General features: G+C 42.6%; 6 protein-coding genes and 1 pseudogene across 10 annotated transcripts in view; 1 reads left to right on the top strand and 6 right to left on the bottom strand.

Moving 5' to 3' along the window:
• Positions 1–11069, bottom strand: part of cecr2 (CECR2 histone acetyl-lysine reader) — a 71901-nt gene extending 60832 nt beyond the window's left edge. For 2 of the 3 annotated variants that reach the window (XM_080438807.1, XM_080438808.1), the window contains exon 1: positions 10745–11069. In XM_080438807.1, coding sequence (XP_080294933.1) covers positions 10745–10876 — 132 coding nt within the window. In that variant the 5' untranslated portion in view covers positions 10877–11069. The remainder of the gene's footprint in view (positions 1–10744) is intronic. The other variant, XM_080438809.1, reaches the window with a different exon arrangement.
• Positions 11070–19656: 8587 nt separating this feature from the next.
• On the top strand, positions 19657–37524 carry slc25a18 (solute carrier family 25 member 18). Of its 2 annotated transcripts, none has more exons than XM_080437456.1 (10): positions 19657–19775; positions 21314–21663; positions 22036–22158; positions 25523–25578; positions 25828–25918; positions 27370–27485; positions 28774–28927; positions 32447–32625; positions 33813–33888; positions 35753–37524. In XM_080437456.1, exons 2-10 carry the CDS (start codon positions 21644–21646, stop codon positions 35892–35894), a joined length of 957 nt encoding a protein of 318 aa, XP_080293582.1. In that variant the 5' UTR covers positions 19657–19775; positions 21314–21643; the 3' UTR covers positions 35895–37524. The 2 variants fall into 2 exon arrangements, with proteins under 2 accessions (XP_080293582.1, XP_080293583.1); XM_080437457.1 differs by having other exon boundaries at positions 19694–19779; positions 21324–21663.
• An 864-nt stretch (positions 37525–38388) lies between these two features.
• On the bottom strand, positions 38389–46406 carry atp6v1e1a (ATPase H+ transporting V1 subunit E1a). Its single transcript, XM_080437568.1, has 9 exons — positions 46248–46406; positions 43836–43901; positions 43094–43203; positions 42401–42467; positions 41919–42008; positions 41350–41418; positions 40744–40838; positions 40547–40634; positions 38389–39758 (listed from the first exon to the last, which is right to left on the bottom strand). The coding sequence occupies exons 1-9, from the start codon at positions 46278–46280 to the stop codon at positions 39696–39698; spliced, it is 681 nt and encodes a 226-aa protein (XP_080293694.1). The 5' UTR covers positions 46281–46406; the 3' UTR covers positions 38389–39695.
• A 2667-nt stretch (positions 46407–49073) lies between these two features.
• LOC308091563 (centrosomal protein of 70 kDa-like) lies at positions 49074–50537 on the bottom strand (the record flags this gene model as incomplete). The annotated part of the gene is made up of 1 exon (XM_080437227.1): positions 49074–50537. One exon carries the CDS (start codon positions 50535–50537, stop codon positions 49074–49076), a length of 1464 nt encoding a protein of 487 aa, XP_080293353.1.
• A 1418-nt stretch (positions 50538–51955) lies between these two features.
• On the bottom strand, positions 51956–57866 carry LOC308091562 (nuclear pore complex protein Nup107-like; annotated as a pseudogene). Its single transcript has 5 exons — positions 57834–57866; positions 56842–57598; positions 55538–55874; positions 54404–55225; positions 51956–52044 (listed from the first exon to the last, which is right to left on the bottom strand). The product of its transcript is annotated as a nuclear pore complex protein Nup107-like (transcript).
• A 230-nt stretch (positions 57867–58096) lies between these two features.
• On the bottom strand, positions 58097–58345 carry LOC308091530 (cytochrome b-c1 complex subunit 8-like; the record flags this gene model as incomplete). The annotated part of the gene is made up of 1 exon (XM_080437193.1): positions 58097–58345. The coding sequence occupies one exon, from the start codon at positions 58343–58345 to the stop codon at positions 58097–58099; it is 249 nt and encodes an 82-aa protein (XP_080293319.1).
• Positions 58346–59710: 1365 nt separating this feature from the next.
• LOC308091774 (PIH1 domain-containing protein 1-like) lies at positions 59711–60556 on the bottom strand (the record flags this gene model as incomplete). Its single annotated transcript, XM_080437496.1, has 1 exon — positions 59711–60556. One exon carries the CDS (start codon positions 60554–60556, stop codon positions 59711–59713), a length of 846 nt encoding a protein of 281 aa, XP_080293622.1.
• Positions 60557–71768: the final 11212 nt, after the last annotated feature.

The following is a 71768-nucleotide window of genomic DNA, read 5'->3' as shown; positions in this document are numbered from 1 at the left end:
AGGGCAATGAAGATGTACGGAACAGAAGCATGACCACGCACCAAATAGGCGACCAGCAGAGAGGCGAGTGGGAGGGGAACACAGGGCCGGGGTTTTTGGCGACCAATCAAGCGGCGGGCGTCTGGCAGCCCTTCGCTGGCCGATGAAGGACACATCCTCGAGGATCCAGGGGCGCCTGGAGGCTGTGGGATTTCAGGGATCATTTCACAGCAACACTGGCCAGAAAAAAAGCCATACTCCACAGAGACAAAGAGTCAGCCTGGAGGGGGGCGGGGAGGGTCTGCCGGACAACCATGTTGACCCTGGGCCTACATCCTGCAGACCCCCCCCCCACACACACACACACACATAAAACACATAAAAACGCACTTCACAGTCTCATCCTTTCTACGTCACTCCCCCCAGTGCTCTTCCTTCTGTACCTAAAACCCTCCATCGCTCGCTCTCCTCCCCTTTCTCCAGTGACAGTGAAGTGTATCAGCACAGGAACAATGTGCAAGGAGCCGTTTTGTGAGCCTTTGCCTAAGAGGTGGGAGAGAGAAAAAAAAAACCACACACACACACACACACACACACACACACACACAGACGAAGAAAAAAAACTGCCATTATCACTGACTGGAACCTTGGGGAAGAAAAGAACCTCCCCGGCAACGCCACAGCAGCACCTTCCGACTGGATCACTGAGTTTGTTAATATCCCACCCGGTAGCGGTTTCACGGGGCACAAAAGTTGTGCTCTCAACGGTGGCATTCATTAGGAAAAAGTCTCTGTTACATGAAAAAGGACTGTTTTTTTTTTGTCCTGCCAGAGACTGCCATAGGAGTAGTAGTAATAGTAGTAGTATTCTATGTCCAGTGATCGGTCTCGCTCATCCACACACACACACACACAACGTTTTCAGACCACCACCCAGGAGAGGACCACATGTGACCTGCACAGCCACCCCTTCTGTGTAGGCCCTACACTTTGAGAACCAGGCACTGGTTCTCAAAGTGGGGTCCAGGGACCCCCAGGGGTCATTGAGGGGGTTCTAGGGGAGTCCGCAGGAAAATGAGGAACAGTTCATTTTATTATTTGGGTATTAGAAAATGGTCACAAATCTTGACAAACCTTCTCCTATGGGGGTCCCTGGGCACAAAATCTTTTCACATGGGGGATCCACGGTCAAATACATGTCAAATGTGGGGTCCTTGACATGAAAATTTTTGAGAACCACAAGTATAGGAGAGAAGCAGAACTTTTTCCTTGTAAGACACAGCAGAAAGGATTTTTACCCCCCCTTCCAAACTAGCTTGTTATCGTTTTCTCAGAGGAAACGACAGCAGCGACTGAGACAAGAGGCTTTTCCGTTGACAACGGCGACTAATGCCGCTGAGGTATGCATGCATTGCATGCATGCCCAGGCCCTTCCGCTAACTCATCTGCCAATTTTGACACCAGAGGACAAAACCAGAATAGAAGATTAACAAGGGAGCATGAATGTGACAGGCACAGTTGGCTGAGGCACTCAGCAGCCACGCTGACCCCCGCTGTCCGTCAGGACCGGGGTGACAGCCAATCGCGACGCGGCAGCCGCCTGCACGGGAGACCGGCGTCCACAATTGTAGGAGTGATGGAATGTCAGGGAATGTTGACACTAAGACCCGAGCTCCACTGAAATCACCCGACGCCCCCCACTCTGTCAGGGCCAATGACAGCCACTTCCTGCACCCCACCCCCCACCTCCCTCCCATCACCACCGCTGGTTCGAAAGGTAACCCAACCGATACACACACAGATTGGGTTGCAAAGGGTGCAGCAGACTGTCATCTTCCAAGCACACAGACATTGGTCAGAAAGTATGAGAGAGCAAATGGGAAGCCTCGTTCACACATGCGCTGCGACCTGTTATCTAGACCAGTGGTTCTCAAACGTAACATCCAAATTCATATGTATTTGGCCGCGGACCGCCCATCTGAAAATATGTTGTGTGCCATTGACCCCCATACAAAATTTGTGTTAAAAAAAAAAAATCCCTGAAGAAGACCTTGCCAGGTCGAAACGTTGGTTTTTCATTCAAATAAATCCTGCATTGTGGTTACGAGTGTGCGGCCTTTCCTTTACTTTTACACTTCTTTATCAAGGTCAGCAGCACCTCACCAATACTGGTGTGCGCACTCCTCCCTTTTGTTAAAAAAAAAACAATATTTCAAGATTTCTGAACAGAAAAAAATGGGGTCAAGGACCCCGGACCCCACTTTGACAACAACTGATCAATACATTAAGGGCTATATGTGTTAATGCAGATGTCCAACTCAATAGGACCTGATATGCAACAGACATGACACTTCCAGGTCCCTTGAGTTAATTCGGTGTAATGTTACAGTCCGATTCAACCTTAACAGCTCAATGTGTGAATGGATCCGGTCATTGTCCTGCGACTTTACATCAAGCGAACTGGGTGTGTTGATTGCGCTTCTACGGTCGGGGGGAGAGGACCTGGAGGTGCTTGGAGCGAGGGATACTGAAATTCACTATAAATCACTGATAAAACAGTGGTCAGAGTAGTTGAAGCAATTAATTGATTCAGCAATTTCTGTTAGTAATAGAGTTTGAGTTGGCAATATTCACAGATTCGATCTTCCAATTCAATTTCATTAAACACAACAAGTTGTCTCAAGATGCTTTACATATAGAGCAGAGACCTAACACTGTCCCACTCTGATGGCTCATAAGCAAAACATTAGTATAACAGAAATGACACCTTTTTCCTACTGTAATAGTGTATTGTAGGCATCATTGAGATAACTCATTTTCATTTCAGACGGTGCCTGCACATTGATCTGAACAAAGAGAGACCAATGTTATTTGTCCAGCTTTACAATGTGCATTACATTCACCCAGTCGCACACACATACACACACAGAAGGCAGAGGAAACTACGCAAAACTGTGGAATACGTATGCTACTACTCTGTTGTACATCTCTAATATGTACAATATATAAATATATTATTATGTATTGATCTACCTGCACAGCTATACTAGCCCCCAGTCTATAGCGTACATTACTGTGTAGGGCGGCATAGCGGAGTGGTTAGTGAGCCCGTCTGGGGAGCCAGAGCACCTGGTTGTCCCAGGTAAGATTCCAGGCCAGGCCAGCAATGTGTCGATGTGTGTCCCTGAGCAAGACTCTTAACCCCTAATTGCTCCCCAGGCACCAATGGAGGGAGAAGGCTGCTCCTAGTTGTTATAGGATGGGTAAAAAGCAGAAGACAAATTTCACCTATGTGCATATGTATATATGTATACATATACCTGTATATAATGAGACAAAAAACACCCCAAAGGAGTTGGGACTATTCTATTCTACTGTATTTTGCTATGGTGCAAACTGCACATTGATAGCTAGAGTACATTGTATACTGCACATTTATGTAGTTTCTAGCCATTACTTCTTAGCTTTAATATAATATTGGTGCTTTTTTATTTATTTATTTTGAGGGCCAAGTCAGATAATGTATCCATTGGCCAATCATACGGTTCACTGCAGCTCAGTTGATAGTTGTAAATAATTTAAATGTTTCTATAGGCTACTGTTTCTATACCATTTCTTCACTACAATGCATCACCCTCATCGAGACAAATTCCTCTGTAAACAGAGGCCAACCTCGCAATGAAAATAATTCTAATGTTGAAATGATTATACAAATTCCGTTGAGTCGTTGATTTGCTGTAAAACTCATCAATTCTTCATGTTCTATATGATGCACAAACACTACAGCACTGACAGCACCCAGGTCCCAAGTCTCCTGATATGCAGTCAAACTCAAAACAAACATGTCTCTCCTGTTTAACCACAGCCTTCAATGTCTGCAAGCATGACATCAGTAGCTCACTAAAAGGGACTGGTCAAGGCTAGACCAGGTTGCCTTTAGGTACTTTTCCCATTTAAAAAAGGTAAACAATGCCGCGCCGTGCCATGCTGAGATTAGCACGTTTCCGCTGACTTACCCCCCTTCCACTTACAGGCCAAGTGTCTTGTAAAAATCAAAACTACAAAATATATGCAATTCATCCACGACGGTAACCATTACGTCAAACGTTTTAATTTCAATGATCTCCAGTTTGGACCCTCATAACTCTGCTTTAAATGACAGGGACCAGTACAGTGGACCAGTGGATCTCGAATGCCTTATATGGAATAATTTCTGTTTCATGGGTAAGTGCCTTACCGTCTTTCCAGTCATTTGTGTTAGACTGACTAGCATATCCTCGCGGCCGGGTGGAAGTCTTGTACGTCCAAAACTTTTCCGGAAATGAAAAAATATATATAACCTGTGTTCCAATTGATCCAATGTAATTATCAATCAGTCACAAGCTCTTGTTTACACTTTATAGGTATAATATATAAACCCCACAGCATTAACGACTTTCGAAATGAACTATCTACAAGCTCACATGTAGATCGGCTATTTTCTCTAGTTGCGTGACACCCTCGTGAAATGAAGTAGTACATTATTAATTTACTACAAGATAGTGCTGCACGATTAATTGAAAAAAGATCGTGATCTCGATTCAGACACCTATGCGATCTCGATTTTAAATTATGACGATTTTTTTTTCAATAAAAAAAAAAAGTTTTTTTTTTTTTTTTTGCTTAATATTTTTATATTTACAAGAGAATTGTGTGAGAATCGTGTGAGAATCGTGTGAGAATCGTGATCTCAATTCTTATGGAAGAAAATCGTGATTCACATTTGAGCAAGAATCGTGCAGCACTACTACAAGATGGAGAAACATGGAGTTGCAAGGTTTCTGAACGACAGCAAAGATATAGTCTCTGTCAGGTGGAAACCTCATATGTCCAAAACTGTTACTTTTCAGGATTCAAATTCAAAAATAGAAAAATCTACAAGCTCAAAATGCGCCGCGTTTCAAGCTTGCGGATCTGCTACTTTTGATGCTTTTGTGTGACGCTGTAGTATGATCAAGTAGGGCATTAATTTACAAAAGAAGTAACACAAAAAGTTAAAATATGGAGATAAGAGGTTTCTGCCCAACAACAAAGTTATGCTGGGTCAGCTTTAGTATCTCAACTAACTACTTGTACATTGTGTGTTATGAGGAACTTTAGGAGCCGTCTTCAGACTAATGGGGCTGCAACTACCGATTATATTTTTTATCGATTATTCTATAGATTACTTCTTCAATTAATCGAACTTGGCGTTTTTTTTCTCTTCAAGATTCATCAACAAATCAATTAACTACTTAAGCATTATTTCACACTTTGTCGCACACCAGTGCTGTACAAAAATTGTTAAAATAGCAGATCTACAAGCTCATACCGTATTTCCCCTATTTTTGGGCGGTGAAACCGCCCCTATAAGTGAGGTTTGGATATTTGTACAACAAATCCTGCGCTGTGATTGGCCAAAAATGTACCCCGCCTAACCCTGCACCGTGATTGGCCAATCACAGTCTATTCAGGACTGTGATTGGCCAGTGTCACATGACACATGTGCATAGCCCTATATAAGAAACCATAACTTTAAAAAAAACATAAATTTGATTTTTTTAAGTTATGGTTTCTTCCATCATAAAGAGTGTTTCAATAAATGTATTTATTCTTTGTACATGATTGGTTGACTCCATTCAGTATTGTGATTAGCTAGCAAGACACCGCCCACTTCACACAGGGTGTGATTTTTTTAACTGTATTTAAAAAATGTTGAAACTTTTCGCCTATAATGGCACGCCAAAAATAAGGGTTGATTAATAATAAATTGTATTTATATCAATTATTTGTTATTATCGATTAAACGGATCAGTTTGATTAACTGTTGCACCTCTAGTGACGAACATAGACTTGATGGTGTCATTTATCCTTGGTCTTACAAGTTCTGACAATCTGAATATTTTAGACTCAAGGCGCCACTTCATGTTGACCTGGTACTGCATTATATTTATTGATATTGATTCTCTACTATGTATGAATATGGTCTTCACTTCTTTTGAGAGAGAACTGCATGACCACTGACTTGTGTGTGTGTCTGACGAACTTCTCCTGTGAGCTCATGCAATAAACTCGGAAATATTAAAGTGTCTCTGACTCTGTTTGCCTCAACATCTTGATCTGTTCCAGAATCCCAACACTGATCTTGTCATGTCATAATTGATCGTTTGGTCATACATGTGTGGAAAAATCAGCAGGTTGGGCTGCATAACATGCTTTGAGAGAGATCATGACCTGCCCCTCCCACTGTCCTGTCTGAACAGATAAGTGAACACTCTGCTTTACAAAGCCTTGGGATACAGTTTTGTCATGAACGACAGTTTACCGCCTAACCCCCCCCCCCCTGAATCTTGAAAGCTCAAAGCTATGTTGAAACTTTGTGTATGGTGTGGAGTTTTACTGACTTGTTATCACATTGAGCATCATATTTGCAGGGATTAAAGAAGAAATACACAATCTCACAACTGAAAAGTTGTCAGGCCAAGACGCAATCTTCGATAAGTCAAGTCATCTTTATTTATATAGCACATTTAAAAACAACAGGCGTTGACCCAAAGTGCTTTCCAATCCAATTTGCTTGGTCCTCTATAAATGTGCCGTCTGATCTGTGAGGCGTCTGCAAGAATAAAATAACACGATTGTGCACGATTATGTGACTTTATTTACTTACCAATCAGAGACAGTACTTTGCTAATAGTCTGTTGGACTGATAACACAGCCCAGAGTTGATCTCAGTACCGCTAATCATTTGATCCATTTCCTTAGAAGTAGTCATCTTCTTAGAAGTAGATCATCTCCCTGGCAAGTAAAGGCCACATCAAAGACACAAGATCCTCTTAGACCTGGATTTGAGCACCATTTACCGAGCGAGACACCTGCTTTTTTCAGCACAGCCATGTAGGAGCCCCACTAGGAACTAAAAACAGAGAAGGAGCCGAGCAGGAAACACTGTGAGTCATCTAATCTCCCTTTCCACACTAAGTCGGCAGTCTTCAACTCATAGTTACCAAGACATTGTAGATTACAGATGAGTAACAGTTTAGTTTGCTTTGACCCACTGCTGAATACAGCCAACCTCTGTAGGTCATGTAAACCAGTGGATTAGAGAGGCACACTTCTAATAATATGACACTTTGGGTATGTATTTAAATATCAATGACTCAGTCAAAATTGTTCAAGAGCAAAGGATTTGAAGAATAACATATTGCTATTCTCTAAAAGCTTTTGTGATGACCCAGTGGTCTAAAAATATATCTGCCAAACAATTCCTATTCAACGCGTGGGTTTCTTTGTTATTAAGCAGATCAGTGTTCTGGTACACTACACATGATGTAATTAGATTACAATGAGGTGCTTACATGACAAAGTCTTCCAATTTCGGTAATGTTATGGCCAGAACTGTGTGGTGCATAACAGCAGAGACAAGGTGTCAACTTCTGACAGCCCTTGTTGCCAAGAAGAACTATAATGCTGTTCCTCAGAAAGGCTGACATGATGATGACCATCAATGGCCATGCCATTATTATGAAACCTTTTTATGGCAAATTCTTACTAATGCGCAATTACAAGTGAGAATATAAGAGCTATGACCTTGAACATGAGGAACTGCTTTCTAATTAAGATGTCACAGCATCGGAGAACTCTATCCATCTCAATGTGTTTCCTCAGAATGCTTTGGTGGTTGGATGCAGCACATGTGATCTGTGCTTAGTGATGTGGCTAAAGGCGGATAAATCATTCAAACCAAATGGTGAAAAACCACAGTTCTTGTGCCACAGAAAATGGAATTACTCCGAGAGGGTATAAATGTAACCAAATGGTGAATGAAATAAATGAACACTCAGGAATTTCAGTGCATCTTGGCTACATTTACACCATTAAAATAATGAATATATGGCTTATGTAAACGCCTACACAAGACCTTTAACTTTCATGTAAACTAGGAGCAATTAGAGTGTCCCGATTATGACATTTTACATGACGATTTAATTTATTTTTTTTGTTGTTGTTGAAGACTAACATATGGATGAAAAACCCATTTCTGTTTGGCTTTTAGGCTTTGAAGTTGAACAGGGCAGATATGACCGATAACCTAAATATACAAATAAATGACAATTAATAACTTTAGAGGCCTACTTTGTAAAAGAGTATTAATAGTGGAAATAGCCGATCTACAAGCTCGCTGCTATTTCCACTATTTTAGAAAATTATTGAAAATGTGTGAACATTTTTCAACATGGAAACGATTGAGGAAAAGATAATCTCAAATAATTACGATTAGACGATTATGTAATAATTGTGACAGGCCTAGCCTACACGAGACCCTTAACTTTCATGTAAACTAGGAGCAATGCGATCCCCATCTGCTTTGCCTCTCATCTCATAACAAAGCGATGCCTACGTGTGTTTCTCATCCCAGGGGGGGGGGTGAATGAGCGATGGAGACTGTTGATGCGTGATGTTGACCTTTACCGGTTTCTTTTAAGTGCCATCATTCCTCGATGGATCAAACGATCCATATCAACTGGTACTCATCGATTATTACCAAGACAATGTAAACGCTAGAGCGGCACACACACACGGCAAAGAAATAGGGCTATTAACCGCGGACACGCAACAATGATCGAATCGGAAGATAAAGTTCGATTATGTAACTGTGGTGATGTGACAATAAAAGCTCAATGCGGTAGGTAGGTAGGTATGGAATCACAAGTGTCAGGACTCAGGAAGAAGAAGCGTCTCTACAGGACAGGACAAATTATCGCTTCTTGTTGTTGTAAAATAAAAAAAAGGATCAGGGGCGATGAAACAATGACTGAAAAGCAAGGCATCTGCGTCCCTATGGCGACCCGAGCCAGATGGCTTCATCTGCAGCGAGGACAATAAACCCGAGGCTCGCCGAACGAACCCATCACAACTACTTTATTCCATAGAACAGTGGATCTGAAACATTTTCATGGCCACAGGCCCACATTTGAAAATCTCTTGAGCCAGGAACAGAAATAAGAGAAGATTTCTAAAAGAATTGTGGAGATTTCTTCGTAAATGCAAGATCTACAAGCTCACAGCGCATCACACGGCAAGGCGCTGTGAGCTTGCAGATCTGCTGTTTTAGAGTAGCCGGGGGAAGAAAAAAAAACAGGGACCCCCCCCCTGGAACCCCCTCCTCAATGACCCATGGGGGTCCCGGGACCCCAGAGAACCAGTGCCACAGGAAAAAAACAACAACCCTAGCTTCTTCAAACACGAGAGACGGTGATCAATTCATTCACAATTGGAATGCACTAATTGGAATGCAACGTTTACGCACAACCAAAGACGTAACTAACGGGTTAATGCATACAAAATAATCAAAAGTAAACTGGTCGTGGATTTATTTTATTGTTTTACCATCTCTACTTTCTCTGATCCAAAAAACCCACGTGATAAACCACAACACGGCGAAACGTGAAGATCTAAGATATCAGTTTCACACAGAATGAAAACAAATGGGTCGCACATGGCTTTGTAGTAACCTTATAGTAGCAGCTACTCATATTCATTCACTGGAGGAGAGGAGAGGAGGGGGGGGGGCGATCAAACTTTTTCTACAAGTCCGATCGCAACAAAAAATAAACCGGAGCCTCACCCCACGTGTTCGCTGCGTCGCTTTAACGACCTGTTCGTTTATTATAAGGATTATCATAGGCAATGAAGCCGAAGGGGTTTGCTAACTAGCGTTAGCCAACAGGAATCTACCGCATTTGAGCGTCTCTCGAGCGAATACAAGAACACTCGCCCCAAGACACAGTCGCGCCGGGGCAAATCCAGCGACCTCGGAAGGGGTTGCCACCAGGCAGGTATTCCTAGACGTAAACTCAGTAAACTATGCCTAAACCTTATTCCTAAACGTAACCTCAGTAAACTATGCCTAAACCTAACCTTATTCCTAAACGTAACCTCAGTAAACTATGCCTACATTAACCCATGGAACTGTGTCATTTTTAGATTTGAGCAAAAAAGCATTATTTTACACTTTTGGCTATTCAAAAATAGCAGATCTACAAGCTCATAGCGCGGTGCCGCGCTACGAGCTTGTAGATCTGCTATTTTTGAAAAATCGTGAAAATGTGTGCAAATCTTTGAATATATATATTTTTAAAGCGAACATTTTTAACTCAAATCTTTGCTTCTGGGGGTCCCTGGAACAAGATATTTTGACTGGGGTCTGCGGCCAAATACATATCATTTTGGGGGTCCTTGACATGAAAAAGATTGAGCACCACTGATACAGAAACATAGGTTTTTCAGAAAACTGTTGAGATTTAGGAGACATGTAGAATCGGCTTCAGGTCTCAATGGGTTAAACTTGACCTTATTCCTAAACATAACCTCACAAACTATGCCTAAACCTAACCTTATTTTATTCCTGAACTTAACCTCAGTAAAAACGGTGCCTAAACCTAACCTTATTTCTAACCTTAACCCCAGTAAACAAATACAAGAACCGCTGGGGGACAGACTGAGCCTTGGGCGAGCGGTCCGCGGGGGAAATGGGGGGCCAGCGTATTTTGGGGCGAGCCTTCCGGTTCCCCTCTTGAACAACACGAAACAGAAGTAGTTGGGTAACCGTAGCCACCATGGAGGAGGGGGGTCGCTCTACTAGCTCCACAGCGCGTCGGATCGAGACGCGTTGATGTCAAGCTTGTTTACCGGGCTCTTGTCGGGCTACAATCACAAGTCGAAAGCTTTTTTATGTGTTTATTACCTCGATTTCAAAGTCCGGGAGGTTGAACGCCGCCCTGAACAGCGAGCAGAAGTGCGCTATGGCGGGGACTTCCCACCACGACTGGATCTCCTCCACGGGTATAACAACAACCACCGTACATCCCTGGGACATGTTGCTTCTCCTTAACTTAACGTCCCGTATTCATCCGCATCAGAACTTCTTAGTCCACTTGTTTTTTTTCCCCAATAAAAGCGTCCGTAGATTATTATTATTATAAAGTCCCCACAGTTTTGATCATTTCTTCACAGAAGCGTCCCAAGTTGTCCGCCTGCTCCACGTTGGTGCTGCGTTGCCATGTTGCGACCCGCCGCGTCTCTAGGAGCTACAATGATCTGTCTGTCGGTCACACACCGTTTACACACTGAACAGATGGGCAGTGTTGCCATGTCCGCTTATTATAAGCGACTTTGGGCTTTGTGGTTCAAGGGTTCAAGGTTGTACTTTATTGTTGTTGAATATTGATTGATTGTATACTTTATTAACAGATTACTTTGCAAAGACAAGCACGGGGAAGTACAGTTCAATACAAGGTATGTTAAGAGGATTTTAAACCCAAGAAAGCACTATGGCTTGTTTTTCCATTGGGGTCCCTTTTTTTTTTTTACATTTTATGTACAGGTATAAGAGTAAAACTTATTTTCCTTCAGACAATGCAGCAGCATAGATAATAACAACAACAACAGAATAATGATAAAAAGATGTAAAGAAAAGAAAGAAAGAGAATAAAATTGAGCTTAGAAGAATAGAAAAAAAACTACAAACAGATTAGTATTATCAACTTTTCAGCAATTCAAATATTCAACTTTGCGTTTTTTGGGGGCTTGTTTCTAAGTGTAGAGTTGCTTATTTGGGCGTCCTAATGTTGTTTACCAGTGTTTCTCAAACATTGCGAAGATAAAAGATTTGTGTTTTTAAAATGTTCCAAAAATATAAAAAATGTCCTTCCAACGTTTAGGTCTGCTATTTTCAAATAATTATAGTTTAAAGCCAAAGGGCGAAGGACTCGCTTCTTTTGGGCTTGTTTTCATAGACCCAGTTGGTTGCTTGTTTCTTTCTCAAAACCTGGCAACACTGATGGGGAGGGCGAGGTGCAACTAAACCCCAGAAGAGGGGTGCGTGTTTATTCTGACTCCATATAAAAGTGTGCGGGGGTGATATTAAGAATGTTTCGAAGCTATTTGAGGCGATAAAATGTGTTTTTGAAGAGATATCCGTGGTCATAATGTGTCTTTCTGCTGTGATCGCCAGACGTCGGGTAGATAGTGGCACCTGCACCACCTCGGGGTGATCATGGTCCCGTTGGCGTTTAAAGGGAATCATTATTTTTTTTGTGTGTGAATTATGAATGATGGACAGTGGTGGAAAAAGTACTCACATTTTGCACTTAAGTAAAAGTATCCATACTGCAATGCAGAAATACTCTGTTACATGTAAAAGTCCGGAATTCAAAATGTACTTGAGTAAAAGTACAAAAGCATTGGTATCATAGAAAGTACTCATTATGCAGATCTATGTCCCATTTCACAAGTTTTCAGATGTATGAAATGTATATAAATCTTTTGAAAGTAGCCGATCTACAAGCTTGTAGATCAGCTATTTTCAAATGGCCGAAATGTATATAGCCTACAGTAGGCCTGAAGTGGGTAATGTATGTTTGGTAATAATAATCTACAAAGTAAACTAGTAGCTAAAGTTTTCAAATAATTATAATGGAGTAAAAGTATAACATTTGCCTCTGTGTGGTGGAGTAGAAATAAAAGTACTGGAAACTGGAAATAGGCCTACTACAGTAAAGTAAAACATACCTAAAAAATGTAATTAAGTACAGTACTTGAGTAAATGTACTTAGTTACTTTACACCTCTGTTTATGCAGGTTGCCACCATTTTTGGCAGAATTTATGCCGACACACCTTTGAAGTAGTTTTTACAGTGATGGTTTGGGTTTGGGTTTATTATAGTTGATTGTTTCTACTTTCTTTCTGTTTATTCATGCTTGCAGCGTATGGGACAGATAATCGGATAATCGGCTACTGCTTCTTCCAGATTCCAGTTTATTCCATCAGTATTAATAATAATAATAACAACAACAACAACAACAACAAAACTTAGTTTGTGACTGTCCCCACTTCAGGCTAGTCAGTGTAATGAAACACGAGGCAGTTTGTTTTGTAAACAACACTGGACGTTTTGTGTTATAAATGACCCTCCGGCTCCCCCCACCGCAATCAATGAGAAGTGCATGTAAATCCATGCGCTAAAGCAGTGGTTCTCAACCTGTGGGTCACGACCCCCGGGGGTCCCCACATGATTTTTTGGGGGGTCCCCAGATGAGATTGAAGTGACAATTTAAGGACTTTTAAGACCCTTTTAATACCTAAAAATACCTTTAATACCTTAAAAAAAAAAAGGAAAGAAAAAAGACATTTAGGCTTGATTGATTGATTGAATACTTTATTTAGAAATACATGGTAAAAGTACATGGAAGTACAATTCACAATACAAGGTCCTCTAAACTGGATCGCTCATAAAAGCACTTATTTAAAGGCTACTGCATCAAAAAGTAATCAACAAACTATAGGCTACTATCCACAAGTTTCCTAGGGCATGGTGTTGGTGGGCATCACTTCCTGTCGATTTGATCAGGTATCAGGGATCAAATCGACAGGAAGTGATGCCCACCATGCCCTGTGGATAAAAACAATCAAACATTGGCCAAATGGTCTAATAATTATAAGAAAGAGGCAAAATAACCGAAAATAACCGATATACGTTGCGAGGCGAGCTTGTAGATCTGCTATTTTCACAATATTTATCTGCATAACCGAGTCAAACAAAATGTAATGCCTCAACTCCTACATTCCAAGTGCCTGTCAGGGTGGGGGATCCCCAGTTCAAATATGATTATTTTGGGGGGATGCAGTTCAAATATGATTATTTTGGGGGGTCGCTGCCTGAAAAAGTTGAGAACCACTGCACTAAAGCAGCTAGATAATTGTGTTGTTATATATATATATTTTTTTTAATGAAAATAGCTATCTATTTTCAAATGGCTTACGTAGATAGGGTCAAAGTGGTTACATTGTTGCTATATAGGCCTAGATTCCAAATGGATCCTTACAGGTCTGTAAATCAAACCTCTCAGAGTTATGTCCTGGAGATAAATAAATAAAACGTTTGAGAACCACTGCTTATAACTCAGGCAGACCTGAATTCTTATGATGAGCAGCAGAGGTTGACAGCAGTCATCCTTATATCAGGGAGGGTGTGGTAGGTGGACATCCTTCACAGTGCTGTCCTTGCAGTGATGGGTCCCTAGGGAGCCCAGACACCCCCTCCCCCCTCAAGGAGGCCGTCATGTTGCTAGGAGACAGAGAAATCCAGTGACTGTACGGTGTAAACATGAGCTAACTGTAGGGCTGTGTCACGATTTATTAAATTTTACTTGACGATTAATTGTCATAGAAATAATTGCAAAATAAGGAATTGTTCAATTTCACCATTATTTCAAGGAAGTTAGCCCAATGAGAGAATGTGTAAAATTAAAAAGTTTCTCTATGTTATCTCCCCACCTACATTATAGACAGCTGTAGACTAATGTACTAAATCTAATCTAACAAGTAAAATCATATATTATGGGGGTTCCCCGAAACAAAATCTTTTCAAATGGGGGTCCGCAGCCTAATGAGAACCACTGGTGTAGAGTAATGCCATTTCCAGAACATGAAATAGTCCATCGTCTCAATATAATGGCACTTATTCCGTTGTTCTTTTAACTTGACATGTGATGAACATTTGCCCTGATATGAATGTCCGATTTCTTATATTTATAAATCATTTGCCTGAAAACTAACGTTAAAGACAATGTACCCCATCCAAGTAAAGTTTTGCCCAACTAAAATATTTGAAAAGAGAGAGAAACTAATTCTTAAGTAAGTGTGGAGACAATTATAATAATGTGTGTGTGTGTGTGTGTGTGTGTGTGTGTGTGTGTGTGTGTGTGTGTGTGTGTGTGTGCGTGTGTGCGCGCGCGCGCGCGCGCGCGCGCGCGTGTGTGTGTGTGTGTGTGTGTATGTGTGTGTGTGTGTGTGTGTGTGTGTGTGTGTGTGTGCATGCTCTCCGTCCCCCCTCTTCTTTTTCCTTTCTCTTTTTGGAAATAACAAAACGATGGAGTATGCACAAAAAAGAATTTCACCCACTTTTTTTCACCCACAGACAGACAGACAGACAGACAGAGAGAGAGAGACAGGAGATAGACATTTGAACCCATTAAGACCGATTCTACAAATGCCTTTTAAATCAGTAGTTCTTACACTTTTTCAATTTTTCAAAAAATGCAGATATACAAGCTCACAGCGCGTCACTTGACTCACTTTGTGCCGCGCTGTGAGCTTGTACAGTATATCTGCTATTTTTAAATAGCCAATGATAAAATCTAAAATGATACAGATGCTTTCCTGGTTTACTGACGTTTTTAAGGGCATTTAATGTTGCATTGTATGATACTGTACCCCTACCAGGATGGTAGTCAATTCAACCCAATCAAATTATGACAATAAACATATTTGTCCCTAAACAGACAGTACACCATGTCAGACTACTGGAGCACTGTGTCTGACAAGGCAGACATTAGTGTTACTAGATTGTGTCCACTAAACGAACAACAGAAAGTGCATAAAAGGAGAAATGGAGAGAGGAAAGGGAGAAGCAAAAGAGGAGGAACATGGACAAAAACAAGGGAGAGAAAATGGGGAGGGAAAGAAAGAAAAGAGCAAAAGAGGGGGCAAGCAGCTATGAGTTGGATCTGTGAGGTCCGAAGGTTAGGAACATGGAGCCACAGGAAACATTCCTACCCAGCACCATCTACTGTACCATACCTATGATACCATGACAACCAAGGCCTAAATGTCACACCATGGAGAGGAGAGGAGAGGAGAGGAGAGGAGAGGAGAGGAGAGGAGAGGAGAGGAGAGGAGAGGAGAGGAGAGGAGAGGAGCGGAGAGGAGAGGAGAGGAGAGGAGAGGAGAAAGGGCCTCACAGAGAGCAGTTGGATGTGAAAAGTTATAGACATCATAAATTAAGTACACATGACATGACAAGTTTTACTTGACGATTAATTGTCATAGAAATAATTGCAAAACTAGAAAAAGTGCTCCTCGGAGCACAGGTCTCCGCCAGGTCAGGTAGGTTATTGTGGCCTCCTGGTGGCGCTATAATAGGCCAATGTTTAAAGGGTACCATTTGTTATTAGGCCTTGCACGGCAATCGGACACTGCAATCATGGTTTGAGGCATTTTGTGCAACATTTTTTTTTGCTAAATTAGACCTGCTGGTGGCGCTATAACAGGCCAATGTTAAAAGGGTGGCATTTTGTCCTCAACATAGAGTGAATGTGCGTGTTGTTGTGTGTTGAATGTGCATTTTGTTCAAAACAAGCCACTACTGCAAACTTTAGATGTCAATCTTAGCCAATGAGGATGGAATATGAAAAATCAAACACATCCGTCTTGATCACATGACTATGGAGATCATGTGTACCGATTTGCGTGAAATTTGGATAAAATCGGAAGGAGTAATATAAAGAAATGTGTTTTACATAAGTCGGCCTCCTGGTGGCGCTATAAAAGGCAGATGGGAAAAATGCAGGGCAAAGGTTTTTCCTTGACCTCTAGGGAGTGCGCATACAAAGTTTTACACAGATCGGTGCAGTTATAGGTAAAAACATGAATCGGCCTGTTATAGCGCCACCATGAGGCTGATTTGAAAATTTTCAATTGGCATTTCTTCCTCGGCATAGTGGAAATATGCGTGCAAAATTTCACCGAAATTGCATACTGTGTTCATGATTTGAGGCATTTTGTTGAAAATGGAGCACTCCTGCAAACTGTGGAAGCCATTTTTAGCCAATCAGGATGGAATATGAAAAATCTGAAAGACAGGTTTTGTTTAATGACAATAGAGATACTGTGTACCAATTTGCGAGATTTTTGGACAAAATCTGTAGGAGTACTGTCAAAAAATATGTTTTGCACAAATCGGCCTCCTGGTGGCGCTATAAAAGGCCCATGTGAAAAATTTGGGGCAGAAGTTCGGAATTGGCATCCAGGGAGTGTGTGTGCACAGTTTTGCTGCGATCAAGCCAACGGTGGCGGAGATTAGCTGGTGACAGACGGACGGACGGACGGACGGAAGGACGGACACACGGACGGAGGGTAAAACATACTCTCTCGCCATGCCTTTCGGCCTGGCGGAGACAATAAGGAATTGTTCAATTTCACCATTATTTCAAGGAAGTTAGCCCAATGACAAAATGTGTAAAATTAAAAAGTTTCTCTATATGTTATCTCCCCACCTACATTATAGACAGCTGTAGACTAATGTACTAAATCTAATCTAACAATTTCGGGGGTTCCCCGAAACAAAATCTTTTCAAATGGGGGTCCGGACTCCGCAGCCTAATGAGAACCACTGGTGTAGAGTAATGATAACAACAATGTTTTAATAATAGGCATTATTGTGGACAGCACATGAAATGTATGGATGCCATTTCCAGAACATAAAATAGTCTCAATATAATGGCACTTATTCCGTTGTTCTTTTAACTTTACATGTGATGAACATTTGCCCTGATATGAATGTCCGATTTCTTATATTTATAAATCATTTGCCTGAAAACTAAAGTTAAAGACAATGTACCCCATCCAAGTAAAGTTTTGCCCAACTAAAATATTTGAAAAGAGAGAGAAACTAATTCTTAAGTAAGTGTGGAGACAATTATAATAATGTGTGTGTGTGTGTGTGTGTGTGTGTGTGTGTGTGTGTGTGTGTGTGTGTGTGTGTGTGTGTGTGTGTGTGTGTGTGTGTGTGTGTGTGTGTGTGTGTGTGTGTGTGTGTGTGTGTGTGTGTGTGTGTGTGAGTTCAAAAAGGTGTTTAGAAATATGTTTACAATTAGGAAAAGACTCAGGTTGGGGTTAGTGTTGGGATTAGACATTTAGAAGTTAGGTTTAGGGGTTGGAATCAGAGTAAAACATGATTTATACTGTGCCAGTGTCATGCAACGAAAAATGTGTGCGTGTGCGTGTGCGTGTGCGTGTGCGTGTGCGTGTGTGTGTGTGTGCGTGTGCGTGTGCGTGTGTGTGTGGGAGCTTTGCAGTCCAACAACAGAGGGGCCCACGCACGCTTCACCTACTGCAACAACTGATGTGAGAGAACATCATCTCTCACTCACTGAGTCTCAACAGCTGGCTCAGGACTCAGGAGAGACCAGTGTGGTCTCCATCTTCCAAAAGACTGTCCTTTAATACACCCTTGTTGACTGGGGTCCCCCAGGGCTCTATTCTTGGCCCACTCCTTTTTCCCTCAATGCCAAATATCTATCCTGAAAGTAGCCAATCTAGAAGCTCTCACAATGCATAGCGTTGCCACGCTATATGAATCCATATAATATAGTTGACCAGGGCCTTCCAGGGCTCTATTGGCCAACTCCTTTTTCCCCGCTGCGCCAAATCTCTTTGCCAAAAAGTGCAAGTGAAAGCCATTATGATTATTTACTTTTTTTGTTCAAAACGCTAAAGCTCTATATTCTCATAATAATAATAATTGCTAGTGTGTATCCAGTACCAGGGGTCTCCCCATCTCTCCCGCTCGTTAGTAAACAGAAAATTAATTTTAAGGGGACACCAATTTCATCAGAGAAGAGAATCTGCATACATTTGGTTGTGTTCCTGTTCCAGTTCCAGTTGTGTTGTCCGCTCATTTTATTGTTTCATCACTTCCAGTTTCACTTGTTTATCCTGTATCCTGTATGAGTTCTCTCTCCTGATTGGATGACATTGGTATTATTACAAAATGTTGACAGATTCTTCAAGATTTTTCTAAACGTATTTTGGTTGAACTGATTTTGATGCTATATTAACACATTTTGCTTGGGACCCCCAGGAACCCTTCAAGGAACTCTGGGATTGAGGACCACTGATTTAGAAGACATATTCTTTTATGGTCGAGTTCCTAGCTGATGAGGCAGAATGTACTGATAGTAATTGTTATTTTTTCTCCATCAGCAGTAATCAATACACCAATTGATTTAACACATAATTAGTTAATGGGCAATGGAGAGATTGTCTCATGTTCCTTTAGTTTGTATTATGTTGGTAGAATATTTGTGATTGTGTGGTCATCACACTTATGAGTTACTGTACTGTAAACTTGTTTACAAAACCTTGTTTTGTAAAGGACTAGGCCTATAGACATTCCTTTCTTATTTATTTTAACTTATCATATTTGTGTTTCTTGTCTATTACTGTTACTGTATGTAATGGTCTCTGATATTTTTGTTTAGACCCCAGGTAAAGCAGAATGGGAATCCTAATAAACAATAATATTATCATCATCATCATCATCATCATCATCATCATCATCATCATCATCATCATCAATAATGTAGCTAATAAGCTACTTCTTTAAGCACCTTCATTTCCATACTCCTGTATTAAGGCGCTGTTACTAGGTTGTAATTGTTAGTCTGTGTTCATTCATTGCGTTTCATGTGCCATGAAGTATTATGTAAGACCAGTGCTATTGAAAGGAACACCCATTATGGATAAACCCCCTTTTATTGCAATTTGTATTTGGGCTGTGTATACACTCGTAAAAAAATAAGCTGCATAATAAAAGCAATAATAATAATACAACTATAAATAATTGAACATTGCTATCCAGCCCATCCATTATTGTGTGTGCTGTGGCAGTGAGTGCATAAGCATGAGAGTTCCTGTCGAGTTGTGTTAGTACAGAGCCGCGTTGCCGGGGCTGTGTCACACAAGGGAGTCACCACGAGAGGGAGGGACTTATGCATGGGACAATGCTGGTGTTTGTGCAACGGCCCCTGAGCGCCGGCTGGCTCTCTCAGATCGCTCTCGCTTCACTGGGCTACCATCTCTTGCACACATTGTTGGAGTGAAAACAGAGCAGACAGCTTGATCCTGCCTGTGGGATGCACTGACAGACAAGAAGGTAAGTCCCTAATGTCCCACTGCTATGTCCCACTAACTCTGTGAGGGGCACAAATGTACCCTTACGGGTCCATTTGGTTACATTTGTACCCCTCTTAGAGTTGCAAATGGATCAAATTTGAACTGAGATTTTTTTTACTGTGATGCATCCCTGTAAAACAAGTTTAAAAAAAAAAGTTGTGTCTTGGGGTTATATTATGCAGGGAGGATTGTGTCAAGCGGTGGGCTTTGTAGTTGCAGTTTTGGGGGGTGAAACTGAGGATTGGGGAGCTGGGGGTTGGTTGGCAGGGTTTTGGCAAGGAGTACCAGTGTGTGTGAAAGGAGTTTGAGCTGAAAGAAAAGTTTCACAGAGAAAGAGAGAGCGAGAGGCAGAGAGAGAGAGAGCCTTAGTGAAAGGCATGTGCAGAATGTTACTAGAGTCCGGCAAGCACCACAACCGATGGAGATTTGAAGAACTCACGGACAAGAAAAGAGAGATCACACAGAGAAGGAAAACGAAGGAGGTGATGATGGATGATTGACATCCAGGGCACCGAACTGTAATGATGTCCAATTCAAGGTGTGCGAAGAAACAGATTCATCGATTTTGTTTCCTTTCCACTCCCGTGGCAGAGACAGGCAGATAGACAGGCGAGGATAGAGTGGAGGTTTACAGTGGTAAAAATAGACAGTGGGAGAGTGGAGGAGGAGAGATTAAGACAGAGATTAATTAGGGAGCTAAAGGAAGGGAGGAAGTAACGGAAGGAAAGAGGAAGGGAACAAACAGAAGAGAGATGGTACATTATAGAGGAGAACGTTTGTGACTTGTGTGTGAACTCCAGATAGGGGGTCAACAGCATTGGGCTATATGATCCACAAAGCACGGTTCTTGGGATAGACCACAGCCTATTGTAAGCCTGTTGCAGAGAAAGGAAAAAAGTACAAATAAAACTTGTCAAAGCAAGTTCCCAAGTTCCCCCAGAATCTCTGTTTCAGTCCTTTGGTGTTTTTGTTCTTCCAACAAGGTAAAAGAATGCTGGTAAGCCTCTCATCTTTCAGTTCAAATAGTCTTATCCCTGTTACCAGGCAGATTAGAGAGTCTTAGCACGTTCTGGCTTTGTGTGGCAGAGTCCTATCTATGGTATTATTATTCACATTTTATGAATGAGTGAGCCTACATATTATAGCCAATGAAATTAAATACATTCACTACCAGCAGAGAGAAAGTGTGTGTGTGAGAGAGAGAGAGAGAGAGAGAGAGAGAGAGAGAGAGAGAGAGAGAGAGAGAGAGAGAGAGAGAGAGAGAGAGAGAGAGAGAGAGAGAGAGAGAGAGAGAGAGAGAGGGAGAGAGAGAGAGAGAGAGAGAGAGAGAGAGAGAGAAACATATATAGAGAAAGAGAGAAAGAGAGAAAGAGAGAAAGAGAGAAAGAGAGCCATTACAAAACATCCTTTCAACAGGGATTTGACACAGAAGATACAGCAGAGGTGTACTGGAGAGAGAGAGCACTGTTTGGCATCCAAATAGTCTTCTCCATATTAGTGTGTGTTCTGTTGTTCCAGACAGTAGGAGACCAGGTCCTGCGGGGTGAGTTACGGCAAAGCAGGACAAAAGCAGGCAGCGGGCAGAGATCCAACGCTGTAGCGGTTGGTTGGAGCCACCACGTTTCCAGAGGGAGCGGGTCCATTGGAATCCGGTGCCACACAAGAATAAAGCAAGGCAGCACACTTGCGTCCGACTAAGACCAGAGTGTAAGCTCTGTTGTTAGCGGGGTGGAAACTGGTGGGCAGGTGAGGGCCCCAGCCGTGGTGAGTGACACCCAGGGCTGTGTGCGTACGTGTCCAGAGGAAGACGAGCAGTGGAACTGGGCCTGGAGCCCAGCCTGAGCCAGGATGGCAGAGCAGAAAGTTTGGTAAAGGACCTTACCCAATTTTTATGTATAGCTTGATGCAGAGTAATTCATACTATTTTGCTTTATTTGACTGTATATGTATGTATATATATAAATATCTATCACACACACACACACACACACACACACACACACACACACACACACACACACACACACACACACACACACACACACACACACACACACACACACACACACACACACACACACACACACACACACACACACACACACACACACACAATTTGCATGGTTTGTGTTGAATTATCTGCATGTGGGTGACTGTGCGTGCATTGTGTGCGTGTAATGCTAATGCATGCACGCACACAATGCACGCACAGTCATGTGTTCGTCTGTTTCTCTTCGCAGCCTCCCTGCTAAGCTGATTAATGGGGGCGTGGCGGGGTTGGTGGGTGTGACATGTGTGTTTCCTATCGACCTGGCCAAAACCCGCCTACAAAACCAGCAGGGCGCCAAAGTCTACACAGGAATGTGAGTAGAATCAACTAATAGCGCACATGAGACACACACATATAGATATGTGGGAGTTTTCATTGCCAGCATCTCAGGTGAAGGTCTTAGTTTTGTTGTGAATATCCAAGATCAAAATACTCTAATGCCCAAAATAGGGAGTAAGGATACCATGGTGAAAGTGGTTAAACATTACTTTAGCCAGCAGGCTCAGGGTATGAAGATTTGTTATAAATATAAAAAGTTTCAGATGGAGCCTTTCCTTAGCATCCCGACGTGGAATGGCTTCAAATACTATGTGCTCTATAGTAAGTGGTACTTTGAACTACACATGAGTCACAGCTAATGAGAATGCCAAGATTCATGGAAACTCAGTAATAGGCCTACTGTAAGTTAATGTTTCAGTGGATAGCAATTACTAGATTTTTTTACAAAAATCTGAAACACAACAAATGTACAATAATGAAGTTAATTATGAGTTTCTAATGAGAATAAAAAAGACACTGAGAAAGAGAGATTTCTACTGTGCACATCTGGATTCCAAACATGTGTGGTTGATAGGGCGTACTAGTGATCATGTAGACAGCAGGGCGACCGTGTCCACACCACAGCTTTCCAATATGAGTCAGAAAGGGAAGAACCAGTGGTGGACAGTCACAAAGTACAAAGTTTACTTGAGTACTACTTTTGACTCCACTACATTACTCTCCAATCTACCTGGTAACAGGGATGAGACTATTTGAACTGAAAGATGATCGTGACGCGCCGCAAGCTTGTAGATCTGCTATTTTCACTATTATTTATATTTTTGAAAATTTCTGGAAAATCTTTTAATCGTTTAGGAAAATAGGAAAATGTAGGTCTAAATTTCAATACAGCACTGCACTGATAATGATATAAAAAAGAAAATGTACTGTATTTTTTTTAAATACCTAAGTATTTTTAAAAGCATGTACTTTTGAATACTTGTATTAGTACTCCAGCACACCAGTTTTCCAATATAAGTCAGAAAGGGAAGAACCATGTGAGTCACAGCATTCTTTTAAGGCTAATTTATTTATATTCCATCGCAGAGCAGTCATTTCAGTATAAACTAGAAAAGTAGAGGGTGGCCGATCAACAAGCTCATTGCGATGCAACGTGTTGTGAGCTTGTAGATCAGCTATTTTTTTCTTTTTTTCCCCCTTTTTTTTATCCTCACCTTTTGTATAATGACATGCCCAAAACAGGGACGCCAGGTTGAAAGTGGTTGATGAATATATCGTCTCTGTCGGGTGGAAACCTCACAAACTGTTACTTTTCAGGATTAAAATTCAAAAGTAGCAAAAATAGCAGATCTACAAACACAAAGCTTCGTGTCGCATTTCGAGCTTGCAGATCTGCTATTTTTGTGACGCTGTAGTATGATCAAGTAGGGCATTAATTTACGAAAAAAAAAAAAAAGTTTAAATATGGTTTCTGCCCGACAGCAACGATATGGTTGCAGACAAGAAAAAACTTGTCTATAACAATGTGTTGTAAGGCTTGCATGTAGATGGATGGGTGTGGATTGAGGTGCACTTAGCGCCAATCTGCAAAAAATATGCATAAAATAACAGAATTTGAGGTTAAATGTGAACACGAGGGGACCCCAAAAGATGCCCCTGCTCTGTTGCACATAGATGTCGCTGCTCAATTATTATTTTGAATATTGGTTTGGAGCATAAACTTCATTATTCTCTGCTGTCGAGAATGGAGGTGTTGTCCGCCACGTGGACAGGATGCTGTCTCAGCTTGATCCCCTTGCATCTCATCAACTCACAATGTAGTCTAACTAATGATAGGCCTATACAGATTAGAATGAGATCGAAGACGTGTCTCAGTCTAGACACTTGGACACTGAAGTCTGAGAGTATAAGTTAAGCATTACTCACGCCTATGTCATTACGTCGTTACACCAGCGCTCACCGCTCAATGCACATAGGATGACGATGTCTCAAATCTGAATACTCAAACCCCATCTGATCACTTGCAAATAACAGTGTGGACAGTCAGTTCTAAAGATCAGATATGGGAAACAAATTGGATTTGCCTGCAATCTGAACAAAACCTAAGTGTAAGCCAAGTTTGCGGTGGTATTTTATGAGGGATAATGGAGAGCTTTCTTAAAAGATGTGTGTGAGAAGACATGCTGCGGAGAGGCAGAGACTCATTTTGTGCATATTATGTGTATATTATGTAGTATGATTACATTATTGCTGACTAAAGGGCCATCCACACCAATCACTAAAACTATATCTCTAAGTAACTATTGTTCGTCTTTATAGTTGTCGTGGACTCTGCCATCTACTTGAGTTAGAACTATTTTTAAAACAATAGTTACTGATAAAAGAATATGGCAGGAACCTGGATGGACTACAGTGTGTATTAATAATGTTATGGGCTGCAATCCTAATGATCTCATGTCATCCACCAGCACCAGAACAAAATATTTGTTTTACGTTTTGTTTTTGTACGCAAAAATATGTAACAATAAAAATACCTTGACCTTCACCTTGGTTAACCTATATTTTGAAAGTTCCAAATAGCAAATGTTCCTATTTACATTTTCAAAGCAATCCTGTAATGGACCTTTAAAGATAGTATTATTATAGTTCACAGAATAGGGAATTCACAATAATTTGTGCAACATACTGTGACTAACTGTATACCACTGTAGCCCTATTATGGAGTGTGTTCATGTGTGACTGTGAGAACAGGCTGTCATTGCTGAAGAAATTAATTGCTATCGCTTGATCATAATTATGTATATGTACGTATGGAGGACTATGGTGGAATCTGTGATTGATGACGTGCCATTTGGTGGATGTTTTTATCCAAAGCACTAACAGTACGCATTTGAGTGACCACAGTGGTAATAGACTAATAACCATGAGAGGTTTAGTGTAATGCTCTAGTCCAGTAGTAGGCCTACAAATTAAAACGCAGACCCCCATTTATAAAGATTTTGTGCAAGGGAAGATTTAGAGCAGAATTCTGCAATTCTACAACTGTAGATCATCATGGTTACAGTATCTCCCCACCTACAGTATATAGACTCTATATACTGTAGGTGGGGAGATACTGTAATCATGATGAGTGGAAATAACAGTATGATCGGAATAGTCATTCTTATACAGTATCTTCATAATATTCTCTCACTTACAGTCGGTGAAATAATAGAAAATAAACTATTCCTCATTTTGCTGGGGACCCCCTGGAACCCTCCCGAGGGGGGTCCCTGATCGACTTTGAGAATCACTGCTCTAGTCGTTGACTTGAGTTACACAGGAGTACACTGTTTTGTTTGACAATTAAAAGCAATTTTATTACCTCACACATTTGAAACTCTCTTGCTGTCTCTTAGGCTCGATTGCTTGGCAAAGACGGTCCGGTCGGAGGGTTATTTTGGGTGCTACAGAGGTAATATTAGCATTATAATCCCTGCAACAACCCACTTACAGTACATCTCTTTATTTTATTACTAGTTTAATTGTACCCACACTGTACCCACACTGTTGTGACTACTGTGGACGCTTAGTCTTTTTATAGTAACCAGCAGTATTATTGTATTAGCCCTCGGGCAAATGGCCATATGCTGGTGTGTGTGGGCCGGCGTTGGAAGCTTCTATGTGTGTCACGTCAATCCCTCACCATGTTTACCCTCTCCAGGCGCAGCAGTGAATCTCACACTTGTCACGCCAGAGAAAGCCATCAAACTGGCAGCCAATGACATCTTCAGACAGGAGCTTTCCAAGGACGGGTAGGTTAGCTTTTCCCAGAAAGTCCAGAGAGTTCATTTAAAGGCAGGGCAACAGATAATTATAAATGCTGGATATTCAAATAATGTGGTGGTGGTGGTGTATGTTATAATTTGTTTTATAATATGTTTTATAAATGTTTTTAAAAAGGTGTTTGAGCAGCTAAATCCGAACAGTCACTACAAGGATACTTATAGCAATTTAATTGAATGGAACCTTTTACCATAGAGAAGATTCCAGAGTATTGCAAATATAATCTGGTTTTGAATACTAGATATTTACAATGTTTATGTATAGGCCAATATTATACTAGAAGCAGCTTCCTCCACTGGTGGTCTCTGCAGTTCCATTCTCCTACCTGTAGGGTCACCTTTTCAACATTTTAAAGTAATTTCCATACAATTAAATGAAAAAAATAATAATATAATGTATGTAAATATCAGAAGTTGTCCCTTATCTGTTGCCCTACCTTTAATTAATATTAACACCTTTTTACAGTGTAATCATACAGTGTATATTACAGTCATATACACACCCTGCCATAAAGCTTACTGAATGCAGCATATGTATTTGTTTTAACTTGTTTAACCACTTAAACCCATATACTGTATTTATTTGTACTTAGTTGATCGGGGTCGCCCAGGGGTCCATAGGTCTGCTAGTATTTCCCTGTACACCATATATCTCTTTCCTGAAAATAGGTGATCTACAAACTCACACTGTGCCGCATCAAGTTGTGTCATAAGTTTATAGCTCAGCTATTTTTTGCCAAATGTTTGCCCAAGTGGCTAGTTACTTCAAATGAACATCTTTACAGTGTAAAGTCATTCACAAACCCGCCATAAGGTATACTGAACGCAGCATTTGTTTTAACTTGTTTTAACTCAAATGTATTGAGCATCACTGAAGGTGCTAGTTATTATCAGTGGTGGAAATGAACTAAGTTAAGTACATTTACTCAAGTACTGTACTTAAGTAAAAAATGTTAAGTACTTTGACTTTGCTTGAGTATTTACTTTTCAACCTACTTGTATTCCACTACATCTCAGAATCAAATATTGTGCTTTTTACTCCACTGCCCCAATTATTTGAAAACGTTAGTTTAGATACTTTGCAGATTTATATTATGATTACAAAACATATTACGTACATCAACCAATAAAGGACTCAATAAAGGAATAAAGGATAAATAAAGGACAATAAAGGACTTTTCCTGAATCGCTGCCCTCCACTCCCTCCTGTCTATCCTCAGGGTCTTGTTAGCTCTGCTGTCACGCCGTAGTGTGTCTACGTAGGTGGTGTGCCTCTTTCTCCTACTAGCCTCCTTGCTAACTTGTAACAGAGTATTTTTTATATTGTTTTATTGCTACTTTTACTTCACATCTGACAACATCTGAGTACTTCTTCCACCACTGCTAGTTAGTTAGTTATGTACTCCTGTACCTCCCTGCAGGCATCTACCCCTGTGGGGTGAGGTAATGGCGGGGTGCGGGGCTGGGACCTGTCAGGTGATCGTCACCACTCCCATGGAGATGCTGAAAATCCAGTTACAGGATGCAGGAAGGCTGGGTGAGTCCATCTTTGGATAATGTTACCAGCTCAGAGAGACGCTGACATGCCCAGACACTGTGTGCATCGTAAACAATAGACCTTTTTCACAGCCGCCATTTTAGCGTGAAATAGTAAACACAGGTTAGAAAGGGATTGTAAGTAAGTGATATTTTTTTTGTTTATTATAGAGCTGGAGAGACGGGGAGACCCCTGTACCATACTGTAACAACAACAAAAATACGAAACATTTAGTTTTAAGGAAATAATATACAGTAGGCCTATAGCTTTTATACCTACAAAGTTGCGTTCCATTCAGGTCAAACAGAGTCAGGGTGTTACTACTATTGCACATGTTGGCTCACGGGAAAGGCTCTGCTACACTAAATGGTAGCCACATAGAAACAGAGCCTTATAGAGTGTCATGATGTTGTTTCCCCTACTATTTCACATTAATATGTCTGCCATGGAAAAGGTCTATTGGGACAGTATCTTGAGCTCCATCCAGGTGCTAAAATACTTATTAAATAGCAAAGTGAACATTTGGCACTGTGAAATTGGTATGTCAAGTCTTTTTTATTCCATATAGCTATGTCATATAGCATTTCAAATGCATTTTTTGTTCTGCAATGAGTAAAGCCCTAGTCTATTCTTTGCAAGCATTCTGAGAATGGTTTGAGGTTAGATCGCTCCAATGAATCGCGGCCCCTATTTTTTATTTACAATGTTTCTGGTAAAATATCACTGTCACAAATGACTCAGCCATAACCCCATGCCCATATTATGGGCATACCGATGACATAGCAGCTCTTCTATATATAGGCATAAAAGGGACATGGAATGATAGATAAAGAGATCTCATATATGGGCATATTGATTGGATCTGCGATGAGATGTAGGTGAGAGGGCCGCATCCGACCCCAACCTCTAATCTAATTTAATAAAATATATTATGGGAATTTTGGGAATGTCATTATAAGTGAAAAGTTTAAGTTTTGTTTTTTAATAAAAACAAATTGTGAAAATAGCCAATCTACAAGCTCACAACACGTTGCATCATGAAGAATTGTGAGCTTTTGGATCAGCTGTTTCCAAATTTTTGCATGACACAGTGTGACAAAGTATAAATATAGTATAAAAATAACGCTTTTGATTTGTTGAGATATAAAGAAATTCGGTTAATCGATAAAGAAGATGAAAGAATAATCACTAAGAAAAGAATGGATAGTTGCGGCCCTAATCAGTTATGATGTGTGTTCATGGATAAAATAAGTTAAGTCTTCCACATGTTTATCTCTGTTTGTTTCAGCTGCTCAGAGGCCACTAGCGGCTCCGGCTCCGTCGTTGATGGCCGCGCCTCCTGTCCCCCCTCCTCGGAGGTCAGCCACCAGCATCACCCTGGAGCTGCTGAGGACGCGCGGCCTGGCCGGCCTCTACCGGGGGGCGGGAGCCACTCTGATGAGGTTAGAAACACCCCACCAGATCCTCAAAAGGCCACAAAGGCCTAGACGTAGATGCCTGCAGTGATGGACAGAGCACTCGACCCCAGTACTGGAGAAAAAGTATAGATACTCCTGGTCAAATATAACTACTCAAGTGGAAGTTGCTCACTTGAATTTGAATTTGGGTTAAAGTACTGGTTTAGCTTTTTAAAATACTTAAGTATTCAAAAGTACATAGCATCCTATATTAAAATTGATTTAAGGGAGGACGGGCAGGTGGGCGGGTGGACAACGTCATCACGCTCATGTCACCATGACTCAGCCATAACCATATAAGGAGTTCCCAATGCAGCTACGCCCAAATATGGAGAGTGTACTGTTGTCTAACCTTGATGTGTCGTCATGGCATCAGGCACAAACAAATCAGTCAGCTCCATATGGGCACAAAAGGGGACATGCCCATATATGGGCATATACTGATGACATTAGGGCTCTCCATATATGGGCATAAAACAGACAAGGACTGACAGATACAGAGATCTCCATATATGGGAATATTAGTCGAATCGGCAGTGCGGCATAGGTGTGAGGGCTGCGTAGCGGCCTGAACCTCTAGGGATTTAAAAAATACTTAACTATTCAAAAGTAAAAATTACAAAGTAGGCTACATTTTATTTTTGATGTATAAAATTTAGACAAAGATTTTCCAGAAACTTAAAAAAATATATCAATAAGTGAAAATGTGCAGATTGAAAATAGCAGATTGTGAGCTTGTATAGCTGCTATTAGTCCATGGGCCAGACCAGAAGTCAGGGACACAAAAGGTGGCAAAATGTCTTTGAGATTTTTTTCATTCTTTGGAACTATGGTTGGTGTCATTGAAGGCTGATAACTGGGACTAAGCTACTACTTGGGAAGGGCTATCATGTTGAAATATTATCTAGATATAGGCCTATAGACCTTTTCAAAATACCAAACTAGAGTTTGCCACCTTGAGTGTCCCTGATTAGTGAAAATTCTGGCCTGGGCCCATGGACTATATCACTATATTTGAAATGGGGCTTAAGTGGTTCATTCATAATGTACTTTTTCCCTTCCTAGAAATGCAGTGGAGTCAAAAGTACAATATTTGTCAAGTGAAATATATAGTGTACATATACAAGGTGAGATATTCCAGATATTCCTGGAAAAAAACATATCTATCACCTTCTATTTAACCACATGAACTCTTGTACCGGTATGACGTAGTGACAGATAAAACCTTCTTGATTCTTGACGTGTTGTGACGCAACGTGTTGTGAGTTTGTAGGTTGGCTATTTTTGGCAAAGAGATTTGGAATTGGATGTGCAGGCAAATACTAGATCTAGAGGGCCTAGTATGGATCCCTGGGGGACCCCCGGTAAGGGCCAATTAACACTGATGTTTTGACTGTGCACACAGTAAAACTGACTGTTCATTTAAATCTGAAAGACAAAGTTCCAATTTCCTTAACCACATGAGCATGTCAGATACTAGATGAACATTTGGCAAAAATAGACGATCTATACAAGCGCACAACACGTTGCAACTTGATGTGTTGCAAGCTTGTTCCAGCTGTTTTTGGTGGGGGAAAAGAAGGGGATCAACTATAAGCTCGTGGGGGAGTCTGGTCAAAAAAGTAAATGATATTGTCTCTGTCGGGTGGAAACCTCATATGTCCAAAACTGTTACTTTTCAGGATTCAAATTAAAAAATAGCAGATCACAAGCTAAAAACGCATTGCTTCGTGCTGCATTTCGAGCTTGTCGATATGCCATTTTGGATACTTTTGTGTGACGCTGTAGTATAATCAAGTAGGGCGTTAATTTATGAAAAAACACAAAAAGTTAGAACATACATACATACAAGGTTTCTGTCCGACAGCAACAATATACTGTCGGGTTTGTGTGGTGAAATTCTATGTGCTGCCCGGGCCCCGGGATTCAACCATGCTTGCTCAGGGCAGAAATATAAGCTCAGGCAGTACTGCTCGTCAACCAGTAGGTGTCCTACCTGACACCAGGGTTTAAATGTTTCAATGGAAGAGTAGGGGGACCACCTCCAACCACTGCTGATGCACTATATATGTATTAACATAACTCTTCAGATTGGCTAAACTAGCATTTTATTCATTACAATAAGTGCTGGATTACACTTTAAATTAATACTTAAGTTTACTGGGTACTACCCTTATTTTTTAACTCTATGGTACTACCCCCCCTCCCCCTCTTTTTTTATCCTTTATTTCTTTTCTTTGCAGAATAAACACAGATGGATAGCCAAAACCACACAGAGACTATATTAATAGCATGAAACATACCCAAACACAAAGACTAATGTCATGTAAATATTTTCTATTATGCTGCTCATACAAATACATAAACAAATAAAGTCTTCAAAGGCAGACTGAGATTCACACAGTCACACCCCAACAGCAAACACATACATTGTCAAGAACGGGGCAACCTGTAGCACAGCCCATGAAACCTCAGTGTTAAAGCCATGCAATTGTACACTCTGAGTTAAATTAACATTGAGTATTTTTTATAGTGCATGCTGCATGGGCACACTGGTACTGATGACTACATTGTGGCAGTGGTGTAAAGTAACTAAGTACATTTACTCAAGTACTGTACTTTAGTACACCTTTGAGGAATTGTTACGTTACTGGAGTATTTCCAATTTTCAATACTTTTACTTCTACTCCACTACATCTCAGAGGCGTGCGTGCGTGCGTGCGTGCGTGCGTGCGTGCGTGCGTGCGTGCGTGCGTGCGTGTCTCATTGGTGTCACTCATTTCCACATTACTCCAATCCAGAGCCTGCTGGCTTTCATTTACTGGCTTTCATTTACTCGCCACACTGACTCACAATGCTATGTTCGCCAGATCACCCAGAATAGGGACGCTAGGGTTCATGTGGTTAATTAATGAGTGTTAATGAGTTGATTTTGGATTACATAACAGCACTCTCTTCAGTACCGGTGTCCTAGCACCTCCATTAATCAACAATACAATCAATAGACTCCTGCAGCTATGTTTAGCTAGTTACCCTGCAGCTGAATGAGGGCACCCCGCCCCACCCTCTCTCTCTCTCTCTTTGGTTTTCATGTCTCTTTTCATCTCGTTTTTCACTCACCTCGCTTCACATCCTTTTTTTTTTTTTTTACTTAAGTAGAAGTAGCAATACCACAATAAAAACATACTCTGTTACACTTGAAAGACCTGTATTCAAAGTACAATCAAAGTAAAATCAAAGTACCTTAAATATGTACTTAAGTACAGTACTTAGTAAATGTACTTAATATTTACTTTGCACCACTGCACTTGACCCAGCTCTCCTCTCCCATCCCCTCCATGGGTAGAGAGCCCTCCTGGGAAGCAGAAGGTCCCAGGTTCGATTCCTGGCCTTGGCAATGTGTCAAGGTGTCCATGAGCAAGACACTTCCCCTACAGGATGAAATAGGTCTAATAACAATAATAACAATCCTCTCCTCTTCTCTCCTCTCCTTTCCTCTCTCAGGGATGTTCCATTCTCTATGATCTACTTCCCGCTGTTTGCCAACCTGAATGCGCTGGGCCCTAGAGGGGCCGTGTCGGGTTGCCAGGGCGACGTGCAGGAGCGGGCCCCCTTCTGGCAGTCCTTCACGGCAGGCTGCACCGCAGGATCTGTGGCAGCTGTGGCTGTTACCCCACTGGATGGTGAGAGAGAGAGAGAAGAGAGGGGGAGAGAGAGGGAGAAGAGTGGGGGAGAGAGAGGGAAGCATGAAGGGGGGAGAGAGAGCAAGAGAGAGAAGCAGAGAGGGGGGAGAGAAATAGAGAGAGAGAGAGAGAGAGAGAGAGAAGAGAGAGAGAGAGAGAGAGAGAGAGAGAGAGAGAGAGAGAGAGAGAGAAGCAGAGGGGGAGAGAGAAGACAGAGGGAAAGAGAGAATCAGAGGCAGACAGAGAGAGTAAGGGAGAGAGAGAGCATGAGATGGAGCAAAGGGGAGAGGGAGAGAGAAAGAGAGAGGGGGAGATTAAGAGATGAAAGCAGGGCTCATATTGTGTCTGTAGTACATTTCCAATGGGGGATAGCAGGTGTGCATCCACCCACAAAATTGAAAATCTTCAGTTGTGTGCTGTGTGCACAAGGACCGGGGTAGACTGGTGTCTCTAAACCCTTTTCATTTAAACCTTTTAATGTCAAGGACCCCTAAATGTATATGTATTAACCTGAACACCTGAAATATTTTTTTTTAAATTGAAAACACACGTCCTTGGTTCTGGTTACTATTGCCCTACTAATAGGCCTACACGAGGGGGGCGTGTTTTTTTCAATTACTTTTTTTTCAATTATTTATTTTTATTGGAAGATGTTTTAAATAAAAATAAAGAAATAAATAAAAAATACATGAAAAATATAATCAAACACCTTAACACCTCAAGCATTAGAAGGACAATATCAGTCACCAGAACCTGTCACCAGGACATGTCTAGGGGGCTCACAAAAGACTGAGTAGTCGTTAAAATGACCCCAAACATGTTTGAAAGGAGTTAAATATCCCTTTAATTCTGAGCATGTACAAATGAGTACACGCTCAGAGCTACAGACTTGTGAGGGTCCCTATCTATTAATCATTTAACTGGGGATCCTTTGGAACCCCCTCAAGGAACTCTGGGAGTCCCTGGACCCCACATTGAGAAACAGTGGGGTAGAGCTTGTATATGTGGATGTAAACATCACAGTCTTCAGTGACATTGTCACCTTTGAGTTTGCATTTGTATTGTGTGTATACAGTATATACATTGTGTGTGTGTGTGTGTGTGTGTGTGTGTGTGTGTGTGTGTGTGTGTGTGTGTGTGTGTGTGTGTGTGTGTGTGTAATATATATTATGATTATTTCTTTACAGTTATAAAGACTCGTATACAGACCTTGCAGAAAGGGGAGGGCGAGGATTCGTACAAAGGAATAATGGACTGCACACGGTAATACCAAAGCAGCTCTCCATCGATATTCACAATCAGGGGGGTGGTCAAGAATCAAGAGTAGCCTACACTACAGTTCTGCTGTCATGAGCCAAACTTTTAACTTAATAACTCTTTTTTCTCACAAGACAATCTTAATATGGTCACCACTTTAGAGAGCATCACTGAACTGGAGAGGAAATGGTTGGCAAAACATATTTGTATTGAAATGCTTAGTCAGGATGTGACATTATGTAGCTCTTTTGAAGTCAGTCTTCAAAAGAGCTTCTGTACCTTTACTCAGTGGCGTAACGCAGAATCGCAGGGCCTCCCCGCGGGACTTTCACGTACATGCACGCGCGCGCGTGCATGTACGTGCACAACCTGCGCAAGAATTTCGGGTCTAATTCTGTCTAATTCGGGTCTAATTCGGTTCTATTTGACCAATATAAATCAACTTTTTTCTTTTTTTTTGCTGTAAAAATATTTGTATCAGCGCAGGCGGGGCCCCCCCTGCTGGTGGCCCCCCCACACTGCATCACTTGCTACCCCTCCGTTACGCCACTGCCTTTACTTGAGTTGTTTCCAACTCAAGTAATGTTGCTTATATTCAGTGGAGGAGAGTAAATTAGTAAATGTACTTGAGCACTGTACTTAAGTACAGATTCTGAGAATCTGTACTTTACTTGAGTATTAGATTTTTTTAAATACTTATTACTCTTACTTGAGTACATTTCCAAGACAAATATTTTACTTTTACTCAAGTACATTTCTAGGAAGGCTCGACCCCCTTGCTTTGTTAGGACACTGACACAGGTCCTTAGTTAATCCATTGCCATATTACTGAGAAATGCTGTTAAAATAGGACCAGTTCCAAGGGGAAGGCAGCTCTGGGGTGCTTAAGCTGGACTTATACTTAGTTGTACGACATCCTAGATCGGCTATTTTCGATGACGAGAGGTTATCGAAGCAGCATCGAACATGGCTACTACATGGCATGGCACTGGACCCCCTTGTTAAGCCTTTCTTTTACACTTCTTAGTATGCAATAGAAATATACATGACATTAATCTAGTAATATACTAGTAACTAGTTCAAGGTATCTGTATTATTGTATTTTTTAGTTCTGGTTCCTTAGTCATTACAAGGTCCTATACATTCATTGTGAAAACAATACAGCAATTCATTGATATAAAAATTAAGAGATTTACTTGTACTTTTACTTGTACTTTAAGTATTTTTTAAAAGCATGTACTTTTACTTTAAGTATTTTTTTAAAGCATGTACTCTTGAATACTTAAGGACATTTAAAAGCAATTACTTTTTCACTCTTACTTGAGTAACATTTTGACTGAGCTACTTTTACTTGTAGTGGAGTAAATTTGACCGGGAGTATCTCTACTCTTACTCAAGTACTGGAGTTGAGTACTTCGCCCACCTCTGCTTATATTTAAGTAGTATTTAAATTAATAGTTCTACTTGAGTATGATATTATTGTACTCTTCCCACCCATTCACTATATATTGTGGCTGTTCAGCACAAATCTTGTGTCAAAATGTTTTTATGTCTTTTAATAAATGAATGCCCTATTATATACATTGTCGTATGACAGTGTCACACAGTAGCAAAAATAACAGTTCTAGAGGCTGACAACACGTTTGTATTTATATATTTTTGGCCCCAAACAGGGACGCTAGGTTGAAAGTTTATGGATTTCAGAAATATTTAACCAATAGTATTATGGCCAAATTATAACTACAATGTAACTGCAAAGTAATGATTCTTTTTACACATTCCTACAAGGTTTCCACGTGACAGCGATGATAATGTGTAAAAAGCTTGCTGAGAATTCCTCTCTCTCTCTCTCTCTCTCTCTCTCACACAGGCGCATCATGAGGCGTGAGGGCCCGTCAGCGTTCCTGAAAGGCGCTATATGTCGTGCTCTGGTCATCGCGCCTCTCTTTGGCATTGCACAGGGCGTCTACTTCATGGGCGTAGGGGAGACGCTGCTAGAAATGCTGGAATAGCGGCGTTCGCCATGGGTCGTTGTGGTGATGGCAAACAACTGCATTATTTGACAGTGAGCGAACAGAGGAGCTAAGAGAGAAGTGAGGTACAGTAGGAAGACCCCAGCTGAGTGAGCAGTATATACGGTATAACGAGAGGGAGAGAGAGGTCACAGTCGGCTAACCAGAGGAGGAAAGTAGAGCCCGACTCATGCCACATTTTCTTACAGACGCTTTGACCGATACTTTGTCAAAAAGTTCTTTTAAAAAAACTTAGATTTTGAGAACATTTAACATATAAACAAAGAATAACAAATAGACAAATAACTTTTTGAAATGTATTCAACCATTTAAGCACCATTCAAAAATAGCTGTTTTACAGCAACGTGTTGTGAGCTGTGTTTCGAAGATTTTTGAAAACTCATGAAACTTTTCGCCTATCCACAAGTTTCCTAGGGCGTTGTGGGCATCACTTCCTGTCGATTTGAACAGGTATCAGGGATCAAATCGACAGGAAGTGATGCCCACAATGCCCTAGGAAACTTGTGGATAATGACGCGCGCAATATAGGGATGCCAGATTGAAAGGGACATATCAGCAAAATAATTACCGATACTGACAAGTCAAATAATGGCCAATATATCGGTCGGGCTCTAGAGGAAAGAGGTTTCAATGACTAATATGTGGACTATCGGTGCATGCTAATTACGTAAGTTTCTAAATGCTGTCCTCAGGGTTAAACAGGGTCCTGTGCACGTGGGCGTGTGTGTGAGCCTATTCTGGGGGTGTTCCCAGGTTGTCAGTATATCCGGGGCTCTTCTTTTGACCTGACAGATTATTCTGTCTGGTTGTTATAGAGAGCTGCTGCATTCACTGTGAGACCACCAACAAAGTTGCCAACAATCAAGCTATTTGTACGTATAAACTAAAAAGAAAAAAAACTAAATAAAACCTATCACTTTAAAGTGACAAATCCCTGTCAGTGTTCAACAAAAAGCTGTTTAAATTCCAATGTCGTAGAACATTTGACTTAATGCCATGTTTGTGTCAGAACTGAGAATTTTGGTTGAATTCAAATGCCAATCACATACATTTGGACTCGTTTTCTCTCTCCGAAAAGGGAGCTTGACCTAATTTCGCCATACAGTAGCACAGTCCTCTGCCTCATCCCCAGAGTCAGAGTTGTAATCTTGGATTCCTTCATGGAGTGTGAGGTGCTGCCTGTCACAGACTAAGGTCATTCGCTAATCTGCCACTAATGCTTTAATCCTAGTCTGTATATGCTAACAAACTGCTCCCGTGTAGCGTGCAGGCCACATGTTAGACTGCTGGACCACTATCTTGTTGGCCTTGACTTCCTCTTCGACTCAGAAGGGCTTAAAGGAGAGATCCGGTCATTTTAAGTGTTATCTTTGATGTGTCGCTAATCACTCACCAACATAGAAAGGGCCGTTGAGTTATTCTTATGCTTGTTTCTCTCACAGAACCTGGCGTCTGTGAGAGAAACAAGCAACCAGTGTCATCTCGTTCTGCACGAACGGTAGCTCGTGCGCGGCCTTCAGCACATGTTTGAGTATCATGAGACTCCACGATGAGTGGTAGTAGCAAAAAAAACTTTTCATCGGTTATAATAGACGATTTTCACTTACACACGGCTCCCATTATGCCAATGGAGGGGGTCACCAGACTGGACGACAGGGGCTTCTCTGGAATAACTCAACGGCCCTTTCTATGTTGGTGAGTGATTAGCGACACATCAAAGATAACACTTAAAATGACCGGATCTCTCCTTTAAAGAGAACCCTTCTGAAACATTACAATTTACTGCTTAGTTGAACTTTTAAAGTATATACGTATATACACTACATCTCTTCTGTGCATGACATGCGCACAATTAAAAAAACAATAAAGCCTTATTTTTGTGACAGTCTATAGACAAAACATAAAAAAATGTGTGTTAAGACTCCAATCGGCTTTGTGGAATTTAAGGTGCTGAAAGTGTTCTTTTCTGGTCTTTGTGTCCAGTTTTGTGAAGAGAACTGATTAAAGAAAACGAAACATGGAGGGTCTATAGTGGCATCTTGACTTGCCAACTGTTTGCCATTTGCTACCTAAATCCACTGGGTGGCAGTAAAAGCATTTTATTTCATTTTTTACCTTTTTAATGTCAGGTCTGTTTTGATGAGGCTAGAATAACAAGGCTACTACATTTTCCTCATTGTAGAGACAGAATGAACAGAATGAATGAACAGAATGAATGCTTTGTTTACAAGATGTAAATAAAATAAAAAGGTCATACATTCTGGTTTCTCAGTTGCACATTTATTTTGTATAACTTTTACGAGTGTAATAAGTGCTTTGGAAGAAAGGTAAACTTGCCTACTCATACGAACACATCATCATATAGAAATAAACTAGCCATTCCAAAACAGAACACACCAGAAGGCAGGACTGGGCTATATATTGATATATCGTCACTGTTGGGCAGAAACCTTGTATCTCCATATTATATACCATTTTGGAAACAAAAAAAAAATTGTTCAAATAGCCGATCTACAAGCTCACAACGTGTTGATCTAGAGGGGCTAGTTGAACTATTTAAAATTATTTCTTGAAATAGTAAAATATGGATAGTAAGTTTAGGTTTAAGGGGTAAGGCGGCGCGCAAGATAGGGCCCTATGTTTTTTGTAAATTAATGCGCTTCTACCTACTACAGTGTGACAAAAAAAAGTCTATAAGCTCATAGCGAGTTGAGACGATATTTTTGCTATTTAAAAAAAGAAAAGAGTTTAATCCAGTGGGTTTTATAAATATTGAACCAATGAAAAGTATTAAGAGCTTGTGACTAAATAATAACTACATTGGATCTAATGGAACACAACTTCTTATTTACATTTCATGAAAAGTAACAGTTTCGGATATACAAGGTTTCACAGGCACTACTAATGATTATTTAAAACAAAATCTGGTGTAAATATTTAGTGAAAGGACCAATAGTTATCCCCACGATATTGAGGTATTTGTTCAAAGAAATAGTGATATTTTAGTGCATATTACCCAGCCCTACCAGAGATATACAAAGCATACAGAAGGAAAACGGGCAGTATGGTCTCTGATTAACTAAATAAAAATAGCTTTAAGGGTGCATGTGTCAGTGTTCAAATGATTCAGGTTACACATTTACAGTTACGTTGTAATATAAGGCAGTGGTTCTCAAATATTCAATGTATTTGTCCATGGAGTCCCATCTAAATAGATTTCTGTTGTTAAAAAACCTTATTATTAAGATCTTTGAAAATGTTTCTAAAGTAGCCGATCTACAAGCCCACAACGCATCGCATCAGAAGTTGCGACACTTTGTGAGCTTCGAGATCAGCTATTTTCGAATAGCTGAAGTATAAAATAGGGTTAAAGTTTGATGCTAGTAACCTCTTTCTGGGGACCCCCTGGAAGCCTTTCACACAGACGCCGTTGGGGTCTCTGGACCACACTTTGAGAACCACTGATACAAGGCAACCTCTAGTGACTGAGCAGGGCTTGAATATATAAATAAAAAAAGGCACTCAAATGCATGGCTATGTGCACTTATTGGCAACATTCAGCTCATTCATTCCATCAGTACAAAGATTCACACACACACACATCATAACGCATCTGGCATCACATTCTGCTCAACAGCACGTTCTCACCCTGAAGAGGGGGAGCAGGTGTTTGTAAAGGCCTTTCTACTCCTGGTGTGATGCATCCATAGATAGTCCATTGAACAGTCTGTGTTTTCCTCTGTCTACCGTAGGTCCAAAGCCCTCCTTCAGAACCCAGTGTTAGTCTGTGAACTTGCGGTTGGGGTTGGCACCGAACAAGGCCACTCTGACTTCAGGCATCATCTGTCAAGAGATCAATAACGACAGGATATGAAGTGATTGAATTCTCATCATGAACAGGACACAGACATGAAATGAAAATGCCTCTTACACAGTCAAATCACCCAGAGATAAGTTAACACCCAAGAGAAAAAAAGTATATGCTTATAATGACTAGGGTTGGGAACCGGATCCAACATTGAGGAACCGGAATTGGTTCCATCACATTTGGAACCATGGAACCACTTTATCACACTGTCAGGGCTGGTATGTGGACTTCATGTCTGCGAAATTATAATGAGGGCCAAAATTAAACATATTTTTTAAATATATAGGAATCGTTAAAGGGAACTGATTGGGAACCGGACCGTTAAGACGGAATTGTTAAGGAACCGGAATCTTTAATATCCCAAAGGATCCTAACCCTAGCCTAGACAATAGACATGAGATGACAATACCTCTTACACAGTCAAACCCCCAGTGATAATTTAACACCCAAGAGTGTAACAAATTGAACCAAATGGACCCCTCACAGGTCCATTTGGTTTTTCTTGTAAATATTCGCCTATAATGACATGACCAAAGTAGGGGCTCCAGGTTGAAAGTGGCTACTGAATGTATGGTTGCAGACGAAAATACGTGTGTGTGTAACATGCAGATGGATGGGTGTGGATTGAGGTGCACTCAGCCTCGATCTATAATCAGATTAATCTGAAAAATAAAACAAGGTTAAATGCAAACACGACCCCAAGTGACGCCCCTGTAAAGAGCCCTCACTGCCTGCCTGGCACTACGTAATGGAAATGTTCTACCTGTTGTGCTATGAGCTCCAGTCTGTTTTCCAGCGTGTTGGCCACCTTGATCTTTCCATTGTCATTGTAGCATTCAACTCCTCCACAGCTGTTGAAAACAATGATCAGGCATCAGTAATCACCATTAAGATGATCATGTCAGTTTTTCAGTTCAATGCTGTTCAAGTACATACTGAAATATGAATGAATCATCTTACATATCAGGGGAAAGAAAACGGTCCTGATCAATTCTGACAGCTATGTTGCTCTTCACCGCTTCTTTGTAGATGGGGATGTTTTTATCGACTGCAGCCTGTCGGACACAAAAAAAATAACATACAAAACAAACCACATGACTAACAAACCTATGTATTGTACTGCATGTCATCACTATCTGAGGGCAACTTGTGTTTTTAACAATTAAATTAAAAATGTAAACCTAAACCTTTTAGCACAAGACCCAAGAGAGAAATTTGATGTCTCCCGACCCCAACACCCAAACTAGTGAGAATAGTCTGTTGACAAGCTCACAACTCATCACATTTTAACTACTTATTACAAGTCTTACTAATTTATGGACTAATTAATGGACTGTCTTTTATAAATGTTTTCATGCATTTATGAAATTCTTTTGAAAATGTTTTTAATTTGTTTTAAATTCATGCAATTTGTTTTAATTTGTATTTTTTGTAAATCTTTTGAAATAACAACAATTAAAAACTAAATGTAGGAAACGTATGTAGGGATATTTACTCGCGACCCATACAAATGGGTCCGCGACCTTAAACAGCACCACTTGTAAACAGTCCAGCTCAGACTCTGACCTGCACAATCTCCACATCTTGCTTGCGACATCGAATGGTCACTTTAGGCTCCAGTAACTGGTAGAACCCCTGGAAAGAGGAAGTTGGCACATACATTACACTTAGCTGTAGCCTACAGTTAGTTTACGTATAGATACTAATGCTCAAAGTAGCGAGGACAGAAAGATTATTGGGTCCAATACCGTCCAATAACATTTAGATTTGATAAAGATTTCTATTTGAGAACATTTAACTTATAAGCAAACTAAAAACAAATAACTTCTGAAAAATATATATTTTTCATATCTAAGCACTTAAGCCCTATTCAATTGCTTTTACGTGTCCAATCTACAAGCTCAGTTGAGCTTGTAGATCTACAAGCTCAGTTGAGCTTGTAGATCTGCTAATGTAATAAATGAAATTGTTTGAAAATGTTCGCCTATCATGACATGCCCGAAATAAGTATGTCAGGTTTAAAGTGGTTAAAAAAAAAACAGTACACATCGGCTGTATAATTGTCTATAACCATGTCTTCAAAAAAGTCAAATGGCTGACATATGGGGCGGGTTCTAGTAGCGATGGCATTTTACCTGAAGCACCAGCCCTTCCAGCAAGGTGGAGTACCTGTCCGGGTCGTTGGCGATCTCTGCAAGCCTCTGACGGGCCTCGTTCAGCAGCTCCTGAGACAAAGAAACACCAAAAATAATGCACTTTATTTGTATAGCACCTTTCATGAAATGCAGCTCAAAGTACTTTACACAAAAAGAGCAACACAATTCAAAACACAGCATAAAAACATGAATACAAAATAATAAGTAAAGCAATAGGATTTAAAAATAATAATTATAAACTAAAAGCAAGAGTGAAAAAAACAGATCAAACATGCTATCAAATATCCATTCACTGACTTGTTAGTCCCACATGCTTGTGTGCCCAGTTTTAATGAGCACCAATTTAAAAAGAAATTGAACAGCCAAAGTATTCGTTGTTCAAATATAGCTAAAATCTAAAATTACATGCTTTCCCGCTTTTAATGGGTTAAGTGATTAAAATAGTGCAGGTGGTCTCTAACCCCGATCATGTCATCACGGCCCTTCAGCACTTTCAGCCTGGCCTGGTTCATCAGGTTGGACATCTGACTGTGGAGAGCAAAAGAAAACCATAAGTTAGAAGCTGCACACAAACTGCAATATAGTAGTATGCTGGTGAAATGCTTGTTCTGTGTAAACGTATGGAGTCTAGAGCCAGAATGATATCGGCAGTTATGCAGCCAGAGTCCTGATGTTTTTTTAACGAAAATACTCACAAATTGCTGATCTACAAGAACTTGACGCATTGTGAGCTTGTAGATGATTTTTTTTTTAAAGGGTTTTAATAGGGCTTCTGTGGAATTTTTTTTGAAAGGTTTTAATAGGGCTTCTGTGGTTAAATGAAATTAAAAAAAAATGTCATTCAAAAAGTCATTTGTATTTCTATTCATGTTTTGCTTATACGTTAAATGTTCTCTCATCGCAAAACAATGGATCGCATTAACGTGTTGTGAGCTTATAGATCTACCATTTCTGGCCCACGACCCCGTTGCGATGAAGTACAACATCAGCCTGTACACCCAAAGGACCACAATGAAAATAAGCTCTCGACAGGCTTGATCCTTAAGACAGATATGTACAAATATGTTTATGCATAAGCATTTTGAGAATGGAGATGTCAATCAATCAATCAAAACCCCCAGATGCTGTCCATGAATGAGAGAATGACAGCTCACATCTTCTTATGCATTTCAATCTGCTTTTCCTTCTTCTCGTAGTATTGCATGATCTTCACTCTCTGAGTCTGCACCAGGCGACCTTTCTCTATGTTGAACTCTTCCTCTGCCTGTGAAAAACATGCATGTACAAGTAAATGTACCCGCAACCAACTTAAATGCAACACATTTTATCTGCATCTAGGTTGCAATACCCTACCTGACAGCCCATTCATGAAACAGACATGTCCTATCTGATTGTTTTAAACGACGATAACTCACAAATATTATCCTCTTTGTTTAAAAAAAAAATCACCGTTATCATGTTATGAGCAACATTCTGTCGATAAATTCCGAGCAGCGATTATTTTCCCATGTGTTCGAGTTTGGAAGCACCTGTTGTAAATCACTCAATGTCCTGCGTACCACTTTGCACATATGTAGGAGGCAGCAGGGCGTTGAGTTATTCAAAAGGAGTGCTTCCAAGCTCGAACACATAGAAAAATCATTGCTGCGCGGAATTTATTGACAGAAAGTTGCGCATGACAGCACCGGATTAAAAAAAAAAAAATCTTGACAGAGACAAAGAGGATAACCCAAGTATAGGTACATTATTGGAGAGGTTATCGTCATTTAATACAATCAGATAGGACTTGTTTCATGAATGGGCTGTCATGGGAGGCATTGCAACATGCTTGCGGCTACAGTAAATGTATTGATGACATTTCTCATACACAAAACAGAGACGAAAGCACTTCTTTACCTTAGCATCGATTTCCTCTGCCTTCTCACTCGCCTCCTGTTCAATGAAGGCCATCATGTGCTTGATCTAGAAATACCATGGTTATTCTTTGTCCACTCAGCAATAATAGACTACATCAGTGGTTCTCAACCTGTGGGTCAGGACCCCCCGGGGGGGGGGGGGGGGGGGTCCCCACTAGCCCTGGTTCAGAGCGTTAGTGGCTTCGCTATAACGCCCTGGAAGACCCCTCGCTCTGCGCAGGTACAAGGAATTCCACTGCCCTGCCAGCGCTCAAGAGTAGTGAAAATAAACTAAACCATTTCGCTACTCACCGAAGCAAAGGCTGTTTTGTGTTGTTGAAAGTCTATTCTCCGCACTGGGGAGCCTCTCAGCACCCCACCTACTCTGTAAAATACATTTTTTGGGCAGAAAATAAAATATGTCAGCGAGAAGGAAATAAATTGTATTTACTCCACAGTGCCCTCTACAGATCTGGAGGATTTGAACTTACCATTAACCAAAATCTGTAGAGGGCACTGTGGAGTAAATAAAAATAATTTCCGTCTCGCTGACATATTTTATTTTCTGCCCAAAAAGTGTATTTTACAGAGTAGGTGGGGTGCTGAGAGGCTCCCCAGTGCGGAGAATAGACTTTTAACAACACAAAACAGCCTTTGCTTCGGTGAGTAGCGAAATGGTTTAGTTTATTTTCACTACTCTTGAGCGCTGGCAGGGCAGTGGAATTCCTTGTACATGCGCAGAGCGAGGGGTCTTCCAGGGCGTTATAGCGAAGCCACTAACGCTCTGAACCAGGGCTAGGTCCCCACATGCTTTTGGGGGGTCCCCAGATGGCAGTCAAGGACTTTTAAGACCTTTTTAATAATTGAAAAATAAAATAAATAAAAAATACCATTACTGCATCAAAAGCAATCAACGAACTATACTATAAAAACGGGTTAAACAACAGCCAAATTGACAAATAATATAAGAAAGAGGCAAAACAATTGAAAATAGACAATCAAGTTCAAGCTTGATCAAGTTCACAATGATCTACTATTTTCACAATATTTATCTGTGGAACCGAGTCAAACTAAATTGAATGCCTCAACTCCTGCAATTCCAAGTGCTTGTCAGGGTTGGGGGGTCCCCAGTTGAAATATGATTATTTTGGGGGGTCACGGCCTGAAAAGGTTGAGAACCACTGGACAATTAGTAGTTACCACAATCAATAGACCAATTATTAGTTTACCAACATTGAGACTGGATGCACAGGTGATTGTTTCATGCAATCAATTCTCAACCTGTTGTTTCAACCCCCTCATGTGTGTTGGCTAGTGCTGCGCGCCCTAGCGAGACCTGACAGAATGGGTTTCATTTGCAACCAGTGTGATGTTGTCTGTTAAAGGGTCTATTAGTAGTTAGTACCTGACAGTCAAAACCACCATTGCTTTTCTCTCTTATAATAGACTGCTAATTAGAATAATACAATCGCAGTCCAAGTCAATAATTCAACCTAAATCAGTCAATAATTGAGGTAAGATAAATTCTGATTATTTGGGGAGAAAAGTTGCATGCACATCAAACCACGATGGTTAATGTTAGTTCTTTTTGGATCAGCCCAATATGATCAAGTGGTCATTGATCAAGTGGTCATTGCCCACCCCTGGCTATATCTATTTTCATATAAAATACAGTTCAAATCACCCATGACACACAAAGCTTCCAAATATATTGATGGTTCATTAATCATTATAGGCAAAATTTTGTGAAAATAGCAGTGGTGGGGAAAGTATACAGATGTTTTAGTAAAAGTATGCAATAGAAATACTCTAGCTGTAAGGTAAAAAATACTGAATTCCAAATTTACTTGAGTAAAATGTACAAATGTATTGGTATCAAAATGTACTTAAAGTACCAAAAGTAGAAAGTACTCATCATGCAGAAATTAATGTCCCATTTCAAGCTTTCAAATGTATAAAACTCTTATATAGCAGATCTACAAGCTCACAATGTGTCGCATCTTGAGGCATTGTGAGCTTGTAGATCTGCTATTTTCAAATGGCCGAAATGTATATAGGGCTTAAGTGGGTAATGTACGTTTTGTAATAATAATCAAAATCTACAAAGTAACTTAAGTTTTCTAATAATTATAGTGGAGACAGTAAAAGTACAATATTTGCCTCTGAGATGTAGTGGAGTAGAAGTAGAAGTACAGAACATTGAAATACTCCAGTAAAGTAAAAAATACAATTTTTTTAAAACTTAAAAGTACAGTACTTAAGGTAAATGTGCTTAAGTTATTTTACACCGCTGGAAAATAGTAGGAATGCAAGCCCAAAATGCTATTTTCACAAACATTCTTCCAACAGTTGCTAAGCTGTTTTCTAGTGTTTACTTATGTTTTGTTTAAGTTCATCTAAAGCCCATTATTACCTGTTTCTGAACGTCGGCGTCGCTGAGCGCCATGGCTGCGTTTTATGAATGGTGTTTTTAGTTAGTTAAACAATTTAAACAATTAATTATAACTGTGTCGCTGTTTGTTTGTTTGTCTGTTAGAATCAGGAGACAAACGCTTCCTCTTCTACACTCCACTTCCTGATGACGTTGAAGTCACGTGACAGTCGGCGTTGCCATGTTTTGTGAGAGAAATAAGCAACCAAGTTTAGGAAAACAAGCCCAAAAGAAGCAACTTATTAGGCCACATTGATTGATTGATTGATTGATCAATCGATCGATCGATTGATTGATTGATTGATTGATTGATTGATTGGTCGGTCGGTCGGTCGGTCGATCGAATATTTTATTAGACAGAAATGTAAAAACAGCACGAGTACAGTCAAACACTTTGACTCTTTTGGATAACACCAAAAGAGTCCTTGCAGTCTTGTTTCCATTGGGGTCCTAGGAATTCAATTCATCAACATATAAAATAGCACCAAACATTCAACATCATCACAAATATAAAACAATATTTGTACAGAGTAGAGGAGAAAAAGAGGGGGGGAGGTTGCCTGTCTAAGGGAGAAGTGATAACTACCTCCCCCTTTGGCCTCCTGAAAGGTGCATTTTCAGGGCTGTTTTAAAGGAAGCCTAACCTGACACCGTCAAATGGAAGAAAGCTTGCGACACACATTTTGTTTCACAGCGTACTTGCATCTGAGACTCCGGGCGCAGAATCGATGACAGACAGTTTTTCTTTTTTTCAAGCTACTAGGCAGGTGATTGGATGATCCCGCCCCTAGCAGCCGCTGATTGGTTCGGACACGCAGTGTTCGGCCATCTCTACTCCCTTCGCAATCCCAGACCTCCCTGAAATCAAATGCAAATGAGATTTCCGGAGGGAGGGGGTTTACCAGGCTAAAGGAAGCCATGCAGTGATCTAAATTTTTTGGGATGGGGTCAGGGCATTACACTTAGATGGCAGTGCTGTAGAAGGAGAATTTGCCCATGTTTGTTTTATGGGCGGGTGGTACCAGATCATTGTTTACGCTCCCTCTAGTATTGTTGCCAAAAAAAAAATAGGTATTTGGTCAGATATGCGGGTATTGAGGGCATTGAGGGCAAAGTCGCATTGACTATTTTGAAAGTCAATCCCATTTTTAGTTGTTTAACCCTGTCTTCTACCCTGAGCTATCCTAGGCTAGCAAAATGTGTGGGATAAATGTGGGTCATGAATGAGGGGCTGAATGAGGGCTCCAGAAAGAGTCCTGAGAGCACTTTTTTTGACAAAAGAGGAAATTCTGCCCAAAAATGAGCATGAGCACTTTAAACCTATGCATCGGCTATTTGAAAAGAACCGATCTACAAGCTCTCAACGTGTCCCGATGCAACACGTTGTGAGCTTGTAGATCTGCTATTTTAAAAAACTCTTGTAATAAAATGTGCACTATTTGGAATATTTTTTGAAACATTCCAACAACACAAATGCTCCCCTGGGCACAAAACATTTTCATAACAATATTTGAGAACCACTGGTTTAAATAATAATTAAAAGTGTGGAAAGAAAGCCTAAATAAGCAGCAAGTAGGCCAACACTTTAGCCACAAGCCACAAAAAATTCAACTTGCAAAACTACCAATATTTACAAGCAACTTTACAGAAAAAGAAGCCCAAAGTCGGTTATAATAAGCCGACATGGCAACACTGATACAGTCAAAAGTATGGGATATCAACAAGCTGTTTGCCCATTGTCTCATGATTCCCAAGATCATGTGTAGCTTACCTAATTTGGTGAAGATTGGTCCAAAAACAAATCCATGTTTCTGGAACAAACTGTGAAAGTTAGCACCTTTTGGATCACATTGTTGAGGCCTGCAAAATGTGATAAAAATGTAAACAATGTGTATGCATTCATGATGTATTTTTTGTCAACAAATAGGCCCCTCCCACAAACTCTGGAAGGCAATTATAAGCCAATCGGTAGGGAACATAAATAATCTGATTTTATTATCACATTGTGTGATCATGATTGTGTATACATTGTTGTGATTTTTGGACAAATACTGATTGTATCACAGTAGCAAAAAGTCTGTTTTGAATGCAATTCAAATTCCAGATTTTAGTGTAAGACACTACCGTTCAAGAAAATTGTTCAAGAAAATTGTTCGTGTGTGTATGAGAGAAAAAGACAGAGAAAATTGCCCCCGGAAACCACTTTGATGAGCAGTGAAAACACTTTGAGATGTGCACTCTATAGACCATATTCACACGGCGGCCATATTGGAATTTAACATTGAAAGTGCCGCCACCCGGGGTGGCTACTTTCATTGACTTCATAGAAACATGGCCGCCGTGTGAATATGGTCTATGGAGAGTATGTTTTACCCCCTGTCCATCCGTCCGGTGCAGTGTGTGCGTGTGTGTCCGTCTGTCATCAGCTGTGATTGGCCAGCGAGACACATGACGTCATACCTACCTGACCTGGCGGAGACCTGTGCTCCGAGGAGCACTTTTTCTAGTTGGATGTTGCGTTCATGATATAATGGCATTTGTTTAAAAAAAGAGATGGGGTCTAATGATGGAGTGGCTTCATTTGGATCTAGGATTTCATGTGGCCAATCTATGACATCAGTCATAGATGGGCAACATTTCTGCCTAATCTCAAATGGCCAGCTCTGACAGAGGTTAGCTGAGAGTAATAAAAAAAAAGAATAACATGAAAGAAGTGGAGATACTAAGTTGGCGCTGATCAGTCCAGCAGTTTGCAAGATTAGCTCTGGGGGCACACACACACATATAAAAATACGACATAGAAGTTCATCAGCGGCGGGGCGCTGCATACACAGGGGGCAAATACGGCAATCCAACATGTTCAGGGGAAGAAACCACTCTGGCCACCTTGTTAACAATCTCACAAGAGGTAACTCTCTCATCTAGATTCAGAACATCTCTGAGGTTTCTCATGGCATTGGTCATCTCTGCCAGCCTTGTGTAGACCTGGTTCATGCGTGGGTAGACACCATTCAGAGACCGCACATCAAACAGTGTCTGGAAATGGGAAACCATGCTCGCCAACGTTTTTCTGTTGGCACTGCGCAGAACCTTTTCGTCACTGTGCAGCACCTTGTTGTCACTGTGCAGCACCTTATCGTCATCGATGGAGATGCCCTCCAGCATCATGTCCAGTGAGTGGAGTTGTTTGGCCCACGCCTCCAGTGTAGGGATGAGGTCCTGAAGTTCAACCAGCTCTGATTCCATATTGGTGGGTCTCTGCCGGTGCAGCCGCACTGGAATCCTGGAACCTCTCAAAATTGCACCAATCTCGTTCAACAAATGGCGATATTGAGTGCATAAACCACTAGCTTCCATCACTTGCTCGCTGCCAGAGTTACCTCCTTCTTTAGGTAAGCTGGTGTTATTTTGTTTGATCAGCATGTCCATACGGCGGAGTTGCTGTTTGTAGGACTTCAGTTCTTTTATCGTGGGCCTCGCCTCCAGCTCTCGCTTCAAGTGCTGCAACTCACTCTTGAGTTCTTCCCTCTGGGTATTGCTATCTTTCAGCTGATCCTGATAAAGCTTTATAATGGTTTTGGAGCATGGGGTAACATTGCCCGAGTCCTTCTGACTCCTCGTTTGGTAAGACTCATCATCAGATGAGTCTCCTTTGAGGGACCGCGTTTCATAGAAGTCAATTACACCGAACATGTGCTGGTCCATTGAGGAGTGTCTCTTGGAGATCTGTTGAAAGTCCGGTGTCCGACGCCCCAATCGCCTCTCCTCTTCCTTGACTGTGTAGTACAGCTTCCTCTGAAGCTGAGCCGCTGCATCTCTCTCCTTATCTAGCTTCTGTTCTAGTCCCAGGCAGCGCCTCTGTGCTTCTTGCTTTTCCTGTTGGAGTTGGTGCATGTGGTCGGGCTGTTGGGCAACCTTGCCGGCATACCTGTCCTCCATGTCTTGGACCTTATGCCTGATTCTGTCCAGCATGCCCTCCAGCTCCGTAGCCCTCTGGGAGTGCTTGGAAGCTAGGCTCATTTGCTCTTGGACTTCCAGTTTGAGCAGGTCGTTGGACTGGATAAACTCCTGGAGGAGGGCTTCTCGTCTGTCTGAGTCTACAAGCATTGTCCTCAGGGTACTCCTGATCTCACGAGATGTGTCCTTGTGCAGGAGAACCAGATCTGAAAGGTTATCATTTTGAAAAGGATCAGCAAAACGCACTGGCTTAAATCCATGATGCTCGAGGAGTTTGTTAACAGAGTCCCATTCTGTCTGTTCTTGCTGTTCCATCGCATTTACCCAGCTGCAGCGAACGCTACAGGATATATTTACAATCTACCAGAGCTTGGTAGCATTAATGTTTGGTTTGAACAAAGTCAACATTATGCAAATGATAACCCACTATTATAATTTGAAGCTTTCTAGTTTACAGTCATTGCACAGCTAGATCGCTGAGTTATATGTCTATAAAGAATGTGACTAATGTGACTTGTACTTTTCTCTGGGAAACTGTGATGATGTCAGTACTATGACCTAATTACTATGATGTCGTGTATCTCCATATATGGGAAAAGTTTCAGAACAAATCTCAAATTAATAATTAAAAATATTACATTTAGTTAAAGGTAGGGTATGTGATTTTCTTTGGTTAAAATAACTGTTAAATAACTCTATATTCTGATAGTACTCGCTATAGTGTTTGTTCAGTTATGTCTCTCCAGCTCTTTAGTTAACAGAAAATGCATTTTCAGGTCAGGATACCAATTTTATCCAATCAGGATAGAGAACTCAGTCAGGATACAGACTAAACAAGTGAAATTGGAAGATATATCAAAAAGAAATGAGTAGACAAAAACGGAACACTATAAAATTGAAAGCTGATAAATGGGTACTCACTCCTGATTGGCTGACATTTTGTCACCTACCTGGAAATTTATTTTCTATTTATTAAAGAGCTGGAGAGACATGGAGACCGCTGTTACTGAACAAACACTCTATAGCGATGATTACTATCAGAATATAGCCTAGTGCTTTAACCTTTTAACAAAAAAACTTTTTTTTAACCAATAAATATCACATTTAAAAATTAAAGGTAGGGTTAGTGATTTACTTTGGTTAAAATAAGTGTTAATAGCTCTATATTCTATATTCTTGTCTTCTATATATGTACTCATGGCTATAGAGTGTTTGTTCAGTAAAAGGAGTCTCCCATGTCTCTCCAGCTCTTTATTAAATAGAAAATGCATTTTCAGTGCTTTCTGCTGATTGGCTTAAAATGTGTCACCTAACTGAAAATGTGCTATATTCTGTTTACTAAAGAGCTGGAGAGACAGAGCTGTGACAGAACAAACGCTCTGTAGCAATGATTACTATCATAATATAGTACTTTAACCTTTAAAAATATATATATATATATATAATACCTTTAAAGGATAAAACAAAGAGTTGCCCAGATCATAAAAGTTTCAGCTCACTCTGACCTGAGGTGTGTGGTTGTGATGAAAAACAGACAGACAACTTCAACGTTATAGAAGGTTGTGCGGCACCCATCAGAGTATTTAGTGCAGTATTCATTATCAGAGTATACTTGGAGGCCAGTCTATGATGTCAGCTAAATCAGCATGTTTGGGGAAAAAAACTTCTCTTGGGCAGAACTTTGTCAAAACTTATTTTACATTTCAATAAAACATCGACTGATGCATTTGGAGTCACTGGGTGTTTCGGATGTTAGAGCTGTTGGCAACACTAGGAGGCTCTAGGCACTGAGGTTTGGCTCCAGGCCTGGCTCCTCCCTCATCTGACCAGATGTGGAGGCTTTTCTGTGCATTGTGTCGTCATTGCTGCTGGGCTCAAACATCTCACTCTGCCTTGATGGATATATATAATTCAGTACAAAATAATATGGGAGAAATATGGAAATATTATGCTTAATAATAACCCAAAAGCTGACTCTGACAACACATTTGATTGAAATAAACAAAACAAACAAACAAACAAATAAACAAGCAAACAAGCAAACAAACAAACACTGTTACTCTGTGTTACCGTGTGTGTGTGTGTGTGTGTGTGTGTGTGTGTGTGTGTGTGTGTGTGTGTGTGTGTGTGTGTGTGTGTGTGTGTGTGTGTGTGTGTGTGTGTGTGTGTGTGTGTGTGTGAGCGCACACTATGGTTTTAACTGGTATCCCAGTTTGATTGATTGATTGATTGAATAATTTATTTAGAAAGACATGGTAAAAGTATATGGAAGTACAATTCACAATACAAGGTCCTCTAAACTGAATCGCTCATAAAAGCACTTGGCTTATTGTCTCCGCCGGACGCGGAGAGTACGTTTTCGCTTCGTCCCGCTGTGTGTTCACCTCCCCCCTAGCCAAGCTAACATTGGTCAAACTTCACGTGACACGTGACAATATGTTGTCACCAATGCTTTTGATTGGCTAGCGAGACGCATGACGAAATAAAATCCTATAAATAGGTGTGTCACTTCAAAAAGCCATTTATGTTTTTTGAAGTGAGGTAAGACAGGATCAATCAGTCTTGATTGGAACAGTACCTTCCCGTACAAATCACCCGTCCGTCCGTCCGCGTGCGTGTGTGTGTCCCTCTGAGAACACCTAACATTGGTCAAGCAAAGGCCAAAGCTAAGAAAGCATACTCATCTACAACAGTAACACAGAAGAGGACTATAGAGTTGAATTGATCCCACAACAAGGCCGAAGTCTTAATACTGTAACAATTGGCCACCTTGATCAAATACATTATGTAGCACTAGAGAAAACTGACATAGATCAAACACACCAATCAACTGCTGAAACTGTTCAAGACAATGAAGATGAAGAAGACAGACAAGCATTTGAACAAACCAGTCAATTACGAGGACTCCCATATGACACATTGCTTCAAGAAGAACATTTTTTAGATGCAGACACTACATATTCAGTCGCCCCTGCAGAACACCAAAAACCACGCGCATTCTACCAAGACGACCCGTTCTACCAAGACGACCGTGCTATTAAAATAGCACGGGTCTGCTGGCGGAGACTTGTGCTCCAAGGAGCACATTTTCTAGTTTAAAATGAGATCCCTGTGCGCTCAAATCATGATGACATTTAAGAAGACATACAAATATACACTACTATGCAGAACGTCATACAATCAGCTTACAGGTATGAAAAACAAGAAATATGTACAATAGACAGTTTTAGGAGGAGGGGAGGGGGGGGGGTAGGTTAAGACTTTGACAGGGGCCAATTTGGAATTGCAGCCTCCTGAAGGTGATTCTTTAGGGCAGTTTTGAAAGCGAGTAAGGTTTTACACTCCTTTACTCCTTTGGGTAGGGCATTCCACATTTTTGTTGAATAGCATGAGAAAGAGTTCATTCCCTTGTTTGTGCCAAATCTGGGTTGAACATGATCAGTGTTGTGAAGTGAAGTTCTCAGCCTTGTTAAGGTTAACACTAGACCCAAAGAGAATGGATTCGGTTTTACCCAGGTGTAATGATAGTTTGTTGTCAGAGAGCCAGATGCGGATCGTGTCGAGTTCAGAGCTGAGAGATTTTTTAACCTGCAGCCTGTCCCTGCAGAGCCGAGTCATCTGCGAACAGGAACGGGTTTTTATCCCACGATTTTGTAACCCTATTTTTTACACCCAGTGCCAATTGTCTATGTAATCCTGGGCACTACCTTCCCTCTGCCAACCTAGGGAGGCCAGGGCCGAGCTCATACCTCCTTCAATGCATGAGAGCCAACTGACCTTCTTGTCACCTGACAGGGGAGAGTTTCCCTGGTTGGACGTAGCGCGTGGAAGGAACACGTTATTCCAACCAGTTCCCTTCCCCTCCATCAGGCGCCCTGGCTGGCCAGGGGGAGGCGGTATAGTGACCAGGATTACTGCATGTTTTTGTGAGGGTACCTACCCTAGGAGACACGTGGAGAACATGCAAACTCCACACAGAGAGGCCCTTTCGCCAACCCCACCTAGGGTATGGGCACTGATGACGCGGAGGAGAGAACACGCCCCCAGCGCCCATAGCTTCCCCTGCGGCAATCGAACCCAGGACCTTCTAGCTGTGAGGCGACAGCTGTGAGGCAACAGCCTGTAGATTCTTTCTTTAACATCGACGGTCAAAACGCCCACCTCCCACCTAGCGCACTTACTCTGGTACTCCTTCTCTCTCATCTCATTGGCTACTCTCTCCGTGAACTCGTCCTGGGGGGCGGGGTCTGGCATCTGAGGGGCAGAGTTACTGTGGCTGATCCAATCATTAAACGCCCCATGGGCTTCCAGGTAAGCTCTGATACACAGGTGTTCTCTCACAGCGTTCTCGTCCTCGGCAAGAAGAGGCGTGTCCTGACCCTCCCACTGACGATAAATCCCCCTCACTGAGTCTTCTGGAGGTTTAGAAAACACAGCCTTCACTGCGTCCAGCTTCTGTACAGTTAAGAATTTCCTCATGATAGAGTTGGACTGTTTGAGAGCTTCCGCTCGGTGGGCGGGGTCAATCAGCAACCAATCAACGACGTCAATCTTCTATCCAGGGTGTGTGTGTGGTGGGTGAACTCAGTGCTGTCTCTGGCTAACACAGTCTCCACCACCAGTTTAGTGATTGTTGCTACATCTAGACCAGCATCATTTGCCAGATGCAGACACCTCCTCCTCTGTTCTGATTGGCTGATGGTCTCCAGGACACTGGCATACTGCACAGTTGCTATGTCGACAGGAAGTTGACTGACATAGCTGGCTATGAGTTCCCACTGATCCTCTTTTTTTTATCAACACACCGATGTAAGTCTTTAGTGCGTCCACACATACGTCCTCTTTTAGTGCGATGCCCAGAGAGTGATAGAATAACACAAGGTGAGTCATGAACTGCAGCAGGTGAGATGGGAGGGGCTTAGAACCTGTCAGCCAATCACTGAAGTCCTCCAGAAGACCGTCCAGGTCTCCCAGTATAACAGCCTTCTGGATCACATGATAATGTGATCCAGAAGGGGGGCACGGTGGCGCAGTCGCCTCACAGCTAGAAGGTCCTGGGTTCGATTCCCGCCGGGGACGCTGTGGGCGCTGTCCTGTCCTCCACGTCATCAGGGCCCATACCCTAGTTGGGGTCGGCGAAAGGGCCTTTCTGTGTGGAGTTTGCATGTTCTCCCCGTGTCCCCAAGGGTAGGTACCCTCACTAAAAACATGCAGCAATCCTGGTCTCTATACTGCCTCCCCCTGGTCAGCCGGGCCTGATGGAGGGGAAAGGAACTGGTTGGAATAACGTGTTCCTTCCACACGCTACGTCCAACCGGGGAAACTCCCCAAACACGCCCAAACGCAATCCTCCCATCACACACTGGCAACAACGGTTTGATGTTTCCACTGAGTACAGCGTAAATTGCTCTCTCGTATCTGTTTAACTGCTCCTCTTCAGCCATTCTCTAGCAACAGGTTTTCCAGATTCCTCGCTGAGGGTTTCCTTCAACCGGCTGCAGCTCCAAAGAGTCTGAGGTGAAGTTGGGGTCATGGTAAAGCTTCCATCCCCCCAGAGTGGCTGCTCTCCAGGCCTGACCACAGCGTTGACACAACCTATGAGCCTGTTCAATCATTCCAGCTCTGATGAGTGTGAACAGGTTCTTCAGGAGTCTGTTTGATTGATTGATTGATTGATTGATTGATTGATGTACTTTTATTTAGTAAGACATGAGAACATCAGTACATGGAAGTACAAATTCACAATACAAGGTCTACTAAACTGGAAGACTCATTAAGCACTTAGCTTGTTTAAGATGAGAACCCCATGCACACAAATCATGATGACATATAAGAGACAGACAGATATACACACTACTATACAGAATGTCATACAATCAACTTACAGGTTACTGGTATGAAGAGTGAAAAAAATATATTCAAAAGAAGAAAATGAAAGAGGGGGGGGTAGGTTAAGACTTAGACAGGGGCCATTTTCGAATTGCAGCCTCCTGAAGGTGTATCTTTATGGCAGTTTTGAAAGTGAGTAGGGTTTTACACTCCTTTACTCCTTTTGGTAGGGCATTCCACATTTTTGATGAATAGCATGAGAACGAGTTCATTCCCTTAGTTGAGCCAAATCTGGGTTGAACATGATTTGTGGAGCTGCCTCTGGTGTTTTGATCATGGACTTCATTAACATTTTGGAAGTATTTTGACAAATACAGGGGGATCCCAATGTTGTGGTGTATCTTGAAGACCAGGCCCATAGCAAGTTGTTGTACTCTGTCCTCAACCCTAAGCCATCCAATCTTAGCAAAATGAGCAGGGGTTAGATGGGTTTTGTGACTGAGGCCAAGAAGTAGCCTTACAAGTTTGTTTTGGGATGTTTGGAGCCTTGTTTTTAAGGCCTTGGAGGTGTTGTGATACCATGAAGTGCATGCATAATCATAATGACCTTGAATGAGGGCCCCTGAAAGAATCTTCAGAGTATTCTTACTGACTAGACGATCAATCCTCCACAAATAGCGTGTTGTTTGGTTGACATTTTTGATCACTTTTTCGGCGTTTTTGTTACCAGAGGTTTGCCTCCAAGATGGAGCCCAGGTAGGTAATTTCGTCCTTTCTTTTGATGACATCTTCATCTTCATCTTCTCTGTCAAGATCCACCAGGGGGCGCTGCAGTCTCACTGGAGCATCTGGGTCCAGTTCAGTTACCAGGGCAGCAGTGACTCCAGCACTTCCTGTTCTTCTCATCTTCAAAGCATGGAGGGTGTTTTCCCAGTAGACATTCTTGGCGTAGCATTCAATGTTGTTCGCAAAATGTCCTATCTGATCACTGGCAATGCTCTCCAACCAATCAACAACCAGCTGACTCTGTCTAACGACTGCATCACGTTGGAACAGCTGATCCACAACTAACCTCTCACAGGGAACAGACAGGTCCATAATGATGTCATCTTTGAATGCTGACTGAACACGGTCCCTGTACAGTGAGTTAATCAGTTTCCATGTATTGAGTTCCTGCTGTAGAATCCATTTAACTCCTGCTGCTGTCTTACTGAGCTGTCCTGATCTGAGAACAACACGCTGAAGAGTAGCTACCCTGCCCTGGCAGAGATCCTGGTAGTCCCTCAAAAGATCCAATAGAGCAGAAGAAATTTTCAGGAAGGAAGAAAGGAACTCTGGGACAAGACTAGCTGCAGCAGCCTCTCCTGGGTCATCTCCATTCAGAAGGTCAGAGCTAAGATTGGCGTCATCATAAAGCTGGTATCAGCCAATCGAGACGTGTCTATGAATCAGGGCGTTCTGCTTCCTGTTGCTAAAATGGACGACAAGTCTGGATTCCTCCTGGGGGTGACAGCTTGTCTGTACAGAGATCCTCGAGGTGTCCTGATCTATGACATGGCAGCTGGTTATCCTCCCTTCTTTGCAGATCAGCCTATCCAGATCTACAAGAAGATTGTATCTGGCAAGGTACGATTCCCCTCTCACTTTAGCTCTGACTTGAAGGATCTGCTGAGAGACCTGCTACAGGTAGACTTGACAAAGAGATTTGGAAACTTGAAGAATGGCGTGAATGACATAAAAAAACACAAGTGGTTCTCCACAACAGACTGGATCGCCACCTACGAGATGAGGGAGGGGGTGGGCTGGCACTACCATAGGGCTGGTGTTGTCAAGCAGAAGGGGAACCTTTCTGTAGGCTTTCTGTTCCCGCTCTGCCAGGATTTCAAATACAGATCTTCAGGTCGGTTCAAACGAAAAAGTCCAAACCACAAAATAATGTTATTAAAAGTTTCATAATAATAATAATAATAAATAATAAAGGACAATCAAAGGTTAATAAAGAGTGGGAGGAGAGAAAGAAACAATCAGAGTAGCAGGAAGGCAGTTCATTGGTCATTCTCAAAGTCAGCTGGATTCTTCCTCTTGCTTTGTTGGTGGACATGGTTTCCCCAGGTGTATATGATGTACACAAGGGTCATCGGGGGAGCAACTCTGAAGAAAGAAGAGGTAAACCGTCTCCACACATTGGGGATTCCTTTAGAGAAGTAGTTAGGGAAAGCCCTCTGTTCGAAGGGGGACAGACTGTACGTAATTATGTGCCTGACCTTGGTCAAGTTTCCAAAGTGGCGACCCATGTTTCCTTGAGGTTTCGACAATATTTTGTTGTGATTTGAAATTTAAAGGAGCTTCTGAGCAAATTGCTGTTTGCAAGATGTACTTAAATTTACTATTTAAGCACCCGGTTTAAGTATCTAGTCTGGTCACCAATGTTACACCTGTCAGCGTATCACATGTGAGGTCAGAATGTAATAACCATATAAGGTTTTTCCAAATGCATGGGCAAACGAACATTTCTTTAAATAGATTCATTTGAATAGAAATTGCAGTTAGGAGCACAACCCTGTAGTATGCATCACATAACCATGGTATTTCCCATCTAATCTAACTATAAAGGCCCAAATCTCTGTCCGTCTGTCCGTCTGTAATTAATGTCTCAAGAAAAGGGAAAAGGGACAAGGACAGACAGATAAAGACATCTTCATATATGGGCAATACGAGGGACACAGGCAAACAGACAGATACAGAAATCATCATATATGGGCACAAAAGGTACACAGACCACAGATACAGAAATCACCATATATGGGCATAACACAGACCTCCCCTGCTGCCCTACGGGCAAGGTATCTGTGGTCTGTGTACCTTTTGACAAACTGCATGCGTATCGCCGACGACCCAAGGTCATGATGTGCCAGCCAAGTGGGAAGCCGGTCAGATAAGACTGGATCTTCAAAAAATATTGAAAAATCCCCATATATAGGGGGTTCCCTGATGTCTTCAATATGATATCAGGGAACCCCATATTTGGGCATGCCTAACACGAAACTCCATAAATGGGCATAAAAGGGACACAGACAGACAGATACAGAAATCTCCATATAATATATGGCCATAAAAGGGACACACAGACACAACGGGTCCTGCAACACGGGTACAACAGGTATTGCATAACTGGGTGGGTGGGCATGTATTTCCAACATGCATCGTTCCCGACTTGCATCGGCCCCAACAGAAACCGGTCAAGTAGCTTACTCTGAAAAGTTAACAAATTAATATGATAATAGCAAGGGCGCTCGGGTGGCACAGTGGTAAAGTGCCTGCCCACCACTGCGGAGGTTGGGGTTAGAATCCATTGTGGTGCATCCGGCTTTGTCGAGGTTCCATGTTAACACAATTGACCCGTGTTCGGGCGAGATGAGCCAGGCCGGAAGGGTTAGTTGATATTTGTCACTGCACGTACTCCTACAGGCTGGGGCGGCACCTGTCAGCAGGGAGCGTGGGGCAGCTGGAGTAGGACAGGGGCTCTACGTCCTCCCGGTGAGGGCTACTCAGTGAGCAGGTGAGTCAGTAGGATACAACAGCAGTGACAACACTCGAATGACTAAATTGGGGAGAAAAGGGGGTTTTAAAAAAAGGATAAAATAGTAAATAATGAGACTTCATGAAGACACAACAGGCATGGTAACTGTCAGAGTCTGTGTGTGTTTGTTGTACTGGGCCAGGCTGTTCTCCTGGTCAATGAGGAGAGGATGGAAGACGTCCAGGTGAAAGAGAGAAGGACGAGCTGATAGAACAAGACGATCCTCACCTACATCCAGGATCAGACAAGTAAATGACAACACCCCAGGTAGTTGTATCTCAGCGATGAGGTACTCTGGTTCGTCAACAGGGGGCTCCACTAACAAACTGAACTCAGGTCTTTTGGCCGGGACAGGAGGGGCATCCTGTGGAGGTAGTTCTTCGATGTCAGGTCGGCTCTTGGTGCGGATGTTCTGCTCGCTCACAGAGCCAAATAGCTTCCTGTTCCTCAGAACCTTCCAGTCTCTGCTGAGCTCCAAGTTGTATTTATTCTCTAACCCCTCTAAGGAAACCAGGATGAGGAAATGCAGAAACAGAGAATCTTTCTGGCACTTCTCAAAGAAATCTTGGTTGACGACAACATCATAGGCTGTACAACCCAAGGAACTGTTGTCGATCTCTGTGTGCGGCTCGCCAAGGCTCATGGGAAATCGATAGTTGGTGGGGTCTTCTGATTTGAGGAGATCCACAAGCTCCTCCCTTGAGAGTTCCAGAGGGGGAGGGATTGAGGTTGATTGACAGATGTTGATGAAGATCTTCTGCTTGTCTGGCTGGGATCGGGTTTTGACACACATACCAGGATGTGGTTGGATCACTGTGGAGTTTTCACTTTTTGTCTTTCCCCTCGTCTGTAGCAACTGCTGGTAGAGCTCCTCTTGTGGCTGATTCTCCAACCCAGAATCGAGGAGTGAGGAATCTGTTGCCATGGATGTCCACTGAAAAGAAGTCACTGCTGAAGGCGACCACACTCTTAAACCATGGTCTAAATGAAGTGGTGTACAGTTTAAGTACTCAGTCTGTCCATCGAGTCATGACGTAGGTTGCGCCTCTTAGTCACATGTGCGTCAAACTACGATACCTTCTTCTTATTATTATTACTATTATATAGTATTATTACTAATATGAATGAATTCCACAAATCTTTGCATGCGACAAGTGCAGTGTGCATATCTGTCCTTCGGCGTATCCTGAGAACTGTCCGGCCGATCGACTTCAGCACACATGTCACAGAGGACCAAAGGAAATGCAGTGCCCGGCATGAAGTGGATCGGTGGTTCTCCAGAACCGTTGGTCCGAGCGATATGCCCATGTATACGGGCATATATGGAGATGCGATTGTCAAGAACTACCGATCTCTGCATATCGCCAAAGACCCAAGGGAGTGCAGTGCCTGGGAGTGCGGTGAGAACCGCTGATCCAACTGACTTAAGTCAGTTGGATCAGCAGTCCTCAAAATAAAATAAAATGTTATATGTGTGTGTGTGTACCTGTATCCTCCTATAATTTGACTAACCTCTGTGGTGGTGTCGTGGACCGTGGTGTCTTGGTGGTGTCGTGGGGTCTTGGTAACTTGCCAGGTTTCGCGCGAGAAACAAGCAGCAAGGTCTATGAAAACAAGGCCAAACGAAACGAACCCTACAAGCAACAAGGTCTATGAAAAGAAGGCCAAACGAAGCGCCTTCACACATATACCTTGCCTCTTGGAAAACAGCCGATCTACAAGCTCACAACGCGTCCCCACACCCACCTGCACTTTCACAACCAACGCCAAAACACACTACCACCAATATGGCCCCTAAACCGCTTACAATAGGCCAACATGCCTGCTACCACACCATAGACCCCGCCCACTCTCGCTAGGGAGCCACATTTCATTCTTGGCTCCGTGGTGTGTGTGTGTGTGGGTGGGGGGGAGATGATCGCACCACAACTTGGGTCCGCGGCCGTGTATGCGTGGACACGCACGTGCGCATGCACGTTGGGGAGGCACGTGTCACAATGTACATTATTTGTGTTTGCGCGACGCCCGTGTGTGTGTTCGCGACGGGCCACGGGCCGCATGAGGATGTACCGTGGTGTGTGTGTGTGTGTGTGTGTGTGTTTGTGCGCGCTCGCGACGGCTCGCGCGTGTGTGTGTGTTGGCGACGGCCGACGGGGAACGGCTCCGCCTGTTAGATCTTTATATGTGCGGGTGTTTGTGTGTGTTCTGTTCCTCCACGACGGGATGTGCGTGTGTGTGTACACACTACACCATTGGTTCTCAAAGTGGGGTCCGGGGACCCCCAGGGGTCCTTGAGGGAGTTCCAGGGGGTCCCCAGCTAAATGATAGATTAGGCACCAAATGGACCCTTATGGTCTGTAACTCTGAGTGTACAAATGGAACCAAATGGACTATAACGGGTCCATTTGGTTCCATTTGTACACTCTCAGAGTTAAATTAACATACATGTTACGATATAAACTGGGGTCCAAGGGATAGAAATGCCATTAAATGCTAATGCATGTCAAACTGGGGGTCCTTGAAATTAAAATGGTTGAGATTCACTGCTAGAGCCGTAAAAAAATCTTCTCTTATGGGGGTCCCTGTCATATCTTTTCAAATGGGGGTCCGCGGGCTAACAAGTGTCAATTTGGGGGTCCTTGCCATGAAAAAGTTTGAGAACCACTGCACTACACAGTACAAACTCACTTTCGATCCTTGATAAACTGTCTGTTCTCAGCGCATAAGCCAAACTGCACACTTTGGGTGCTCATATCCCCCTACGGGTATGGTCTAGTATTTATAAATCCACAAAAGCCCATGGAGATCCCTGATGTCATCAATATGATGTAATTAATAACACCATAGGCTGGCCAGCAAGTACTATATGGTTATTGCTTAACCGACGGGACATGAGTTCCAATGGGTATCGCAATAGTATATCTATGTAAAATCCATAAATCGTTGTCTGTGTGTCTGTCCTGTATGTGTGTCCACATTTTTTGCTCAGATATAGAGTTTTTGCCCAAATATGGAGATGACTGACATTATATTGATGACATTATAGTACTGCAGGAACATCCACTGCTTGTTGCAGCACCTATATGACATCAGTCTTACCCAAATAGCGGTGAAAGAAGAATGGCAAATGCCATTGTTCTTGCATCTACTTATATAAAGGAGAAAGTTACTTCCGCCACTGACGCCACACCCACACCCACTCCATGCATTTGGACCTCTCGCCGCTGACGCCATACCCACAGCATTGATTTGGACTAAACACAACAACTACTTATGACATCTCACCACAACACCAGCCACAACGTGCGCGCTGAATTTACGGGTGGCGTAGGGTACTTCTCATTGCTCACTACACATTTGCCTCCAAAGAACATAATTAATTCTACTCACCACATTACGACCACAACGGACGGGGAAACACTTTCGCACCGTTTACCGTGCGCACCACCGAACGCCGACGGCCACAGCCGAAGCAACACGACGCGGCGGCCATTGAAATCTCTGCATCGCCACAACAACAACAGAAGCGCGTCCTTCGCTTCACCCTCTTGCTTACCTTTTTGTTCGACCCACGCCGTTGCTTTCACTTTAGTCATGTCTCTATCACACCACACTCACGGTAATATGTCCGTCATTCACGTGCCATGTACATCCCAAAGACAACCAACACCACGCAGCCGATGTTGTAATCTCCCCACAACACCACACGACTCGGCATCTGGGTTGCCACGTTGCCAAAAGACAAGCAGATGTCAGTGTTGCCAGATGTGCTGATGGGAAAATATGGTACTTATTTTATCAGCATCCATTTCAAAGGTTGAACATTACTATATATTTTTGGGCCTTGCATATGTGTGTGTCATGGCAAGTGGAAATTTCCACTTGCTCGTGCTAAACTAAAAACATTGAACTGAGATGCCTACGTGACAAAAACATGCTTAAAATTGTGTAAAAACAGGATACAAGCTGCAAGCTGAATTTGAATATCAGACTATCTGAAACTTTGATCGTAAACCGTCTAAAAGATACACACCCGCTCGTGTATCCTGTCGAGCTGACAATGCACTAGAAACCTATAGTAATGTATGGAACTGCCGGCACACTCCCGTTGACCTCAGGCGATCTTATCTACACCTGCTTCCTCCAGCAGTTGAGGAGACTTGAGAATACCATAGCAACCATTTGGCACGTCCCATAACTTTCACGTGCATGTCAAAGTTAACCAATCCAAGGTCCCCTTTTGGGGACAGACCCTCACTGGTTTCCTCAGTATGTAATAACATTACACATTTTGTGACAGTTAGAATTCTCCGCGATCTGCAGACTTCGGTTCTACTGACTCTGTTGTTCGTGCATACGAGGCGCCTCTTGCTCTTTTCCCTGTGTGGATTTATTGCTCTTCTGCCTCTCCGAGGCAAATCCTCTGATACGTTGAGTACTTGGTTTTTACCTATCTTGCATTATTGGTTCATATATTTCACAGTGTTGTTCCTGTGTATTGCTGTATTGAAATTAATAAATATGCTGATATTGAGCTGATGTGATCTTGGTTTAATGTCGTGTATGTACCCTCTGGACAATAGGATAAACTGAACAAAAGGTCACACTCCCGTCTTGGAGTGTGGTCCTGGCGCATCAGCTGGTGACCTCCGACGTGGTATCCTGTCCAGAGGTTAGCGACAACCTCCTGTCCGTTCCGGACCACCCCGTGATACTGTGAAATTCTTGTTGGTACAATCAAGGGTACCCTACAATACGGTGAGCAAATTTCCATGCTTTTAGAATAGCGATTGTACCACTCAAAGTATTTCACACATATTGCGCTTTGGACAAAACTGTATTTTCCAACTTTTAGTGTTTTAGTGAGGCGGATTAGCGAAGAATTTTTTTTCTTCTTCGCTCAATTCTTTTCGCACTAAAATCACTCTGTAAACATCCTGACTATTGTCATTAGTTGAACCAATATATGCCCGCTATCCCACTGTGTATTTGCCCCCTACAAGAGGCACGGACTGTGGACGTGTGACTCTTGGGAAATACCGTGGTTCTCTCGAGTGGCCCGTCGAAAGTGTCCGAACCGGGCACGGAGTCCAAGTCATCCGGTATACTCCAGGCTTGGGTGGTTGTGTGTAATTTGTGCAGGTCAGAGCGCATGGCATTTTGGTGTCTACCGATCTCCCCAGTGCTTTGATCTGACAAATTGTGTTTGTGTATAATTTGTGCAGGTCAAAGCGCATGGCATTTTGGTGTCTACCGATCTCCCCAGTGCTTTGATCTAACAAATTGTGTTTGTGTATAGTTTGTGCAGGTCAAAGCGCATGGCATTTTGGTGTCTACCGATCTCCCCAGTGCTTTGATCTAACAAATTGTGTTTGTGTATAGTTTGTGCAGGTCAGAGCGCATGGCATTTTGGTGTCTACCGATCTCCCCAGTGCTTTGATCTAACAAATTGTGTTTGTGTATAGTTTGTGCAGGTCAAAGCGCATGGCATTTTGGTGTCTACCGATCTCCCCAGTGCTTTGATCTGACAAATTGTGTTTGTGTATAATTTGTGCAGGTCAGAGCGCATGGCATTTTGGTGTCTACCGATCTCCCCAGTGCTTTGATCTAACAAATTGTGTTTGTGTATAATTTGTGCAGGTCAGAGCGCATGGCATTTTGGTGTCTACCGATCTCCCCAGTGCTTTGATCTAACAAATTGTGTTTGTGTATAATTTGTGCAGGTCAGAGCGCATGGCATTTTGGTGTCTACCGATCTCCCCAGTGCTTTGATCTAACAAATTGTGTTTGTGTGTAATTTGTGCAAGGTCGGAGCGCATGGCATTTTGGTGTCTACCGATCTCCCCAGTGCTTTGATCTAACAAATTGTGTGTACCTGTGCGTGATATGTGGTGTTAACCACTGTCCCCAGTATACTGCTATAACTTTGTGTGTAATTTGTGCAAGGTCAGAGCGCATGGCATTTTGGTGTCTACCGATCTCCCCAGCGCTCTTGATCGAATAACTTTGTGTTTATGTCATCTCTGTCCTCAGAGGCTGCAGCGTTGCATTCTCAGACTGTATTCATCCCCGACGTTCAGGTTTGAACAGGGCTGAAATTGTGTATGGTTGATATAGCATTGATATATTGTGTCATATATATATATATGTAATATATTATATTATATTGAATTATAATATGTATAATTATGTTATGTATTGTATGTATATAATATATGGTTGATGCAATGTGTGCGTTGTAACGCGCTATTGTTCTTGGTTGAGGTAGCATTGATATATTGTGTCATATATATGCATAAAACATTATATTATATTGAATTAAAATATGTATAATTATGTTATGTATTGTATGTATATAATATATGGTTGATGCAATGTGTGCGTTGTAACACGCTATTGTTCTTGGTTGAGGTAGCATTGATATATTGTGTCATATATATGCATAAGACACTATATTATATTGAATTATAATATGTATAATTGTGTTATGTATTGTATGTATATAATATATGCTTGATGCAATGTACGCGTTGTAACACGCTGCTATTATTCTATAACGATATAGATACTTTTAATGATCCATTTCCAACCTACATTGGATCTGGGACACCTGGTTGGAATATAATAATTTTGGGAATTTGATTTTATTACTAAAAATCAATATTTGTGTTGTAACCCCATGTTCATCTCTCCCCGTGCCCAGGCGACAACCAGTCTCTCCCGTAGTTGAGCGGAGCCCTCCCAGGCTAGTTCCTGTGGTGCTGGTTGGTGTCCCTGGGGCGACCCGCTGTTCAGCCAGTCGAAAGGTCGGGAAAGAGAGTGTGTATGGGTTTTAGAAATTGTAGGATTTGAATGAATGTTTGAGGCACATCACACGTTCTCCATTTATCTCCACTTATCGTGTACTTGCAACAGAAAAGCGGCCATCGTTTGTGTCCCTCAATCGTGGACAGTCCGTTGGTTGGTCATCTGTTGGGATTTTACACAAAACCACTTAACTGATTGGGGAGGTGTATTTTATTAAGTTTTGGACACCACTCTCCTTGTGAAGGAAAGTGTCCGTTGCACTGATTTATGTGGTAAACTGCTTTGAATAATTAAACTCAGAGCTGACAGAACCCCTGCCGCACGCTGTGTGAACGGCGAGTAAGGGAGCTGTAGAGGCGCTGAGTTTTATTAGTCATATAGGGCAGCTTCGGTGGGAGGCTACTTTTCAGAAGGCACTTTTAAAAAGACGTCCAAGTTTTTTTGTCATATCTGAAAAGGTCTGTTTAACCTATAGGCATCGTGGGTGGGATTTTAGTTGTATTTGAATTTATCAGTGAACAACCGGTGGAGGTGCATCGGTGTATGTCACCTCCACTAGGGGTTCTTCTCTGTTAAAGACATATACAGAACGTAGGCATGGTACTCACCGTAACCCTTGCCTTCCTACATTTTTTTTTCCAGGTACAGCCCTCCCACTGCACCGCACATAAATTCAATTTGATTAAATCAAAAACATTAGCCTAGCTTTTCCAGCTACTGACTCCCCGCCAAAACGAATCCCCTGGAATCAAATGTGAAGAACAAATTCGATCCTTGAAACTTTTCAATTCTTGACCTATCCTTGAGTCCTCCATCTTGACTCGCGATCATGGCTCCCGTTGGCACCCTGTCCCGCCAAATCGCACTCTTCACCGAAAATCTCCATGACACAGACAAGCCCGACGCTGTGAAGAGCATCCTGTCCCGAGTCAGTGAACTCAGAGCCTCATGGGAGGGGCAAGGACGGCTGTACTTGACTCCCATTCAGGGTTCCAAAGGCGAGTACTGGCCCATCACCGTCAAGCAGATAGCCAGCCTGCAAGCTTATGAAGACGGCCTCCCAACCCAGGCCAAAACCGTCAAATCCAGCATGTTTAAGTCTTCAGCTCCACTGGCCAAAGCTGAGAAGAGACACCGCATAGCCTCTAGGCTCTTTCAAAGCCTGTTGCTCTCAGCACCGGCCGACAAACCACGCAAGCAGGTGGCCTGTGAGCCAGTCATATCCTCGGACCTAGCCAGCATGTATCCCGTGTTGCAAGATCTTAGGTCTGCATTCTCAGACCCAGAGGAGCCGGATACACCTGAACTCTACCCAGACATCAGAGAGTATGATGAGGGCCCACCAAATCTGTATAAAACAACAAATCCGTTCATCAATGAAGAAGCTCCACCCCCTTATGCCGCAGCTCCCGCACTTATGGCCCCTGTCCATGCCACAGTGTCTCACGGGACTCTGGATGATCTCGTCATTCAGGGCAAAACAGCTGTTTTTCGTGACGGCAGTGTCCTGGTCTCCGCTCCTGCCCTTGAAAACAAACTTGCATCTGTGCAAGCAACTCAACAGCACCTACAGCATCTACAGCGAAAGGCCGCCGCTGCCAGTGTATTGGCAGGGGAGCTAGTAAACCCCCTGACACAGAGGCAGCATTCACACATGGTGGAACTCTTGCAGGGGCCTGCGCCTGACCCTTCTTCCCAGCGCACGCGCCAAGCTGCCCTAGAAGCACTCATTGGCTTCTCTCCTATGGCACACCAGCCCTTGCTGTCCCCGTTGCGTCCAATGCCCCACTTGATCGCTGAGTCCCCGTACCGAAACCCTGCTAACCTCAGAATCGACCCCCCCCGTTTGACTTCCCTTGCGTTGTCCAGCATGACGGAGGGCTCCCTTCTGCCTGACCTGCGGCTGGCCGGTCCACCACGGCACACGTCCACTCCATCAATGGACAGAACCCTAGAGTCAGGGTCCTTTTCAGAGGCAGAAAACCCCTCCTTTTCTGATCTCCTTTCCGCCCCATGGACAGCAGATCGCTGCCTTGAAGTTTTGTCATTTATTCGTGAAAAAAACAATATCTCATTAATGCAAACTTTTGGCAAACTTCAATCTGCCACCGAAGCTCGCTTGACCGCAGGGGGCAGAGACATCTATGCAGCAGGACGGAAGGATCTGGCTGACCGGTTTGGCAAACTTGTGAGGGAAGACAAGAGCCTTCTGCAGGCGGCAGAGAAAGCGTATCAAACAAGCAGAACTGACCCTGCTGGGTCCGGTGCTGTCTGGGACGCCCTGCTTGCCATCTCTCACGACCGTGACCAGGTCAACGAAGGCCTCAGAGACATCCTGAGTGAAATGGAGAAGCTCCATGAGAAAGACGAAATATTTGAACGGGCGCGTAGGAACGTTCAGGCAAACAGACCAGCCCCAACCCAAATTGCACCCATACAGATGAGGCCCCTGCCCACCGGTGACCCGCCCATGTACCCCCAGGTCATGATACCTGAACACGCCCAAGACACTTCCTCAGGTCACTTGAACGCATACATGTGTCCTGTTCAGGTCCAACCCAACGGAGCCATGGGAGGCTACATGCCTTTCTCTCTGGTGGACATCACCAGCATCATGGGGTCACTTCCCCCAATCACTGCTGGAGCCAATGCTTGGATCGCAGACCTGCTCACTGCCACCTCTCACGTCACCCTTGGTGTGCAAGACTTAAGAACCATTCTGTGCCGCTTGAAGAACACTACCTGGCTCCAGGCTTTTGAAAATACCCATGCCCTGACCACTGTTCCAGGAACTGCTCCCTTGGCCCAGTTTACCTTGCGTTACTGGGCTGCTCTTCGCACCGACTTCCCCACGGTTGCAAACATCTCAGCATTGCGCTCTCTCATGCTCCTGCCCGGAGAGTCTATCCCTGCTTTCCTTGACCGTGCACAACGCCATTATCACACCACCATGTGCTCTCACTTTGACGCCAACGAAACTAACGTTCAAGTCTACAGAGATGCATGCTTGAGTGCTCTCCCAGAGAAACTCCAAGTCAAATTGAATGATGTGCCCGGACTGAGCACTAAAACTGATCTGGAATGGACTGCAGTCTTAGCCCATTTCCACAAAAGCCATGAGAAAGCGGAGGGAGCTCGTGCCGAGGACATCAGCACCATGCAGGTCAAACTCCTGCAGCTCCAATTAGCAGAAGCTCAGAAAGGACAGAAGAAAGAAAAAGACAAGGTGAAAGCAATGATGCACACTGAGACTAAACTGACCACCAAAGCTGGATTGCCTGGAGTGCCTGTCATGGCAGCCGGAGTGCCTGTCATGGTATCTGAAAGGACCCACACAATGGAGGGCATGTACTACCAGGATGGGAATTATCAAGCAGGTCAGGACAGGAAAAGACCAAACCCATCCCAGAGAAACCCACGTTCTCAGCCTTCTGCTCAGCAAGGCAACACTGGATCCAGAGGTCAAGCCCCAAGAGGAGGCGGACGAAAGTTGCCAGACCAATGGCTCAGCACTGCTAAGTGTTGGAACTGTGGAGGACTCGGACACGTGTTCAGCGCCTGCCATTTGGGCCCCAACGCAGACAACATAAAAAGAGGGCGCGACGCATTTGACCACTGGCTATCTGCTCACAAGAGAGCACGAATGGACGAAGTTGCAAACCCACCTCGTGGAGTGCCCAATCCACATCTGGCTCCACGAGGAGAGCAGTACCCTGTGGATGACCAACGCATGGCTCCCCACGTTTATTTCAACTAGGGGTGCCCAAGAGAAACTGTGAGTAACGGGCCAATCCACTTCTTGCCCAATGAACCTCCCACTGTCACATTCAACATTTCTGGCACATCTTTCAAGCTCATGATTGACTCCGGGGCATCATTGTCCAGCCTCAACGCCCTGCCCCCCTTGACCCCGATGTCCACAAATGTTGTTTATACCACAGGTTTCTCTGGGACGACCGAAGCACAGTCTGTCACCACACCTCTCGACGTGACAGTGAGAGGACAATTTGTCCAGCACCCCTTTGTTCACGCGCCTGCCTGCAGAGTTAATCTCTGTGGTCGTGATCTGATGTGTATGCTTGGTATTACCATCATCGCTCTGCCCTCACACTTAGAGCTCCATTTTCCCGATTCATGCGAGCTGGCGTCTCGCATTCTTGACCAATGCCCGATTCTTCTTATGGCACCCCAAATCGTTCTCCCCAGCTCCGAACTGGACCGAGACAAACCATTGGTAAACCAGCCCACGTGCACTAAAGCTGTGATATATTGGATGTTGCTGGGCGAGGACTCCACTCTGGTCTCAGTCTACCACCAGTGGGCCGATTGGATTACACCTTTGGTTGCATGCCTGCCCCCGATAGATCCTTTCCACTGCACTCTCCACTATGACTTGACGTTCGACCCTATCCTGGAGAGCAACTGGGAAGAATGGGACATGGAACATACACCAGAAATGGTGGTATCCAAACGCATTTTCATAGGACCTGAGGGAGTGGCTGCTGAAGTCACCTTGGATCCCGAGCAGGAGAACTGGTGGTATTTCGATCCCCAGAACGTAGCTCCACATGTCTCTTTAGCCGTGGCCATCAACCACGAGCCACGGGCCCTTGGGAATATGGTCAAACGCTTGCAAAACCAGTCTTATCACCCCACAGATCTCGCCGGTCTGTTCCAAGGCGACGAAAAAGGCACATGGTACATCACAAACGAGGCACACGATTCTGCCATAAACCAACGCCTGGTCATCTCTCGTGACCACGGCCGTGATTACACCAATCACCCAGACACTGACTTGATGTTCTCCCGCTTGCCTCCCTCTCTGTGGACAACTGACCCTTACGACGTGGGCAGCATCTCTTACACCGTAACCCCGAGACTGCACACTCCTGTGGAACTACAACGCCGTGGACTCACCGTCCCCGTTTACACCCCACAATATCGCATTTCTCCTGAGTCTGAAAAAGGCATTACTGACACTGTGGCAGGCCTGCTTCGAGCTGGAGTGCTACGTTACCTCACACCAGCAGAACTTTCTGATCCTGCGGGCAGATGGAACACCCCTTTGTTTCCCGTGCCCAAGGCACGTGTAGCAGGAGAACCACTGACCTTTCGTATGGTCCATGACCTCGTCAATATCAACAAGGTCATGGCGACGGAGGCATTCCCAGTCCCAAACCCAATGGTTGTACTCAGTGCCTTGACATGCCATCATTCCCACTTTAGTGTCGCCGACATAACAAATGCTTTCTTCAGCCTCAATCTGGCACCCACAATGCAACGCTGCTTCGCATTCACCTTCCAAGGGCGACGCCTTACATACACTAAGG

The sequence above is a fragment of the Gymnoscopelus braueri genome, assembly GCF_963280865.1.
Source record: "Gymnoscopelus braueri genome assembly, chromosome: 9".
Lineage (NCBI taxonomy): Eukaryota > Metazoa > Chordata > Actinopteri > Myctophiformes > Myctophidae > Gymnoscopelus > Gymnoscopelus braueri.
This window is presented reverse-complemented; position numbering and strand designations above follow the sequence as displayed.

Coding starts and splice junctions, on each gene's coding strand:
- slc25a18 (XM_080437456.1), top strand. CDS start 21,644: ATGGCAGAGCAGAAAGTTTG. Junction 22,159..25,522: donor GCCAAAGTCTACACAGGAAT/GTGAGTAGAATC, acceptor GCTGTCTCTTAG/GCTCGATTGCTTGGCAAAGA. Junction 27,486..28,773: donor ACAGGATGCAGGAAGGCTGG/GTGAGTCCATCT, acceptor TGTTTGTTTCAG/CTGCTCAGAGGCCACTAGCG.
- atp6v1e1a (XM_080437568.1), bottom strand. CDS start 46,280: ATGGCGCTCAGCGACGCCGACGTTCAGAAACAG. Junction 42,009..42,400: donor GCCGTGATGACATGATCGGG/GTTAGAGACCAC, acceptor TCTTTGTCTCAG/GAGCTGCTGAACGAGGCCCG. Junction 40,839..41,349: donor AAGATGTGGAGATTGTGCAG/GTCAGAGTCTGA, acceptor TGTGTCCGACAG/GCTGCAGTCGATAAAAACAT.